Source organism: Microtus pennsylvanicus, chromosome 19 (assembly GCF_037038515.1).
Source record: "Microtus pennsylvanicus isolate mMicPen1 chromosome 19, mMicPen1.hap1, whole genome shotgun sequence".
Lineage (NCBI taxonomy): Eukaryota > Metazoa > Chordata > Mammalia > Rodentia > Cricetidae > Microtus > Microtus pennsylvanicus.
The window spans coordinates 11419560-11491648 of NC_134597.1; the positions used below are offsets into that span (position 1 = coordinate 11419560).

At 37.0% G+C, this 72089-nt stretch overlaps 1 protein-coding gene across 1 annotated transcript; it reads left to right on the forward strand.

The window, feature by feature from the left end:
* Nucleotides 1-34243: 34243 nt before the first annotated feature.
* LOC142838183 (transcription initiation factor TFIID subunit 9-like) lies at nt 34244-35294 on the forward strand. The gene is given in 2 exon segments (XM_075953532.1): nt 34244-34785; nt 34787-35294. Coding segments are annotated over 2 exon segments (789 nt in total). The 5' UTR covers nt 34244-34371; the 3' UTR covers nt 35162-35294.
* Nucleotides 35295-72089: the final 36795 nt, after the last annotated feature.

Genomic DNA, 72089 nt, shown 5'->3' on the forward strand with positions numbered 1-72089 from the left:
TTTTGTTTATCAATACAGTGCTATCTTGATTTTCCCTGACTATAAGACATCATTATGGGAGAAGACAGATGAATTTATTAGAAAAGAAAACAAAGTTCTTTGTACTGATTATGGGTATGAACTGTGCTAATATAGGGCCATTAATTCTCCATTTTCTGTAACTTACACTTAGTGAGGTGGGTTGAAGAACACAACTTCAGCTTCTTACCTAAAACAGTATCCTGAACTCAGTCCTGCCTCTATCAGCAGGGAAAAAAATCTAAAAATATCTTTCACACTACTTTCAGGGAACTATATACAAGTTGGAACCACAGGATTTGTCATCAGAACCTGAATTTGTACCTCCTCAAGGAGGTACATAGCTGACCCACACATATTTTCTCTGCCCCTCTGTACAGAACTCCATTCATGATCATTTTTATTCCTGTGTCTTAGAATCATCTCAACTGACAGTCCCAGAATGCATTCCTCCTAGAAATTCTCATCAAGAGATCATATTTCACTCAGGCATGGATTCTCATTTCTTATTTCTTGCCCACTTATGCGTTCTGAGGGGAACTTCTCTACCTGCCATATTCCCCTCCAAATACAGGAAAAAAACATGGTCCTTTTAGGAAGCTCATCCCTGTTCTCCTTTTATCTCTATACCCTTCTAGTTCTTCCTCAACGTGATGTTTGGTACATGTATACATTATGAAATGCTCAAATAAACTTATGCATACTTATATCTTCAGTATTAATCATTGTTACAACACTCAAATTCTTTTAGACTTTGGAAATACTTAGTGTATTATCATAATCTAAGGTCTTCCATATATATATAAAAACTTCATACCCCTATTTTGAACATAGACTGATTTGCCTACCTACATTTTATGGAATTTTTGAGAGGTAAATAATCTTGTATGTGATGATTTCCTTCAATACTGTTGCTAACTGTGTATGTCCCAAACTGTAGTAGATTCCATGAATTTTGATGAAGATGGTTGTTAGCATTTAGTGTTCTCCAAGTTTTTGTTTCCATCTTTTCTAGTTTAAGAAGTTTCTGTTAAAGTTGTTATAGAATCTATTAATTTAGGAGGCATGGCAAGAGATTAAATTATAAATCTCTAATTCTACCACATGGGTCATCAAATGGAACTGAGGTTGTTAGGCCTAGCACCTGGACCTCTATACACTCTGAGCCATATCAAAGGCTTTTTTATTTATTTATTTTTTCTTTCTTTCTTTCTTTCTTTCTTTCTTTCTTTCTTTCTTTCTTTCTTTTTTTTTGGATTTTTTGAGACAGGGTTTCTCCATAGCTTTTTGGTTCCTGTCCTGGAACTAGCTCTTGTAGACCAGGCTGGCCTCGAACTCACGGAGATCCACCTGCCTCTGCCTCCCGAGTGCTGGGATTAAAGGGGTGTGCCACCACCATCTGGCAGGCTTTTTTATTTAAAGAAGACATATTTATTATAGTAAGTGTGTGTGTATGTGTATTATGTGTCTTCACGTAGAGTGGCTTAATGTGGAGGTCAAAGAATAATGGATCCTATTCTACTTTTTCCCTTTTACATGGCTTCCATGGATTGAAAAAATGAAATACCTGCCCTCATATAGCTTCTGTACTGATGAACCTGGTAGTGTGTCAATCTGACATACATGTCCTATCATTCCCTAATTCATTTAAAGACTTGGAAACACACAGCAAAGAAGGTTTTCACATCCTGTGGAGTGCAGGAGAGACAAAGTAAAGATCTGGATATTTCCAATAGCATTTTAAGACACAGTTATGCCATAGCATAGTTACGTTGCTTTGCTCATTAGTCCCTTCAAATTTACTTCAAGAATGGGCCAAGAAGCCACGTTGAGAACCACTATTCTAGTCCATGTTTTTTTTCTTTTTACCATGTCTTTACATTTTCAAGAAAACCTCTTCCTTTTTTTACCATTATATCTTACCTCTTATCTCAAGCTGGATAAAACATTTTAAGAAGCAGGAGACATCAGTGTTTGAGACCACCTGCTTTGAAGTCAAGTAGATGTCTGATTTTCAGCAATAAATGAAATCTTTGGGTTGAACTTGTTTATCTTAAAAGTGGGTTTATTCCGGAGCTTTTCTCTGGAGTCATGGAATGGGCTGAGTGTGCATATAAATAACTAAGTCTGAACAATACTCTCATGGATTTTAAAAAGAGATAAAAACTACTTCTTATATTTTTCCTACTCTATTTTCTCCATTTTATTAAAGGACAACACAATGTACTCTGCAACTCATACCAGAAATCTGTGAAGACTTTTTGATACTTTCCTTTCCTCAGATGTCAATTCTAATTCTTTAGCAGGACTGCTTAACCATTGTTATGCCACGATGCATCTCTGAGCATTTCTTTCATTAGTATCACCCCAATATTTTTGCCTTGCCAGGATTTCTGTAATTGTTTTAATTTATTTTTAAACCAGCAGAATTATATCAAACGGTGCAAAAATTCTGTCATCTTTCAATAGGAATACTTTTTCTGTAATAACATATTTACAAATATAATGGGATTCTAATTTATTTATCAATTTCTCCCTAATATGTTCTATATCTTTATCCTTCCACGAAATATTCTGAGCTATTTATTCTATTATTTTTTAGTATATGACTCTTCTGTTCACTGTGTACAACCTATTCCAATGTTACCAGTGAATTTCTAAGCTCCCATAACAATATTTAAATTGTCTGGAAATTCTTGTTGGTTATTCACAGAAACAATTGTTTCTATTCTTCGTCTGAAACTCCTTAGTCTTTTCTTCTTTTTTTTTTGGTTGTTTTTATAACTAAATTTACTTCAGACTTGTTCTTATTATATTTCCCCGATAACCTGACTGAGTCATTTGGAGTCTAAAATCTGCTTTGGGCTCTGTCTCCTGTGCTGGCCTCAGATGCCTTGTAATTTCAGGTTAGAGTGTATATCATTGTAGTAGTCATGACATGAAGACATGTCCTCACAACAGCAACTTGTTTATTACTTTAAGTGCTAGATGGTTCAGTAAACCTTGTTGGGTGTTTTATATAAATTCTGAAGTTGAGGAATCTGAAGGTCATACAGATAATAAATATAAAATGAAAGCCATGAGACATACGATTTTAGGTTTACAATAACATGGCAGTATTTTCTTATTCTGAACCCAGTTTAAGACAGAGTTCTTACTGTCTGCTTTTGCGGTTGTTTCTTTTATTAACCGTGGCATTGGGCATGACAGAAGTTGAAATTCTGAGGTTTAGTGTTAGTGATCTATGCTATAGAGGTAATTAATTTCTTGAATATAAAGTATAATTTATTTTTCTGGGTATTCGAGAGAGATATTCCAGGTCACTATGTAAAAAAACACTCCCTGAAGAGCCAAAGCATGCATTTTAATTTCCAATTATTTCTGACTCTTGATTGCTTATCCTTTCTTTTGATCTTCTGAGCAATACATTTTTGTTTGCTTAATTTTAATGATCTATACAGTATTTGTAGGCCTTTTCCATGGAAACTGTTGCGTGGCACATGTTGTAGCTGCACATGTTTAACAATGTTCCTTGTCCTATTGGTTTATCTCTTCTGCTCACTCTCAATGAGCATTTCACTCATGTATATGATCTGTCTTATCTAGAAGAAACTGGGATCTGTTTCTACACATTCTATGTATTTTAAAATCAAATATGTACCTTATCTGGTTTCATTTCTCTTTTGGATCATATCATTTGTAAAAGTAGAACTAAAAAGTTTCTACTTCATTCTGATAAAACTGATGTTTTCAACATTGCTTTCTGTATTTATAACTTTCTTGCTTTGGGGTATATAATCTACATTTTATGATTTCAATATGGCATATAAACTAGAGTTTTATGTCTAGCCTTATGTTTATCACTGAGATAAAATAAAGGATAATATAAGGTCAATATTTTGTAAGTTGAAGATCTGAATTGTTCCACATGCTCTAGTTTATAAATCTTTGTCTTCAATGAAAAGGCAAAAAGGAATATATTTTCTTCAGAAGTACTTTTTGAGGATAGGAATAGATGTTTTATTTGAGCAAATCATATAACTCTTTAATAACGTGGACCCCTAAGATAATTTTTTACTTATACTAATGCTTATCAAGATAAGAAATTCTCATCTTAACTGAGTCACAAGATTCATCTGGATCAAGACAAACAAGATATTTCTTTCATGAGAATTATTAGATTTGGTTGGGTTGTTTCCTTCAAACCTCATGCCACCTTAACTCAAATCTGTAATGTATATTTTCAAATCTATATAACCTATTCAAATAATAAAACATTGTACATGCATGGGTGTCAAACTATAACCAGGTTTTATATAGCTAATACTAAGATGTTTTAAAAACTAACAAACAATACACTTGCCTTCATAGCTAAATTGCCCATTTCGCTGGTTAAGTAAAATTATGTTCATATTGCTTAGAAAAATTAGGTAAGTATTCAGGAGTTTAAACAGCAACCTAATCACTAACTCTAGGCATTCTGATGCTAGTTCCAGTATAACCTGAGCTTGAACAATCCCCTCTCCATCTCCCACACACCCTGGCATGCTACTGTTTTCTTTTGGAGAAGCCATGAAAATATAGGTTATTTGGGTTCAATCAAGAAATATGAAACTTGTATTGTTAAAGAGTTTACTTCTTGCTCTTGGACAGATGTTTCAATGCTTAAGCAAGAGCACTTGCTGCACAAACGTGACTGGAGTTCAGATCCCAACACTTAACATGACAAAGCATACATCTCTCATATACCTGTAACTCCAATGCATTCTTGTTTTTGCATGTACACAGATATGTACCTACGGATACGCACAGCACACTATACACTTAAATATACACCTACATAGACTCACATACACAAATAAAGAAAATGATATGGTTTAATAACCATCTAATTGTAAGATAAATTAGACTTTTTCAGGTTTATACTAGTGGTATGTTAAAAATATGACACTGAATTTCATGTCTACATTGCAGACATAAATTTCTTGTCATCAAAGGCAACTAAACACTCAAGTTTCCAGTCAGATGTGTAAATGACAAGTCAAACCAAATTCAAAATTATTATTATTTTTGTTATCCTTCTTTCCCAAATATGACGTCAGTCCTGCCAGTATGCCTTGTCTCAACTAGCATGGCTAAAGTACATTACTGAGCTTTTAAATACTCCTTTATCAACAATAAAATAGCAATGAAGTTGCTTTTGTCGTCTTTCAAAATATTTTAGAATTCGATCTTTCCTATTCCCATACTCCAGTATCCAAAGCATTTCCTAAAATGAAGGAACTCAAAAAAAAAAAAACAACAAAGAGTTAAAAAACCAAACTATCCATTTACAGAAACAGGTTTATAGATTTGAATAGAGAGCTCTGTAAAGAAGAAATGAAAGTTGTGAAAAATATTTTTAAAAGACTTCATTGGTCCTAGAAATTAGAGAAATGCAAAATAAAAAACCTACCCTTCTCTCTCCTCCTCTACCCTTCCCCCATCCCCACCTCCACCCCTATCCCCACCCTCATGCTCCCAAATTTCGCCCGGTGATCTTGTTTGCTTCCAATTTCCAGGAGGATCTATATATGTTTTTCTTTGGGTTCACCTTGTTATTTGGCTTCTCTAGGCTTGTGAACTATAGGCTTAATGTCCTTTGTTTATGACTAGAGTCCACTAATGAGTGAGTACATACCATATTCATCTTTTTTGGTTTGAGTTATCTCACTCAGGATAGGTCCTTGGGCAGCAGAGGAGAGGGAGCCGGAACTGTCCTTGCCCCACTATCACACTGATGATTATCTCGAATATCACCATAGAATCTTCGTCCAGCAATGGATGGAGATAGAGACAGAGACACTCATCAGAGCAACGGACTGAGCTCCCAAGATCCAGTTGAAGAACAGAAGGAGGGAGAAGACGAACAGGGAAGTCAGGACTGGCAGGGGTTGGTCCACCCACTGAGACAGTGTGCCTGATCTAATGGGAGCTTACCAAAGCCAGATGGACTGGGACTGAACGAGCGTGGGATCAAGCTCTAAATGTGGCTGACAATGGGGACTAATGGAGAAGCCATCGGTAATAGCACTGGGACCTGTTTCTACTGCATGTGCTGGCTTTTTGGGACCCTAGTCTATTTGAATGCACACCTTCCGAGGCTTGGATTGAGGGGGGAGGGCCTTGGACTTCCCACAGTGCAGGGTACCCTGCCCTCTCTTAAGGAGAAAGGGAGAGAGAGGAGGAGGAGTAGGGGCATAAGAGGAGAATGGGAGGAGGGGAGGAAGTATAAATTTTTGAATGGAAAAAAATAAAAATAAATAAAAAACCTTTAATGAATCATAACTGTGAAGCTCAAAGAAACAACAATGACTTCTGAAGATGGTGCAGGGAAGGGTCCTCACTCATGGAGGTGGTGCAGAGAAAGGTCTTCACTCATGGAGGTGGTGCAGGAAAGGGTCCTCACTTATGAAGGAGGTGCAGGGTCCCCACTTATGAAGGTGGTACAAGGAAGGGTCCTCACTTATGGAGGTGGTGCAGGGAAGGGTCCTCACTCATGAAGGTGGTGCAGGGAAGGGTCCTCACTTATGAAGGTGGTACAGGGAAGGGTCCTCACTTATGAAGGAGGTGCAGGGTCCCCACTTATGAAGGTGGTGCAAGGAAGGGTCCTCACTTATGAAGGTGGTGCAGGGAAGGGTCCTCACTTATGAAGGTGGTGCAGGGAAGGGTCCTCACTTATGAAGGTGGTGCAGGGAAGGGTCCTCACTTATGAAGGTGGTGCAGGGAAGGGTCCTCACTCATGGAGGTGGTGCAGGGAAGGGTCCTCACTTATGAAGGTGGTGCAGGGAAGGGTCCTCACTTATGGAGGTGGTGCAGGGAAGGGTCCTCACTTATGAAGGTGGTGCAGGGAAGGGTCCTCACTTATGAAGGTGGTGCAGGGAAGGGTCCTCACTCATGGAGGTGGTGCAAGGAAGGGTCCCCATTTAGTGCTGCCAGCATTGCAAACTAGTCCAGACACTCTGGAAAGCAAAGCAGAAAATAGCCGGTAAAGCCAAAAACAAATCAACATTAAGACCCAGTTACACCACTTCTTTGTATATGTTCAAATACTCGATATCCTACTGCATAGATACCTGCTCTGATATGCTCATTGTTCTCTACTCAGACTGGGAAAAAAAGTAAAATATTTTCAAAAGACAAGCAGAAAATGAAAAACATTGTATATATACACTTTGGAATACTATTCAGCTTTAAAGAAAAATAAAATCATGAAATTTTTAGGTAGATGGATGGAATTAAAAAAGAATATATTAAGTAAAGTAATTCAAACCAAGTAAGAGAAATGCCAGATGTTCTCTCTCATCTATCACTCTGATATAAATGTAGCTCTCATGCTTCTTTAATAAATCCTTTTCCCCCTCAAGACTGGAATCATTACAGAAAACCACAACCAATCAAAATTCAGAGAACAAATAACTTTGTGGTACCCAGACTCAACTGACGTATCTACAACACAATTCCTGCTCCTAAGGCTCAGAGGTCCACACAGAAGATGGGTCAGAGAGATCCCAAGAGCCAGAGAAGCAGAAATCCACTGTGAGGTTGCCTCTCCTAGAAATGTCTGAAGAACTTCACCCCTAAAGTCTCAACAACATCACTGCCTAATAGAGACCCGAACAAGAATGGCATCCATAGACAACTAAACACAGAAGGGAAGAAATCTCATGAGGCCTCAGCTCCGGACAAAGACCCATAGACAACTCAGGAATTCTGAGAATGGGAAAAATGTCCTCTCCAGGGAACAGTCCCTAGTTGGTTGTCCAATATGAAATGCTCAGCTCTAAAATCATAAGTATAAAAGTAACATTATATACACTGAGCAGGTTGCATTCTATATTTAAACACATACACACACACACACACACCCTGAATTTGAGATAAAAAATTTAGTAGGAAAAGAGAGGTTCAAGTTAGGAGAGGAAAGGGGGCAAATGATGTACTTATATCTTAATTATAAAAATAAAAAAGCACCCAAAAAGTTTTAATAAATATTTCAGGAATAAAGTATTAAGTTAGTACAATCCTAAATTCATGATGATATATATATTGATATATATATGTGTGTGTGTGTTTGTGTGAATGTGTATTTACCTTTTACTACTGTTTATTATTTTAATTAATTACAGTTAAATCTGAATTTAACTCATAAATATTTTGGCTTTTATATCTCTGATAATATTTGTTTTCAATAAAATTAAGGAAACTATTTAGAATTCACTGAAGCTATTACTTTAAATATTGCTTTATTGAGTTACAAGCAACACATAAAATGCCTTACATAATTAATATAGACTACTCTGAATTGGGAAGTAAGTAAACACCTATGCAAACAAAACTCCTTAACATAAGCAATCCACAAACAACTCAGGAGGAGGACTGGAGTAAAAAAAACTCAAGACCCTTGCAATTTCTATCTCATAGTACTGCAACTCAGAAACAAATTGAAGATTGACACTTCAAATGTTGCTTCCTTCTTTGATGATTTTATGATTTTTAGTATATTTCTTCTATCACTTATTAGTTTTATGTGACAACCATGGCTATATTAAATAAAGAACACAATATATCGAATGTCAAAGAAATTAACACATGTGACCCAGCTTATTAAAACTTCTGTTTTGTACACTTTTGATCTCTCAAATTTCCACGATGCTGTCATCAAGGACCACAACGCCCATATTTCTTATCACAAAGAGACTGTGTGGAATGCTAAAGGGGGTGAAGATTACATTGGAAATTACGTCCATATCAAATGCTTAAACATTACAATTCCTGATATGCAAATAATTCCTTTTGAGTAAGGAGGAAACCAAAGGACAAGAATACAGCATCCTTAGCTCTTTGCAGAGGAAAGAATCTTCATATTAGATTATGTTTATGTGTAACAGATAAACAGGGAGCGGCTGCTGCTAGATTGCAGCGTGCATGACTCGTACATTAACAGCATTGGGTCACACAGCGATGACTAATAAGACTAATAAGGCTGATTCTGTGTCGGAGCCTGCAAATCTTTTATCAGTACCTCTGTCGCTCTGCTTATGTGGCCTCTTTGTTAAGATTATGCCTTTCATCTGTGGTGCCCAATCCCTTTCATATACAGTTTCAGCAAGGAGCTTATAAAATGTGTATTAAAGCAGTATTGACTTGTACAACAATAAAAAGTACAATTAGGCTTCCAACACAGAGAATTTCTCATTTGCATAAAAACCTCTCTAACCTATTCCTTTTACTGCAGAGCATAACCAAAAGGTTATATTCTGTTCCATGTACCAGTAATTACTCTAAAATCACTAGATAGATGTACCTATGTAATATTGTCCCATTCTTTATGCAGATCATTAAAATGAAATTCATGTGCAAGGTGTATCAATAGAAAAATACTATTAAAATCATTAGAAAAAAAAATGACCAAACACAATGGATGCCTTTTACATAATATCACATAATATAATCATTTAAGATAGATTCTTATTGAAAGCCACTGTTTTGATTAAAAAAAAAATCTTCCTAAGGTTAAAGCAAAAGCTTACTTTTATCACACTTTTTAATTGGTGTTTCTAATTTTTATGATGCATAATTTTTAAAAGACAGCTTTTGCTTATGAGAAGGAATACTTAGGAAAAGACTTGTAAAATGTAGGTAAATCAATTGCAGGGCTTAAGTGATTTTTTTGTAAAAAATAATGGATTATTTTGATAAAATGAGATTTCTTTCAGAGTGTAACTTAGTCTTTGTGCCGGAACTCTTGTCACACAGAATGCTCATTTATCTTCTATACTTGAGAACTGGAATTCCAAGTTCAAGACAATGATAGCCTTTGAGACTTGGGTGGGTAGTAGTTTAGATTTCCTCAAATGTCTCATGGAGAAACATGTTCAGAGTATGGCTTGCTCCCCCCTTCTCACAAAGATGGCATGACGGTGCTCTGTGGCCACTGTGGACGGGCCTTCCCTATGGTGGTTTAATAAAGAGCAACACAGTTCCACCAGGGTAACACGGAGTGACATTGCCTCAGGTCATTGCAGAGCATGTCACATCATGTAACACAACATAACCTGATCCAACAGGTCAGGTGCCTGTTGCCTATGTGTCGCAAGTGCCTTTTATTTCTCCTCCAGCAGAGAGGCCATGTCACCATGTATAATGAAATGTCAGTCCCAGCTCTGGGAGGAAGGAATGCCAATGGAAATCATTTCCTTCCCAATTACAGCAGGCCCTGCTCAGCCTTGAGTTACTTAGAGTCATGTCAGTAATAAGAATGTTGTTAATATTATTGAAAGTGAGCTGAAAGAAGCCTATTTTAATTAGTAAAAAATTTAAGACTAGATAAATGTTGGTTTATGTACAGAGCTATATTATTTTAAACTGTATAATAAAATCTCAAAAGAGAGGGAAGCACTGAAGAAAGTAATAGGGAGTAAATTTATTTTTGCAAAAAGAGATATATACTTTGTAAGAGTAGAAAACTGACAAACAGCTAAGCAATAACTTCAAAATTTCTATGAGGCAAGGTTATTGATTAAAAAGTTACTAGTATTGCTCCATTCCTGAATGAATTGACATGGTTAATCACTTGTACGTAGATGCACAAGGCAGAGGAATTAGTCATATCACCCACCTTAAACCTCAGCTGAACACAGAAGCAACACGGATGCAAATTCAATGCTAGAGAATGAGTAGATATTAAACTCCAGGATCACGTCTGCTAACCCTAGTGATGGTGAAGAATGAATGCTCTTGCAGAGAGCTGGAAACAGACAAATGGGCTGTGAACTACGATGTTTATCTATTTCAATAAAAGCAACCTAATATGAAGAGCTTTTAAATTGCAGACAGTGAAGGCTTAGGTGTCCTGGATCTGAATTCATTATGACTTTCTCTGAGTTTGTGCAATCTCGTAGGAAATTCAAGTCTTCTCACAAAGGGCAAAAAATATACCAGAAGTGGGCAACATTGAAAATGTTAAATAGAACTTTATAACAGTAAAGGGACTTTTCTTTAGAAGTGTATTCTGACATGTAAAAGATTAACTTAGGGATAAAACTATGGGGTATTTCTCTAGAAATGTTGAAAGAAAAAAAATCACATAACAACACTAAAAAAAAAATCCGTGCTAAAAACCACAAATGGGTTCACAACAAGCATCCATATGATCAGCTTTTGTAACGACTTTGTTGTCATAAACTGTGTCTTATGTGGCTGTAACCATTTGCTGGTATTTAGGAAAATAATACAGTTCAAAGAAGACTGATCAAAAGATAAAAACGGGCTTCTGTTTTGGAAGAGGCATGCCACGTTTGTCCCATGATCTGGATGGGAGAATGCGGAGGAACAAAAATGGTGACGGTAAACCCTTTAAATTTTACAAAGTAGCTTTACTATTTAATCAGTACTATTGCAGATTTTTCAGTTCACAGGTAGCTGATAGATGTACATTTACTAATAGGTTGTCGTCTAAGTCAAACATGAGCCATTTCAGAATTTTCCATCTCTTCAAATAATGTGTCACCTTACTCACAAATTTCCTCCATTAGTTCCCATAATCAAGATTTGACTGTGCATATATTATAGGTCAGAGACAGGAACTAATATATGCATCAAGAAAGAACCATTAATAAACACAGTTGTCAGAATTCACTTCGTAATTTTATTTCAAATTATAACTACCCTGTCATGAAAGGAGACCACTGTGGCTTTTCCTTTGACTATCACACGACTGAAGTAATGGGCCCCAAAGAAGCAAAAATTTCCTTTGGAATCCTATGTTAGAGAAAGGAGAAATCCAAAACACTGGTACCAACCAGAGTAGGACTCCCCTTCCAGGAGGAGATACCACACAGTTATGGTAACCTATGGCAACAACTTGTATAATAGATAAAGAGACAAGACAATGATGGGTCAGAAAAAATGGGTGGGACCACACCCGGCCAGGTGAGTGTGCACACTGCTAACTCTCAGAGAGACCTGGCATGTTACTAGAGCTTTTCAGTGCTTCCCCCTTCTGATGTGGGCACATTAAATAAATTTCGTATCTCTCTACTTTCCACAAATGCTTGTCTATTTAGCTGGCGCATTAGGTACAGCTGGGGTTACTACATTCCCAGGCTTTAATTCTAATGCCTCCACCAAAAAACAATGGTTTTTAGCTTAAATGAAGTCTGTTTCACCAAACACAAACTATTTGAAACGTTTGACATATCTGCCGCATGTTTTACCGCCTTGTTAAGAAAACTGAAGCCCCAATTCAACGAAGTAAACTTTCAAAGGAAAGAAGAACACTGTTAAAATTCAAGACTGTTGTAGCTGCTACTTGTCTGCTAAATCACCTCTCCAAGGCAGTGTTCTCCAGCATGCCTATGTTTTTAAACGTTTGCATAAATAACTCCAATTCAGTTGGGACTGATGAAATATTATCCTGCTTCTTTTCCTCAAACAAGCCCAAACTCACCAGGCTTATTAAACTGTCCTGAGTCGATTTGTGGGAGCACAAAATGGAGCTAGGTGCTCAGAGACTCCATGTGACCAGAAGAGCACAACACTGAAGCGTATCCACAGCTCTGTCACATGTGGGCCACTCTTGGTTTTCATCTTCTGCTGTTTCTTTTCCCAGAGCACCTGAAAAGGTAGATAGATAAAGATAAAAATAAAGAAAACATACAAAAACCTCTGGGACCATGATAAGGCTACTAAGCATGATCATGTTATCCCTCCTTCCCTCCCTCCCTTCCTTCATTCCTTCCTTCCTTCCTTCCTTCCTTCCTTCCTTCCTTCCTTCCTTCCTTCCTTCCTCCCTCCCTCCCTCCCCCTCCCTCCCTCCCTCCCTCCCTCCTTCCTCCCTCCCTCCCTCCTTCCTCCCTCCCTCCCTCCCTCTGTCCCCCTCCCTCCCTCCCTCCCTCCCTTCCTTCCTTCCTCCCTCCCTCCTTCCCTCCCTCCCCCTCCCTCCCTCCCTCCCTCCCTCCTTCCCTTCCTTCCTTCCTGTGGTTTTTCTTTTTATTGTTGAACAGATTTTTATTGATTACAGAGTCCATTTCTTGACTGCCATTTGGTTTGCTTTCTCACGTGTTAAATTGTCTGGCAAACTATAAAGCAGGCTGGAACTATACAGTGTTAATTCCTAAAGGTAAAATGATCAACAATAACGTGGAAAGAATTCAAACAATTCTCACATGATGAGCCCCTAACATGGTAAGAATTTCGTCCCTTAATTTTCAGCAGAGGTTGAAGAATAATTAATCCCCCCTTTCTAAATCTCACAAAAACTTTCCTTCAGCACCGTAAAACAGTGCAAGGCTTGGAGCGGACTGCTCCGCTTTCCTTTGACTTTTCACTTAGCTTGAAAAGAAAGTTGACACTGGGTAAAGATGATCCCAACTATGTACCAACAAGTCTGCAGGAGGTGTCACACTCACATGAGGAAGTCAGACTGCAAAAATCCAACCCTTTTCCTGTTTGTGGATGCAGGGATGAACATATGGCCCACACCTGGAATGGATCGAGGCTTTTACCTAATAAAACCTTCTGAGCCATTCCAAGAACGACACCAAAGTGGCGTGTGGAGCAGAGCTGCCAGAGGTAATCTTCTTCACCTCCTGGTTCTTTTAAAACAGAAAACATAAAACTAACAACTCGCTGCCCCTGTGACGCTTGTGAAATGTGCATTAAGGAGGTGGGAACCCAAGTCTCTTAAGAAAGGTGCCATTATATCACGGCCACAAGTGTCTCTCTGGATTGTCTCAGAAAGAGCTGGTTTATGAGGAAGAGGAGCGACTGGTAAGCATACAATTAAAACATGGAATGAGACAGAGCATAAAGTCCAGTTAGAAGTTTAAAATGTTTTACTTAGAATGTTTTTACAGTGGAAAACATTCTGCAGTGATAAAACCACAGCCGCATTGACATATGACTTTTTTTTAATCTATTAAATTTAGCTTCAATTTAGGAAAATGTCATTTGTAAGGTAACACAAGCTCAATCTGCAGTTTAAATCTGAAATTCCCAATCAGCAGAAGAAAAGTTGATGAGATCCAGATTAAGAAAACATCATTAAGACATCAGGAAGGGCAGCATAAAAAGATGGGAATGTGGTTACAAATGTAAATCAATATAGTAAAAATATTTTCCACATTTTGCAAATAATATTGTTCATGCACTAAAGTTAACTTTCTGACAAAATTACAATTAACCTGGACCCCATCCTGAACCTTTCTCTGCTCTCATTCAGATCTGAGCATATTATAACTCAGAACCTAGATTCAGCATGTTTTGCATCCTATCTCTCTGGGACCTTCAATCTTAAAACCGGACTCCTTTTCAATAATAATCAGCGGCAGATGGGCAAAGGAACAACTATACAAAAATGAACCACAGGCTGTACATACCTCTTGTGCCTTCCAGTAAAACAAACTTTCTATCCCTTTCAGATAACAGGCCACCACAAAAGCAAAATACTAATGACAATAATGAAAATAGTAATAATGTTAATAATGATGGTATTGTTATAGCACGGGAAAAAAGAACTGAGCTTGTCATAGGCACAGCTATGTCTGAGTGTTAGCTGGGTCATACTCCTTGAGACATGCTAGGGAAGCAAAGGTAGGGCAGGAATCATGGGAACCAAGAGCTAAGATGGGAGATACAAACCTTTTTGCTATTTTTCCATCACCATAGCATATACATGAGAAAAACAAGGGGAAAAATATACTTTACCTCGTGGCTTCAGTGTTTTTCTTTCATGGCTAGCTAGTTCTATTGCTCCAACATTCACAAAAAGGCAGACCATCATGGCAGAAGAGCTCAGTAGAAGAAAGAGCTGCTGATATCTTGGCAACTGAGAAAACAATGAAGTAACAGGGAGGCGCTGTGGCCAATGGTACACCTTTCAAAGCCAGATCCCCAATGGCTCATTTCCTCCAACTGGGTATCTTAATCCATAGCTCAGCCTTTTCAAAGTAGTCTATTAATATGTTGAATTGATCACTGGATCAGATGATGTCATTACTGTCGTGACCTATCCTACCAGCTAGAAATCAAGTCTTCAAAACATGAGCCTTTTAGGGATACTTTAACTCCAAACCACAATGCACTAAATTCTTTCTCAGAATTGTTTTCAAATGAGCCTTATGTTTAAAATCATCTATTTCTACCAGAATACAAAGAAACAGAATTTATTTTTTTTAACCTGATCTTATAGCTTACTCTTTCACTCAAATAATCCGTGTAAATTTCCTCATGTAAAGTTTAGGTTATTATTAGTCATATCACAATGAAATACCAACTGAATAGTGTCAGGATGGGAATTATCAAAAACTTAATAGATTTAAAAGTCTTGCTTTGAGATGTGGAGAAAAGAGAACTCTTTTATCTTATTAGTGTAAATGTACTGAGAGGCCATTATGAACATTAGTGTGGGGTTTCTCAGAGAAGTAAAAGCGGAGCTGTCATTATGCAGTGTTTGCTCCTCCAGTGTGCACAAATAGGGAAACAAAAACAGCAGTCCCATGAAGATCAATGTATGCCACCATGTTTACAGCCTTATTCACACTTGATTTTAGCCAAACGAAAAGTCCTGAGCAATATTACTCACACTGAGGAAGATGTAGTGTCCACTGATAGATGAAGGTCAAAAAAAGTATATAAAGCACTACATATAATGAAATATAATTCAGTCATGGAACAAGAAAAAGAAACATACTGTATGACATCATTTTATATGCAAAACCTAAAACACTCAAAAATATAGAAACAGGGAATAGAACAACGATTCATGGAGGTGAATGGGAAGAAGTTAGGTATAGTTAGCAAGTTTGGAGAGACAATATATTACACTAAGACAATATTTGCTGGTATTGGCCGTAGAGTAAACACCTTAAAGGTGTGAATTTTATGTGCTCTTACCACAAAAAGGAAGGAGTGCAGTGGGTATTTAACTATGCTTGACTGACTCCCACACTTGTAGAAAGATAAAGTAGCATGCAATTTTTGAGACAACTCATGGCTCACAAATCATTGTTTGGTAGCTAGCAGTTAATAAATAAATTTTTTTAATTTATTTATTTATTAAAGATTTCTTTCTCTTCCCCGCCACCGCCTCCCATTTCCCTCCCCCTCCCCCAATCAAGTCCCCCTCCCTCCTCAGCCCGAAGAGCAATCAGGGTTCCCTGCCCTGTGGAAAGTCCAAGGAACTCCCAGCTCCATCCAGTTCTACTAAGGTGAGCATCTAAACTGCCTAGGCTCCTACAAAGCCAGTACGTGCAGTAGGATCAGCAACCCATTGCCATTGTTCTTGAGTTCTCAGTAGTCCTCATTGTCCGCTATGTTCAGGGAGTCCGGTTTTATTTAAAATTAGTTCTGTGCCAGATTTTTTTTGTTAACTATTCTGAAACCTGTGTTTCAGATGCTTTACCTTACAAATATCATTTAGAAGCCTTCCTTTATAAGTTCAGATTGATTTACTTTAAAAGAAAAGTCAGTGAATGAAGGGTTCCTAAGAGACACTGAACAATCGTCTTTGACTGATTATTAATACTAAGAATAAAACAACAGCAAATGGGAAAAAAAAAGCAAAATCATAGCAAAGAGTGGCCAAAGAATTAGGAGGAGCGTTTTCAGCAAATACTGGTCTTAGAAAGCACTCAAATGCCTTAGCTCATGCCAATCATTAAAGTTAATGGAGAATTCATAATAACTACTAATAATTGAAAGCAGTAGAGAATTGCAAGCACATGCTGATCAGCAACATTAATGGAAAAAATTCTCCCTCCAAACTGCTCGTTTTCAGATATCATCTCAGAATAGCAAAAAGCCGTAAGTGTAAGTTGTGACTCTTTTGTTGACAGTTTCCATTACTTTGTATTAATCACAAGCATGCGACCTGAAATAGGCACACCCTATTGTGGCAACAGGGGTTTAATTATGACTCCATGTGTATTTGCCAAAGTGTATTTCTTATGACTTTGGTGCCCTGAAAATGGAAGTGATCACCTGCTAATTATGCCCAGGATCCCTGAGAGCTGTCTAGCATGATAATCTGGTCTGCACATTTGAAATCCTGAAAGGCCCTTTTTCTTGCTATTGCATATCAAATGTGCTAGTTTCCTCGGTGCGTAAGAAAGCCAACAATCGCCCAGAAAATAGACTGGATGGAATGCCACAGTCCCTGCCTTCTCTTTAAATGAACACAGCTTCTTTGCCTTCCTCTTTTTATAATGCCATTCTTTTTGCATTAGATCTTAGCCTCACATTCATCTCTGTTGTTTAAATTTTTCTTATCCCAGAACAACCATCAGGCAACAGATTCTATCCATCAGGAATCACACGTGCAAACCTTGAACCAGGCGGATGACTTGTGTCTCAGTCCTGTCTGCCAACAACCGTCTGCAGCAGTTGCAATTTCCCCCTAAATATTCCCACCCTGAAAGGTTGTGTGCTTCCTCCTTTCCTTCCCTCCATCTACCTTCTCTATTCTTCATTCTCCGTGTGTGCTCCCAACTTATTTCTCCTTCAACACCCAGGACTAATTCCACGTCTACTATCAGACACTTGCTGATTATCCTCTGATAATGTTATTTGCATAAGCTAGCGTTTGTTGTCTATGTTGTGGATTTCATACTCTTTCACATATATTGTTATTTAAATCTCAATTTACTTTACTTGTGTATTACAACTAGATAAGAAGCTATTTTTTATCCAGTAAGAGTTTCACATTATTATTCTTCTTTCTCATAAGTTCCCATGGTTTCTACAAAAGAAAATAGCAATAAAGGAGTTGGGACAATGGAACGAGAGTCCAGATAATCAAGTTTAATGGTTAGATCAAAATTTAAAACTTTTAAAAATGTTTTAAATTTAGCTGAGTCTTATAAATATTAGTCTCTCATCTTTTTAATGGGGGGATTCTTGAGTTGTTCACCTAACACTGGACTATAAGCATGTGTTAATGAAAGCATATATTATTATTTTAGTAACTGCTCAACACAGATGTTAGCCTTCAATGCTATATATAGGTTTTATCTTTTGTCATGAAGTTAGGAAAGAACATATGACAAGTAGGCAAATGACTGTTCAGCATGCTCTGTGCCCTTGTCATGGCGATTGTTAATGTGTGAGCCTGTAAGGCAATGGGAAATTAAGATTGCAGTGAGAATTAAACATGTTAACAACGTAATAACAAGTACGCACTGCAGGAAATTACCAGAGCTCCAGTAAACTAATGCCCTAGGTGGACTTTTCTGTTCTACTCCTCAGTTCCCAAATAACCATGCTTAGATATTCTTAATTATAGATGCTCAGCCAATAGCTCAGTCTTGTTACTAATTAACTCTTACACTTTAAATTAACCCATGTTCCTTGCTACCCTATGCCACATGGCTCAGTATCTTTTCTCAGTACAGCAAGTTCATCTCCTGCTTTCTCCTCACCTTCTCTTCTTCTTCATGTTCTCTTTTTGTCTGCCAGTCCTTTATAACCTCTAGCTATTCAGCTGTTGGCCAGTCAGCTTCTCTTTTTTAACCTGATCACAGTGACATATAATCACACAGTGTAAAGTAATATTCTACACCCTGCCTTCATGCATATAGTGATAGCACTAAGGGGACTCTGCATTTTTCAAAAAGAGAACATTAAGTTAGGTGGAGAAAGTCTTAGAAGGAAAAGGAGAAGAATTTTAGGGAAAATAATGGGGTGGCAGATTTGTGTGCAATTCTCAAACAACAAGAATATTTATTATTACTATTACCATTATTATTTCACAAAGGGAGATTGTCCTGGATTGTCTAGGTTTTCCTCATATAATCTTGAAAGTCTAAAGGAGAGAAAGTAGGAGGCAGAGGAGCCATTGTCTAGTGGTACAATGGGAGAAGGCTTCCGTGGGGCGGCTGTCCATGACTACTCATGCTCCAGTAAGTTCCATGTCTATTCATACTCCTGTAAGCTCCATGTCTACTGCTGCTCCTGTAAGCTCCATGTCTACTCATGTTCCTGTAAGCTCCGTGTATTCTCATGTTCCTGTAAGCTCCATGATGTCTACTCATGCTCCTGTAATCAAACCAATAAACCTGATTGTTTACCAAGCTGTACTTGAAAGAGTCTTTCTTTGATCTGCCAGTTCCTTCCTTATTTGGGAAGATAGACATTTCTTTTACATCTATGGAGGAAAGACCTGCAAAGGGTGCAAAACATTTCACAGTTCAAAAAATAGGTAATGATGATATCTAGAGAACACAGAACATATCATTATCATGGAGGCAATATTATATATATTTACAATGAGAAAAGATCCCAAAACGAAAAAGAATGAAGCTAAGATAGGAAGTCTGATCAAGGACAGCCTGGGCTACAAAGCTATATCCCTTTTCACCCCAAATAAGTTAAAAAACAGCATAGCCAAATCAGTTGCAAAGAAGAAATGTAAACTGAAGTCTGAGAGAAAGCCTCACAAACGATTTCTGTTTTATGTCTACAATGACAATTTCTTGCCTCCCTTTAGTAGTATCAATTATTGAGCAAGTCTTTGTTTATCAAATTGGCATCTTAGACCCAAATTTTAAGATTTGATTTATGATAATGTATTTATTTCAATCTAGAACTCTACCTAAAATAAAATACTGTATTTGTTGTCCATGTATTAAGAAAAAAGAATGGCTGTACTTATTTACCTAATAATATGCAAAGATTGAGATAGATTATTATAGTGATAATAACAGATACCAAAGCTGAATTGGGACTGATGTGTGTGTTAGAATTGAATAAGATACCAAATAAACACAAGAACATGCTTATGACATACTTAGGTTTTAATCGTTGATGGCATACTATGTGAAAAAAACATAGCAAAGCAAGCACATATTCCTCACAAACATATACTTCATACAGAGTTTCAAGCATGGAATATTTAAGAAACTACAATGAGATACAAATAAGACAATAAACATTACCAAGAATTGGACATCAGACCCTCAGACATAGTACTATACACATAAATAGAAATTTTATGCAGTTTATACAATAGAAAATTGGAATGATCCTAACAATAAAGTTAGAAAATATAATTTTAAAATAAAAAAACTTTAAGGAACAGTAGTTTTTTTAAAAAATTGCATATTAGAAAATCAGTTTAAAAACTTACTTAACAACTATGACAAGTCTCAAGAATAGAGAATAAAGAAAAATGTGAAAGCAATTACTATTTAAATACTTTAAAAACGAAATTCTGGACAGGAAGGATGTGAGTTTCCACATCAAAAGGACTCAATAACTAGAGAACACAATGAATGCAGTCAGACCAGACGTATGGCAGTTAGGAACAAGTAGAAAATCTCAGATCACCGGGTATTAAAGAGCAGCAAACAGAAGAAAACAAAGCCTGATGCAGAACAGTCGCGCTTGACATTCTAAAGTGTGAGCTCAGAAGGATGCTGAACTCCTCAGTAGTAACATCATTCATGAAACAACCACGAGGGACAGCAAAGTCCCACGAAGGCACACAATGGTGTGAAAACAAGTTTTATGACACTATCCTACAGAAAAAATGGCATAGATTAGCTAGTTTTTGGAAAAATGTAGAAATGATATCAAGGTAGGGAGAATGCTGTACCTGCTAAATTAGTGATAGATACACAAAATCAAATGGAGAAAAAGGAAATATTTTTAAACATATAAGTAGTCATTTTTTCAAAATAAAAGATAGCTGGGGATGTGTCTTAGGGGACAGCGTTTGCTGAACCTCCACACGGCCTTGGGTTCAGGAGTGAGCAGCACATAAGAAAGCTGTCCTGTTTCAGGGGCTGAAAAGATGCCTTGGTGAGTAGGAACTCGCTGCTCTTGCAGAAGAATAGAGTTTGATTCAAGAACCCCCCCTCCCCATTGAGTGGCTCATGACTGCCTGTAACTCCAGCTCCAGAGGATCAACCATTGATTTCTTCTGGCTTCATATGCACGAACGCAGACACACACTTCTAACTAATAAGGATATTAAACTAAAAAAAAAAATACATAGAATTGCATATTGGAACATCATGTGCCATGTGATTGAACTTTAACAGTATTTGCCTAGAAGGGTAAAACAGCAGTGATTTAGTTACTGAAAACTGTCATATACTGAAGAGGATAGTCCGGTTAGTGGTGGGAAGATGAATGGTGAAATTTCTATAAGAGGACATTTAAAATTCAAAACTTTGTAAATGGTATATTAACTAACAGTTTTAGTAATGTAAAATTAATTGTCCAAACGAATAGGGTTGTTGCGTTTTGTTATAATTTTACAGATTATATTTTTAAAACTTTTATAAAAGTAACTTTTTAAAAAAAATCTGTATTTTTAAAAGAATGTAGATTTGTGTCTGCAGCCACTAGAGGGCAAATATTTTGTCAATCTCATGAGTGGGGGGAGAGGGGAATATACGGTCTTAGTACGTATAGACTAGACTAGTGCTGGTCAAATAAAAAAAAACCCACAGGTCACTGCCAAAAACTGAATGCTGTATTACATTTTTAAATAATTACAGCATTGTATTCTCATAAGATTGGCAGGATAGAAACGGTAGAGAACCTACCTTCACTAAAGTATTATTCTCCCACTTACAAAATTAAGTTACCAGGTACGATATTGTAGGATGTAGGATAAGATGCTTGCTTTTTATGCCCAAATATGATTTTTAATTTCTTTATAACAAATGAATGATGTCATTTAACCAATTTTTTGTATGACAGACATTAGTTATAGAAAAGAAAGGTCTCCTTTGGTTATGAACTTTAGCCATTTGATAGAGAAATAAAACAGCTGTGTGGAGATATGGGAGAAGAAGCAAACGTGTGTATGTGTGTGCATGTGTATGTGTGTGTGTGAGGGGGGGAGAGAGGGGAAAGAAAGGAGGAAGGGATGGAGGGAGGGAGGGAGAGAGAGAGAAAACAAGGATGGTTAAAGGGAGGACATTGGATTGCTGCTTTGAAAACTGATGCAGAAGTTGAGACAAAATGAGAAAAACTCAGGAATTTATGGGAATTGTTAGACAAATCACAACCTAAAAATTCCTTCTAAGTCTTTAATGATTCTCTTTGTGTGTGACGCTAACGTGGTCATTGCCGCGACAGGACAAGAACCTTGTCTGGTTTACTTTGTTCAGGGAATGAACATCGTGACAAACAGGATGCCCATGAGGTATGTTTTCTAAATTGGAATACCTTCAAAAGACAAAGGGGATGTTATTAACAATTCTAGAGCCAGAGCATGGCTGGTGGAGAGCTCTCTACACAGATAGGACCGGCGCTGTAACAATACATCCGTCACTGGAGAGCCGGCAGGAAAGAAGCAGCTGTGTTGGTTTTGAAGGCATACCTAATTGAGGAACATCTGGTGGCAGGTAGCCAGCCCATTAAAAATCAATTATACTCAACCACTTGCATCTGAGCCATACTGCGCCAATCTCTTCGCACTCATCAGATCCACATGTTCCTGAATAAACACGCACACCACTCAGGCCAGTGCCTTTGAACTTCGTGGGGTTGGAAGTGAATTTCCTCAGTGGCTTTCCTCTGACCCATGGAAAAGAGAAGCGTTCCTGTTGATCCACTCCTTACAGTTGACAGGGTGAGAGACCAGGAAATGGTTTGAATAAAGCCCTCCATGTGGTGGTAACCAGAGAAGTTACTACTCTGTGTAGCTCTGCAGTGTATAGAATATATTTCATAAATAAGAGGATTGGTGATTGTGATCATGGAGTAGACATAAGGGGTGCAAAGCAATCAAGAATCCTTTTTATTAAAGTTAGAGTACCAGTTTGGGATATGAAAAATATTTTATGAGTTATAACTCAAATGCTGTTTGCATATTTCTGTATTAGAGAGCTCTATTTGCAGCTTAAACGACAGGATCTAGAACACCGAGGAAAGTCACAACAGGACTAAACTCATCTTTGAGGTGAAGCTGTGAACAGCATCCGGGAAGAATGAAATAAGTTGTGGATGCTTGGACTAGAGAGATGGCTCAGAGAATAAGAGCTAACTTCCAAGGCCCTGAGCTCAATTACCAGCAACCACATGGTAGCTCACAACTGTCTATAATGAGAGCTGGTGCCCTTTTCTAGCCTGTAGGCAACGATGCAGACAGAATACTGTATACATAATAAATAAATTGATTTTTAGAAAGGTACCATGGACTGTGGACACCAAAGTAGAAGATAAAGAATCTTAGAAAATAAAATAAAAATTGACAAAAGTGATTGTCAAATAAGTCTATAGTTCTAAAGGTATACAGCTAGCTCACCACCAAAAATAGGAGAGGGACTCTTAGTTTCTTTTCTCCCCTTTCTATGTCCTAATAGGTAAGTTACAAAGTAGTTTCTTCTGGTTTCCCAAGAAAAATTTAAATGAAGAATGAACAGCGTGTATGTTATATCTTAAAAATTGAGATATTAATAAAATAGAGCTGCTCTTTGCCTTTAGTTTGTTTAATCCAATTTTCCTACAGATCAGTCTAATTTTAAACACAAAATTTGTAAAACAAATGAGTTAATTAATTATCTTGACTTTGTATTTCAAACACCACTTCTCCTTTTAAACTATGGCTTAGTGATTGTCTACTTGTAGTTATAATTTAATTCTTAAATTTGGAAAGAATCTTGAAGATGATTTTAGTTCAATCCCCTTCTATAAAGATGAAATAATTGAGGCTTTGAAGGCTGACCCGAGGTCAGATGTTCTTCAGGCCATGCACCTTATAAATGAAGATGGGACTCTCAAAGTCAGCATTTCTGGTTCTGAGTTTGCCGCTGTCTTTTTCAACTTTTTATGTACGGCTTATGTTTTACATTGACATGTTTATGAAGAACTAAGCCTGTTTATGGCATAGAATAATTTAAACCCACATTGAATCTTTGGAACTGAAATGTAAGCAAACTAACATTTGTTAAGCTACTTAACTTTTTGTCCTTTCCGTGATTTTAATGAGCAATCATTTGGCGTTTGTAAAGTCTCATAATGCTCACTTAAGTAGCACACTTATACATATTTATTGTCATGTAGATACTGCAATAAACATGCATACATGTATATGTTTAAAATACATATAAAATATTATACTTCTATATTAGATTTTTATCTGGCATATGACACCAAAAGGCTTAGTACATGCTCAGTACATGCTGGCCTGTATGCACAGGCACATATATGATAATTACATAAACCACAATCAATACAATTCATAGCTGCATTAATGTTAAATAGCTTGGTATTTTTGTGTAGTGTTCCCCACCATATTACCAAATCTATCTTAAAAACAAGCACTCTTCTCACTCACTGGGAGTTGTTATTTCATGTTTGCTCTAGAAAACGAAAGTTCAAGCGTTTTATCATAGGGTCTGACTTTTTCTGACAGCATCTGTTGCTTTCAAACAGCAGAGTAACCAGAATGACAAAGAAGATGCCTTGCACCACTCTACCCTCACAGAAAGGCTGGGCCACAGCGCCGTGCAGCAATAACAATGTGAAAATCTTTATATGAAGTTGTTCACCAGAGACTTGTCAATAGGCTGAGCCATATTGGATCTGGCAGTCTTACTACTGGGACAGTATTTGCCTTGAAGTCCTATCTTTTCTCTTTTTCAATGTCAGCCTGAAGGCTCTTAGACAACATATGTTCATTTCATGTCTTAGAGAAATTGCTTCTGGTATTGCGAATGCATTACCACACCGAGCTTTCTTGTAAAACAGATGGTACATATTAAGGTCTCTGTTTCTTGCACAGTTTCACTAACAATGGCACCACATTCTTCACATTGACAAAAGTATCATCAGCATCACGCGGTGCGGCCCTAGCCTGTGTCAGGATGCTAAATGAGCACTTCAAACAGAAAGATCAATGATGAAGGTGAGTCAAACCCCTCGGAGAACTACAGATTGAAAGTGGTCATTTCTTCAAATTGTTCCCTTAAAATTTTAGTCAAGAAATACTCTGTCTTGCTCTTCAGAGACCCTCTATCAAAGGACTTTTCAAGTAAACACAATGACAGACACAGAATAGTCAACTTTCTGAAAAGAAGATTTTGAAGTACACACCCAGCCAGGGTCAGTGTTAAGTGATGACTTTCAATTTAAGCAGTGTATAATTCTTAACCAGGCTGTTTAGCACCCACCCGAGATACTCTAAGAATTGGATTACATCAGACTGAAAGGCACATCTAGATACACTTTAGTAAGGTTACTGAGTATGATATAAGCCACAATCATTATTTGGAAGACTCTATAATGATCACTAAACTCTCTCTCTGTCTCTCTCTCTGTCTCTCTGTCTCTCTCTCTGTCTCTCTCTCTGTCTCTCTCTCTCTCTCTCTGTGTGTGTATGTGTGTGTGTGTAGTGTGTATGTGTGTGTTGAATGTGTACTTCATGTACGTACAATGCTCATGGAGGTTAGAAAAGGGCATTGGATCTACTGGAGCTGAAATTACAGAAGTTTGCAATCCACCTGATGTGGGTAGTGGGAAAAAACTCAGGTCCTCTGTAAGAGCAAAGTACTCCTCACCATTGAGCCATCTCTCTAGTAAATCTTCATTTTTCTTACATCCTGCAAGATATTTTTTATGATTTTTTTCTGTCCTTTCTTTTAATTAATTAATTATTTATTTATTTTTAGTCAGGTATCATTTCTATTTTGGCAGAAAGAATATAATCACACATAAAAACAAAGACAAGCAAGGCTGTGGTGGTGCATGCCTTTAATCCCAGCACTCGGGAGGCAAAGGCAGGTGGATCTCTGTGAGTTTGAGATTATCCTGGTCTACAGAGCTAGCTAGCTCCAGGACAGTCAAGGCTACACAAAGAAATGCTATCTCCAAAGAAAAAAATATCAACTAATATCTAATATTTTTCAAATCTTTATTTTGACAGTCCTTCTAAATAGTGGGAACACACACACACAGACAGAGATAGAGAGGAGAAAAGAGAGAGGAGAGAGGAGAGAGAGAGAGAGAGAGAGAGAGAGAGAGAGAGAGAGAGAGAGAGAGAGAGAGAATTTTTTTTCTTGATAAAGTGCTCTGGTCAGACATCTCCAATGTATTGGATGGAAGATGCAAAAATACAACCCAGTGCATCACAGAAAGAACAGACATAAGAGTGGGAGGGGATGTATTGGGAATGGGATTTTGGTGTGAAGGGGCATGAAAAGATAATGGTGGAGAAGTGACCAAAACTAATTATATCCATGTGTGAAATTCCTAAAAAAAAAATAATAAGATGAAAAGTTGCAAGAATAAGCACTTGTATCTTTGTTTTTTCAAACTGAGATGATAATTGCGGCTTCTCTCTGGGAACTCTGATGTCTGTAGACTTTTTTTTAAAATTATTTATTTATTAAAGATTTCTGTCTCTTCCCCGCCACCGCCTCCCATTTTCCTCCCCCTCCCCCAATTAAGTCCCCCTCCCTCCTCAGCCCAAAGAGCAATCAGGGTTCCCTGCCCTGTGGGAAGTCCAAGGAACCCCCACCTCCATCCAGGTCTAGTCAGGTGAGCATCCAAACTGCCTAGGCTCCCACAAAGCCAGTACGTGCAGTAGGATCAAAAACCCATTGCCATTGTTCTTGAGTTCTCAGTAGTCCTCATTGTCTGCTATGTTCAGCAAGTCTGGTTTTATCCCAGGCTTTTTCAGATCCAGGCCAGCTGGCCTTGGTGAGTTCCCGATAGAACATCCCCATTGTCTCAGTGTGTGGGTGTACTCCTCGTGGTCCTGAGTTCCTTGCTCTTGCTCTCTCTCCTTCTGCTAGACTTCTTATTTAATGATGTTGGATTCTTTTTGGCTATGATACTGTAGAGGATCTTAAATTCAAACTTCTATAAAGATTCTGCTCTGTGTGCTTTTCTTATAGTTTTCTTTTCAACTTTATCAGGTGCTCATTTGCTTATAAAAAAAGCTTGAGACTAACTTACTTATTCTTTTTGTTGAGAGAACAATACGCATACAACCAAAAAATGAAAAAGGTGATTTTAGTTTAGTTGTTTATTATTGGTAGGATTCATTAGTAAACTCATTAATTCTGAGTTTTCCTATGATACACTTTTTGCTTGATTCCAACCTTTTATTAATTACTGGTTTACTCATTTTCTATTTTTTATCATTCAATCTTCATAGGCTTTATGTATGTTAATATTTACTTAGTTCTGCCAAAGAAACACAGGTAATGGCCAATCCAGTTTCTTACAATCCTTTGTATTGTGTGATCAACTATAATCACTTGTCTTCCATTTCTTACTTCATCTATTCCATTTTTCCTGTTTTTTTCTCAGTCAAGGACATCTTTGTTTCATTTTTAGGAAAGTCATTTTGTCTTATTGATTTGGTATTGATTTTATAGTCTCCGTTGCTACTTATTTCTTCATTCATTTTCATTATTTATCTCTACATTTTTTCTAACACGTTGAGTATGCTTAGATTGCATAGTCTGAATCTTTTATACACACATTTATTGCTAGAGATTTCACTCTTAGAATTGCTTTTGCTTCATCATAGAAAGTTGATAAGTTGAATCATTATTTTTGTTTGCCTCAAGATTTTTTTCTTTTGTTGTTACTGATTGTTTATGTCATTTTTGTTCTGTACTGGGTATTGAAACTTGTGTCTTGTGTATGATAAGAAATTTTTCTTCCAATTAAATAATGTATTCATCCCCATCTTTCTGTTGATATTGTATCTATCTATCTATCTATCTATCTATCTATCTATCTATCTATCTATGGTTTTATGAGACAGGGTTTCTCTGTAGCTTTGGACCCTGTCCTAGAACTAGCTTTTGCAGAACAGGCTGGCCTTGAACTCAGAGAATTCATCTTACCTCTACTTTCCAAGTGCTGGAATTAAAGGGGTGTGCGACCACTGCCTGGCTTGTTTTGATATTTTGTTTTACATTCTCAGTAAGTTTGCCCGGGATAGCCTTGATCTCTTGGAGCCCAATCAGTATATAAATTTGGGATCCTTCTGCCTTAGTCACCTGTAGCCAAAGTTATAGGCCTGCACCTACCAGACCTGATTTCTAAAGATGCAATTAAATTTTCATTGTATTTTCTTTGTTGATCAATTCATGATCATGGTGTTGCATTTTCAGGCATTTCTCAATTTTCAAATTTTCCTCTTTTATTGATTTCTGTTTTTACATCAGTTTGGCTAGAAAATAATACTGTTACAATCTTAATCCTCTTCAATTTGTTGAAACTCGTTCTGTTCCCAGTCATGTGAGCTACTCTATTCTGGAGAAATAAGGACTGGAGAAAAGTATATGTCCTGCTGTTTTTTTTGATGAAATGATTTGAATATCTGATGTCAGCCCTGTTTCACATACAGGAGAAGTCTGGTTCTGATTATTAATTATAGGCTGGATGACCTATGCTGAAACTCTAGTCCTGAAGTCTCTTACTGTTACTCTATTGCTTTCTCTCTTCAAATCTTTTAATATTTGTTTTTATATTTAAGAGACCCAGAATTCAGTGTTCATATAAAAATTATTCTGGTTTCTTGATGAAATATTCATTTATCATGTTGTAATACTAATGTATCTCATCCAGTGGTGGCCACCTCAGCTATCTTTTGACCTGTTTTTACATGTTCCTTAACTTTCAATTTTGATCTATGTGGGTCCTTTGAAATAAAACGAGTCTTGTCAGTAGCATATTTTTGAGTCCATTCAGCCTCTCTATATGTTTTAAATGCAGAATTTACTCCATTTTCTTCCAAGGAAATTGTTAATGGGGAAGAACATAGTACTGCCATTATGCTAATTTTTCTGGCTCTATTATAGACCCTACATTTGTTGCTTTCTCCTCTTTCCATCTTCCCACATGATTATGTAATTATTTCTAGATGCATTCTTTGATATCTTACTTTTACTACTTCCTGTGTCTCCTTTTTTCCCCCCTGTAGCTATCACAGGGCTTATCAGACATTTTATAGTTATACGAGGATGGTTTAAGTTGAAAACAATTTTGCTTTGATTGTGGACAAAGACAATTTATATTTCCTCCCAGCTTTTTCTCATTTTGATGATGTGATATTTACATTTCTGTGCTGTATATCCTTTTGATAATTGTAGCTCTTCTATTTAAGAATAATATATTCTTCATATTATGAGTGTGATTACTTATCATTATTAAATATGAGATGATTCTCTATGACAATGTACTTATTTTCCCAGTAAATTTCATATGCCATGATTTATACTAACAACTAGCTCCTTTTCTTTCTATTCGATCCATTTAAATATTGTCATATCATTACATCATTTTCCCCTTTCCTTTTCTTGCTCCTAAACCCTCCCTTGCTCTCTATCAAACTCATGGCCTCTTTTTTCACTAATTGCTGTTACTTTTGTGTGGATGTGTGTGTCTGTGTGTGCATGCCTGCATGTGTTTATGTATATGTATATATAGACATATTATGTATACAATGTATACAAATATATTCCTGAATATAACCTGCTCAGTTTCTTTAATGCTGCTTTCATGTTTTCTGGCCTGACCATTTGGTATTGCCGTGCCATAAGGCCTTCACCCTGCACAAAGAACAACCGACATGCTGAGAGTGGGGGAAATGGGGTTCCCCAGGAAAACCCCAGTAGTTGGTTAGCATTTCAAGACTGCACAGTGGTAATGACCGCCTTCTGCTTCTGACTCTATTCATCTTGCCTTTATGTCATAAGGGCAATTTTCTTGGACAAAATATTTCCAGGTAGGTATTAGTGGACTCACTTTCTCATAACTTAGCTGCAGGCTTCCTGCCCCCCTCCTCTATAAAGGTGTCACCTGAGAAACCTGCTGCTCGTGGCCTCGAACTTCCGTGTGTGCTAGGTTATGCTCTAGTATCTCGGACTCCTATGTGTGCTAGGTTATGCTCTCTTGTGAGTTTAAAGATTCTCTGACAGTGTGCTTAAAACAGATTGTTGAAGTTTTAATTTGAAAATTTTAGTACTTTAATTGAAATTGAAACGCAACACTTTCTTCCCCACTGTCCTCCCTTCTGGTACTTTTAGCTATTCTCCCTCAAAACCCTCCAGTGTCACCCCGCTTTCAATTTGATTGCCTCTTTTCAAAATTTTAATTGCCTCGCAGAACCACACACACACACACACACACACACACACACACACACACCATCCCTACCACATCACATGTATGTCTGTGTGTGCACAAATATGTGTGAATAGTTTGGTTGAGTCTGTAACTGTTGTTTGTTTTATGTATGAAAATGATCTCCGGACTGTTGAAGTCTTAGTAGGATAGAAATTGATTTTAAAGACATTTGACCTTTTGATACCAAAATATTTGTACATACATACTTGCTTACATATATTTAGATTTCTAAACTTTTAAAAAGTTTTCTGTTATGATTTTCAAGTAATAGTTTAAATGTTTGCTTTTTTGATATTGTTCCATGATTTTTTTTTAACTTCTAATTGCATTTTTCACTAATTTTCCTGTGAGTTCAGAGATTTTTTTTCTTAATGACTTAGAACTGGCTATCATAATCTTATATTTGACATTTGAATGACAAGATTTTTCAGTTATAGATTTTTCATTTAAAATTCATGATCTCTGTGAAGTTTCTTGCTTTTATTAAGATTAATATTTTTCCAACTTTATTAAAAATTTTCCCTGTATTTTCTTAATCATCGTTAAATTTTCTTAAAACATTTTTAAAATTTTACATTCCATTTCATTTATATCCAATACTAAAAGTGTTGTTCTTTTGAGTGTATGATATCGCCTTGGGTCTGTTTCTTGGCTTGTATTGATGTTTGTACTTTTGATGAAACAGACACACCCTTTGACTTTCACAAGTCCACTGTACTGTAAAGCAGCCTTTCCAGATGTTGGCACTACAAGAGGATATAATGAATATGGTACCTTAATTCTGGCACAAACAAGCCTGCATCTGTTCATTGTATCAAAGCCAGTGGTGGTGGAGATTGCAAGAACCGTCAGTGTCAAGGCTATGGATCTCTACAGTAACGCTGGGTGCTGCTTTGTTTCCTTTTTTCTTCAGTGGTTTGTGGGCAATGTATGTACTTTTAATGCAGTAATAACATTTGGCTTTATTCTACTCTTCCAGTTTGGTGATGAATCTCTTACTTTAAAAATTACTTATATTTTGTTTTATGTGTGGAAGTATTCGCACACATGCTTTTATGTATATCATGTGTGTGCCTAATGCCCACAGAGGCCAGAAAAAGCTATCATGTCCTTGGAACTTTAGTTTAGAGATGATTGCAAGCCACCATGTCAGTGTTAGAAACAGAACCCAGGTCCTCTGTCTGAGTAACAGTTACTCAACCACTGAAACATTTCTCCATCCCTCAAAATTCTAATTCTAAAATATAAACATTTGGTTATAATTATATAAATGATAGGAACAGTATTATTAAAATCTGAAATTTGATTACTCTTGTACTATATTTGGAAGTCTGGCTGTAAAATAAATGGAGTTGAAATTCATGGTAATTTCTTTTAACTTTATTTTACAAGAAAGAGAGGTCAGAAGAGGAGGAGGAAGACTAAGAAGAAGAGAAAGAGGAGAAGGAGAAGGAGGACGACAACCATGTGATCTTATTGGAGAATCTGCAGTTTCTGACTTGTGGACTATAGGAGGTTAAGGGTTTATCTACAAACAGTGTCTCAGCATTTCCTACTCCCCAAGTAGTCTCCTAATCTTATGAAACCAGAAACATATGAGATATACCTTACTTAAAAAAAATCTTAAATGCTTAATAATAGAGAAGAATAAGTACACATTAAAGTCTGGATAATTGAATAATAAAGTATGTGCTAAGATTATGTAAAAGAAATTTAAATAAGGAAGTATTGATGATAAAAACACATGTGTATACTTGTGAAGAGTTCTGGGGAGAAATGGGAATTCATTGGCCAGTATTCCATCAGTTGTCTATTTTGTGTGAGTGTTTTGTGTGGAGGTGTGTTAAATAGGCTACTATTAGAAAGATGAATGTCAGAATGTCTGTGTATGGTTGTTGGAGGAGATGCATAAATAGCCGAGAAAGCAAATTTTAATAGAGATTACAGGTTAATCCTGATATTAGAAAAGTACTTCATTCTCTAACAAAAACAACCAGAGCAGAATCACTGTGTACCTGAACACCAAAAAGCTATTCAGACCTCTCTCTTCCAAATGGTTAAATAATTTTATGTAAAAGTGAACAACATGAAGGGAATCTCATATAACAAATGAGATACTAAGAAGTATAATATCTTCATGTATAATAAAGCAACCTACAAAACTATGTCATCAACATGGCTAAAGCTTATGAGCAAATATTTTTAAATGAGCAAAATAAAAATAAATCAATAAAGTGTGCTATGGAATATTGTAGGCCAAGGCCACTTATTTGTTCCCTCTGTTGGCAGAAGCTGCTTGTCCGTTTCCTGTCCACCCAGACTCCCAAAATAATCACACAGAAATCTGTATAAATTTCAATATTGTTTGGCCAATAGCTTACGTGTATTTCTGGTTAATTCTTATATCTTAGATGAACCCACTTCTATTAATCTGTGTATTTCCATGTGACTGTGGCTTCCTGTGTATCTGTTTCCTGTGGGTGGCTACATGGCTTCACTCTGATTCCACCTACTCTCTCTAGGTATCTCTGTCAGATTGGCTTCACAGTTTCTTTATTAACCAATGGCAAGAAAACATATTCACAGCATACATACATCACCTCCCATATCACCTCCCCTTTTCTGTCTAGATGAAAAGGAAGGTTTGTGTAGTCAACTATATATACATAAAACCCAAGAAAGTTTAGAAATGCCCACTTAGGATTAGGAGAAAAGTAGCTAGCACCATGCCAGAGGCTCAGTGCCCATTGCCTGGCCATGTGGAAGTATTGGTTCTGCTAGGTGAGCACAGGCAGCAGAGCATGCCAGATCCCCACTGCCATGCACAGAGATATTTCCAGCCCACATGGTGTGCTGCATGGCAGATTTAGCTTTTACTCAGATGAAAAAGGTTTCTATGCTGCATGGTGCTTCCCAGGGTTGAGGTGGTGAGGATGGCTCCCACCCTGCAGTCTCAGGCAATGAATATGCCTCCAACATGTTGGACTTGTCATGGCCAAAAGGCAAAACAGCCTTAGGCCTAGCCATGCTGCTTAGCATTTTAAGAAGCAGTCCTGGTCAGAAAAGGATTACAAATAAACAATGAAGACAAATTCAGATAAAAAAAGACCTCTAAATGGGTCATAGTATGTTTTTAAAATGTATGTAGGCTTCAGAGAGAGAAGAAAAAGGGTATAGAGAGTTACACAAGGAGGTAAATGATTTTTTAAAAAATTAAAACAAAGTCTTTAAAGAGAGAGAGAGTAAACTTGTAGAAAAAGTAATCTAATAAGAAAAATAAGCCATGTAAGGATGAAATATACACAGAGAGATTGCAGTATGTATACTATTGTGTTTTTGACTGTGAAGGAGCTAAGTATAGGGAGATATTTCATTCTATGGCCTGCTAAGCTAAACCAACATACACATTTTAAAGGAAACTTGACTTCAAAATTTTGGTCTATGGATTTTTGCTTTGGAAAAGAGGTTCTTATTTTGTTCCACAGAGGATGAGAACCTGTGCTTTCCTTCCAGACTAATGTGGTTTGATGGACCTACAGTTTTCCTTAGTTATGATAAAAGATAAGGTAGATATAAATATTGTAACTGTAATTCTTGCTTGTACATATTTTGTTATATGCATTTTTGCTATGTTAAAGACAAAACCTTCCCTTTTATTTAAACAGGAAAGTGGAAATGGTGTAGGAAGTCCTTCTGTCTATATGTTGCTTTTATTGGTTAATGAATAAAGCTGTTTCGGCCAGTGGCTTAGCAGAATAGGGCAAGGTGGTGGTTCCAAGCAGATAGAGAAAGACGGAATAGGCAGAGTGGGTGAGAAGCCATATAGCTGCCTGTAGGAGACAGACACCTCTGCTGGAGCCAGCTGAAACTTTGTCAGTAGGCCACAACCTCGTGATGATGCACACATTAATGGAGACAGATTAATTTAGGATATAACAGCTTGCTAGAAATATGCTTAAGCTATTGGCCAAACAGCATTGCAAGTAATATAGTTTCTGTGTGATTATTTTGAGTCATGGTGGTTGGGAAACACTGTGTGAATATATGTCATTGTGTTTGGTTTAATAAAGAAGCCGAGAGCTTCTGAACATCCTGCTCACCAGTAAACCCGGGGTTGGAAAAACCACACTAGGCAAAGAACTTGCATCAAGATCAGGACTGAAGTACGTTAATGTGTGTGATTTAGCTCAAAAAGTCTGATCACCGGATATCATGGAGTCTGGCAAGATGGCGTCTCCCAAGAGCATGCCAAAAGATGCACAGATGATAGCCCAAATCATGAAGGATATGGAGTCTACAGAATATGAGCTGAGAGTTATAAATCAGATGTTGGAGTTTGCCTTCCAATATGTGACCACAATTCTAGATGATGCTAAAATTTATTCCAGCCATGCTAAGAAAGCTACTGTTGATGCAGACGATGTGCGATTGGCAATAAAGTGCTGGGCCGATCATTCTTTCACTTCTCCCCTGAGGGATTTTTTATTAGATATTGCAAGACAAAGAAATCAAACCCCTTTGCCGTTGATCAAGCCATACTCAGGTCCTAGATTGCCACCTGATAAATATATTTTAACTGCTTCAAACTATAAGCTTAAGTCTTTGCAAAAAAAAGGCACCTACTCCTGCAGGAAGAATCACAGTTCTACGATTAAGTGTTGGCTCAGTTTCTAGCAGACCAAGTACTCCCACACTAGACACACCAACTCCACAGACCATGTCTGTCTCAACTAAAGTGGGCACCCCAATGTCCCTCACAGGACAAAGGTTCACAGTGCAGATGCCGGCTTTCCAGTCCCCTGCTGTGAAAGCTTCAATCCCCGCAACATCAACAGTTCAGAATGTTCTGATTAATCTGTCGCTAATTGGGTCCAGAAACATTCTGATTACCACTAATATGGTCTCACAGAATACAGCCAATGAGTCAGCAAAGGCACTGAAAAGAAAACGGGATGATGATGATGACGATGACGATGATGATGATGACTATGATAATTTGTAATCTAGTCTTGATGCATGTAACATGTATACTTGGTCTTGAATCCATTGTACTGAAATTAAGCAAGCATGTTAGATGTTCTAAAGCTGTATTTTAGAAAGTGGTATTTAATAAGTATGCTTTCCATGCTTTTCAATTGAAATGTTGAGTTTTAATGGAGCTAGTAATAGTCAACCTTTATGCATAAAAATAAAATTGTCAATTATCCATTTGAAAAAAAAATAAAGAAGCTGACTGGCCAATAGCTGAACAGAAAATGGTTAGGCAACACAAACAGACACAGCAAATGCTGGGAGGAAGAAGGACAGAGTCTGGAATTACCAGCCTGAGAAAGAGGGAGCAGGAGATAAGCATGCCATGTTAATAAAGGTGCCACCACATGACAGAGTGGAAATCAGGAATATAGGTTAACTTAAAAAGTAAGAGCTGGTTAGGAAACAGCCTGAGCTATTGGCTGAGCACTTGCAATTAATATAAGTTTCAATGCGTTTCTTTGAGAGCAACTGTGGGACAGGAAAACTCTACTTACAAAAGTGAGATTTTAAGACACATAGAGAGCTAAAGAACTCTGCAAATATCTGAAATAAATTTAAGAAAAGGAACTGTAATTTTAAAAATCAGAGAAAAAACAAGTTGTACTTTGGCAGTGGTGGCATGAGGCAACAAGTGAATCTCGATGTGGGAGAAAAAGAAGGAACTACTGAGCTGAACAAAACCCACACAAGTAACTGTTTCAGGACATTGAAACTGAGCAGTCTGATAGAGCATAGAGAGATATGGTTCATAAGATTAACAGTGTTCTTTATTCTTTAGCTTGTAGAAGCTCATAGCAAGAAACAAACAACAAATCTAGGAGAAATTGATATATAATGAATTATTATACATAACATTAAATTTCTGAACAGAACAATTTTATGTGTATTTCAGACTTTTTATTTATTTATTTTTAATTAATTTTTTTTAGATTATAATATAATTGCATCCTTTCCCCCACTCAAAACCCACCCATGTAGCCCTCCTAGCTTTCTATCAAATTCATGACTCCATTTCTCACTAATTGCCACTACATGAGTATATGGCACGTAAGTATATATATGTATACGTATATGTCAATTCCCATATCTCTTAATACAGAAATATGACTAGCCCAGTCTGCGTAATGCTACCTATATGTATATTTTCAGAGAATTTGGTACTGAATAACCAATTGATGTGCTCTTCCCTGATGACGACTATTTCTCCCATTCTCAACTTTTCTTAATTGTCATTCTTGCTTCTTAACTTGTCAAAATGTCAGATTATGAAGCCCAGTCCAAGGGATATATCTAAGTGTTCGAGATTATTGAAGAAGAGGGGTCAGAAAGACTGTAAGAGTCAGAGGTCAGGACATCAGCTATAAGACTTTGTCTCCTTCAAATGTCAGAGACAACTCTGATAAGGTCTTGCCAATGTGGCTGCCTACACAAGAACTGAACAAGGGCCACAGCCATTAAAAATACTAATGTGGATCTGGGAAGTGCATGAGGATGAGGCTTCAACCCTACACAAAGAATTGGAGAGCTATTACTAACATTTGAAGAGGAATACAAGAATCAGGAAGAAACAACAGTTCTGCTCCTGTTCCAACATCCCGGCAAATCCCTTCTTTCACTGTGACTAACATTTAGTCCCATACCAATTACATTTGAAGAACACTATTTATTCAAACAAGTGAATGTTTATGTTTTAAATTTCCACCATCTCTGGGGCTAACTAAAGGATTCCAGATAATTTACTTTGATGTGTTTAAAATGCAAACCGCCATGCACATTAATGTTGCTAATGAAATGTGGGAATCATCTGTTTATGTATCTAAAACTCCACAGATCCTAAATCTCCTATTTAAAACTACCTCCTACCCACATGGAGGTTATGTCTCCAGACACGAATCAATTACTCTGCAACTCCCACGATTACACAAAACCTTGTTTACCTGAATGTTTGGCTGTCCCAGAACGATTCTGATAAATAGCCTTTGGAGTCAGAGCTGTGTGCCAGTCAATCGGCAGCACACCTGTCTCTCTGTGGCTACATGACTGTGAGCTGCCGTCAGTGTTCACTGTGAATCATTGTCTTGTCAACGATCTGATTATGCAGCTCTTGTTTCATTTGTGAGTCTGTTCATTCACGTCTATGGGTAAAGTTTTATGTGGAATTAAATACCATATGGTTGAAACTAAGATGAGCATTTAGAAATAATAAAAAAATCAATTTGTTCAACTATTTGATAACATGATTTGTTTTTATTCTTCTCTCGGCCATAAAAGAGAGATGTTTATTTGTGGTGATGATGCTGTTGTCTTAACTACTAGGAGACAGTTTGATTGGTTACAAAGTCAGCTAAGTGTGTTACCATTAGGGAAACTTTGGACAAGCTCACCTCATCAAAAAGTATACAGGGATTTTAATTAGTGGAAGAACAAGATCTGGGTAACTCATACGCACAGTCTTACTTCAAAGAGATACCACAGTCAATACGATGCTCGAAGGATATTGCTCTTTCATTATTTACAGCACTGGAGATTTAAAACAAGGGAATCGTAATGGTCAGGGGAGATTTAACCAGGTCCTTCTTCAGGAGCTAGAAACAGATTATAACCCTGTGCAGACTTTCCTGCAAGTGTTAGTTTTTAGTAGACCTCTTGTATATTTCTGTAACAAAGGAAGTCTTTCCTCTTTACTCATGAAAGACAATAAAAGAGATTTTTCTAAGAATGATGAAATAGATATCTGATTCCCAAGGCTTGGGTTATTTTTTATCAATGTAAATGCATTTAGATGTGTTAAAAAAAACAGTTTGTGATATAACAGCACTTCAAATCAAAAAATATAGATTTGATGAAAAAGATTATGAGTGATTCATGTATTCACCAATTCAGGAAACAAAATAAAAGTTTCATAAATTTCTGCACCAGATTTCCCATATATATTAAATATGTATTATGTGCATATATAATGTATTATTGATTGCATTAATGAATTTGTTTGTGGGATTATAGGAACCAAAACTAACAAGTCCATAGTTAGTAGTACAGCAAGCTTTCAGGAGGAGCAGAGTAGAAACTGTTAGCTAAGAGCTAATAGTGAGTGTGTTAGGAACACATTCTTCAGTACTGAAATTAAGGTCTTTCAATGGAATAGGTCTATTAAATTATGAAAGATAATTTTTACATAAACCATCTGATTAAAGTTGGTGATTAAATGTACAGAATGTCTGCAGGACCACCTAACTCACCATGGGACTTAATAGCTTTTGCTTGGTCTAGCCAAGTCGACATATACAAATGACCATCACCATTAGTTATATGCAAAAGGAAAGCAAACAAGCAAAAAGCCAAAGCAGTTTTCTTCTTTCTGATGCTTTGGGAAATGCTAGAGTACACTTATTTTTTGTTTTGTGTTTATGTTTGTATGGTGTGTGAGTGTGTAAGTGTGCATGTATGTGCATATATGAGTGTAGACGAGAAGTCAACTTTAGGCATCATTCCTTGGGAGCTCTCTACCTTGTTTTTTTTTTTTGAGACAGCATGTCTAATGCGAATGAGGGGGTGTCATTAATTAGACTAGGCTGGCTAGCCAGCATGCCACAGGGATTTGCCTCTCTGCATTCCCATGTTATCACGCTTGGCTTTTTACGTGGATGCTAGAGACAAACTCTGGTCCTCATGTGGCAAAGCAGCGCTTTGCTGACTGGACCAACCCTACCCCCAGCCCATTCCCGATAACAGAAGAAATTCACAAATTTGAATCCTTTAATTGAAACACAAGGAAATATGTTGTAAAAATTTCCGTTTGCCTGTTCATAGCATGGAATCAGCTGAGGATTGAGAAAAAGGCACTAACAAGGAATTGAGATTGCCCGGTCCTCCTCCCCCATATGCCATTAACTCGCTGTTGGATCTTGAGCATCCACTTAACCTCTCTGACCCTCAATTTATCTGTTAAAACAAAGACAGTTTAACAAGCAAGATTCTCCAATAGCCATCACAAATTCGTTCGGTGACCAGGTGGAAAATATAAACAAGTGATGTGGGACTGAGAATATGTAAATAGAGAGTTGCAAAGCCAGTTTTCCAAACAAATCACACTGGAGAATAAAGTCTGTGGTTTGCCATTTCTGAGTGAGATGCTCTTTAATATTTTCCATAAGATATTTATAAAATGTCTTTATTTATTACCCACAACAAATGTATTTCTTTCAATATATTAGTAAGGTGGACAGGGGATGTTTGTGTGATTTCTTTTCCAGCAAAGAACTATATTTTATGTAATTGAAAAGGGAAATGCAGTGAAAGAAAAACCTAGGATGGCTTGAGAAATCTATGAAACTAAATTTTGTGAAGAATTTAAACCTGGTTGCCTGCGATTTTTCTATAAACAGTGTACACCATCATAAGCACGTGTATTCACAACCTAGCGTCTTGAAAGTGATACACGAACAAAGAAAGCATAGTAGTCTTTTCTTGATGCACAGTTAAAGTGGAATGGCCATTCCTGTGAGAAGGAGGCTTCTGTGGAGCAGTCTGCTGACCTGCCTGTGTGAGGAAAAGCCACTGAGAAACAAGAGACTCCTCACTTATCAGCCATGGACTGTTGAGAGTTCTCCAGCAGCAGTGAGCAGCTGCGCACCTCACCTATGATCTCTCCTGGAGTTAAAATTTGTGGTCTCTTCTCATACAATTCTTTTCACCAACCCAATTTGCATAATTTGGCATAATTTGAAATGATTGACGCAAGTTGCTCATTGATAAGGTAGTAGCTAGACCCTTACAGTGGCTAAGTCTCAAAGGCAAAGGTTAGAATCCAGTAACTGATGGTGTGGTTCAAATTGATATTAGTTTAATAATCTGTAAACTATGCAAGAAAATGTAATAGTCCTACATTACAAGGATGGTCCTTCCACTGAACAGTTTATTCAAATGTATAATCTAAATAATTGAGTACCTCTGCATAAAACAGAACATCCCTTCAAAGGCAAACACCATTTAATGGATAGTTAAATCCAAATAGATGGATAAAAGATACCAGAATGTAATTGGTTTGCTTTTGATTATTTCATTGATATCAATTTCCTTACAGAGTAAGCCTGGACAAGGTAGGATTTCTTGTCACAGAGTCTTCAACTTGACAGAGAGCAGTGGAGTGATTCAACAGTGTTCTTCCAGCTGCCACACATGTCTTTGCTAGGCTCCGTGCCACAAATCCTGGGTAAAATTTAATCTGTCTTTGGGTCATTTAATATTCAACTTTTGTTGAAGGATGTTGGGGTATCATACCAGACATCAACCTCCTTCCGTTCTTTGAATTAACTGGAGAACATGAACAAAAGAAGAACAAAAGAGGAAAACTGAGAACCCAGACCTTCTTGTCTCATAGACCCCTTGTGTTTTCTGTGTAATCCTCAATGTTTCCTGCAAGTGTCCTGTACAACCTTAAATTACAGGGGATCTGGACTGAATGAGGGGAAGATGGTCCTAGTCTCAGAGTGAAGGATAGCACTGTGTCCATTTTGCAGAAATAATAGTCAAGGGCATGAACAAGTTTACCACTCCACAGGTAAGAAAGGGTGACGCTAAAACATATCTGTGTTGTCTTCACTGAGAATTGTGCTCTTTCCAAAGCAGGCACATAAATACAATAAAATACATATTTATCAGTTTTTTATGATGGAAAGACTCAAAGTCCCCCTTTCTAGTTTATATACTCTACATGTAACAGTTTTTCATTGTCCCCTACAATTTAAGTTTACCCTGGAAATTTTGGTTGTAAATTAGTACCCATGGAGTGTTTAGCTTTTCCACCCTTTCCTTTCCCAAAGACTATTAAAAGCTATTTGAATAACTTTGCATGCAATATGCAAAGATTTTATTCATATTTATTATTACTTTATTTTCATTTTTTCTTTACTTGACCTAAAATGTTGTCATTTTAAATAGCCTTTTACTTATTGAGACTCTGCTCTGCCATGATCTATAAAACTTATTACAGTTTATCTCCTTTTTTGTACTTTTCGAACTCAGGCTCAAAAACTGGGATTTAAAACTTAGTGAAAGATTTATTAAAAATATTGTTGTGTTTAATCAGTATTGCTACATTTAAACTTAATAACAGAAGTATAATAGAGATCAGTGTGGTGGTACACATGCCTTTAATCTCAGCATTAAAGAGAAAGAGTCAGAAAGATCTTTATGAGTTCAAAGTCAGGTTGGTATCTACAGTGAGTTCCAGACCATCCTGGGGCACAGAGTAAGATTCTCTCACACAATAAATGAAATAAAATAAAACATATTAGCATAAAGCATGCCTAAAATTAGTGTTCAAATATTCCAAAAGTCTCATTTTTTCTTCCTTTCAATGTTAATGCTCCTGAAAACATGTGTCAAATATAACAATTTTGTAATAATAAATGCTTATTTCATGGAAAACACCACGATGGGGACATTTTAACTTATGATAGAAGATTATTTTGTATTTAAATGGATACTCTTTAAATTGAACTGCATAGCTTTTTCTTTTAAAATAAGTATATCATGATTAATGTTTGTATAACATTTATATTTTCTAATGCAAAACAGCACAAATTCACTGAATAAAATTTGAAACACACAAAAGTGTACAAAGAGATTAAATTTGTTTTGAGATAATAACTTAGTTACCCACCACCACCTTTGTGTGTGTGTGTGTGTGCCGGCACGCGCGCGTGTGATGGTGATGACGGTGGTGGTGGTATTTTAAGGCAGGATCTAATTAAGTTCCCCAAGCAATGTTAGCTCATTCTGTATCCCCGTCAAGCCTTGAACATGTGGCCTTCCTGCTTCGAACTCCCTTGTAACTGATATGTATATCTACATAGCCAGATCAGACATTTTGATTTGATTATTATTTCCATATATAATTGTATTGTTAAGAAGATTTTCTTTAAGTGTTGAGTTCATATTCAGATTTGAACAGATAGTTTTTAAAAATTTTATTCATATTGTCAAACTCTCTTGCAAACATATTTTTTTTTTGTCAGGAAGACAAAAGTTCCCCAAACTCTTGCCCATGAAGTTTTGACAAGCTTGTCTATTGTGCCGAATCATTTTCTGGTTAGGTTGCTCAAGGGCATGGTCTGGGGGGCTGGATGATAGCTTAGAGAATTAAGTGCTTGCCATAGAAGCATGAGGGTTTGAGTTTGGTCTTCAGAAGTGTATGGTAGAATACACTCATAATTGAAGCAGTAGGGAGAAGGAAACAAGCAGATTCCTGGGGCTCATTGGCCAGCAAACCTTAGGTTGAGCACTACCTACACACACACACACACACACACACACACACACATGCACATACACACACACACACACACACACAGAGAGAGAGAGAGAGAGAGAGATGAGTTAAACATCCCTTGCAAGATTTACTTATATATTTAATAGCCATGTAATTCTAAAGATTCTTTATATGTCTTTTTTGACATACAAAGAATGAAAGATTTTATAAAACCACCTTTGTTGTCTTTCTCTATCTATAACACTGTGTCTACTGGAGAAAACGGGATTTCCTAAAATTCTTCCCTATATTACTGTTGAATGTTCTAGAGTTTATGTATATCTGTGACAAATACTGCTACATGTTCTTTTGTGAGTGAATCTACAAGAACTTTCACAGATGTGAAACATGAAATAATTCATAATTTCCCATCTTTGTAATGACCAAAGCTATGTTAGTCACATTAAACTTTTCTGGGTCCGCTGATACACATTTTTAAGACGATAACTTTTATTGTGTTGAGGTTCAACTCTAGCAGGATCAAGTCATTTCTCTCCCAGCTTTGTTTCTAAAGTTGCTTATGAGCAATTTGCAAAGGTTTTGTGGTGAAAATGTTGAAAGGGCTTTATTAGCATTAATCTGTTTTGAGGGTGTGTATAATTCATCTCACTAGCCAACAGAATTCCCAGAAGGTAAATTACTCTAGAGATCTCTGTGCCCCCACACTGTATCAAATTGACCTGGGCCTTGTTTGCCATTTTTGTGTACTACATTGCTTATTTAACAAGAAACAGAATGATTGTAATTCTGAGAAGGTCCTTTGATAGTAGTTTTGACACTCTGCCTGAATAATGACCCTCATTATGGTGCTGGTGACGGGCTCTGAAAGAGCTGATTTATGAATATATCACAGGTTCAGCATTAGAGCTCCCTACTCACTTACTTCTGATATAGACACAGATATGGACAGAGCCCTTTGAAATATAGAAAGACTGAGATAATTGCACGATTATGACTATTCAAATCATCTTTTTCCCCAGACTTAACAAAGCTCTGCCATTTAATTTTGACTGTCTCCAAAGTTATTAGAAACCTTTGACAACATGTTTATTAGAAGAATGTGTCTCAGGGTAACTGCACCAGGATGTAGGTGGAATTGGTTTCTGGTTTCGATTCCTCTGTTCCAAAGCCTTGCCTAATTTCTATTGCAAATACTCATTAATGGCTGATGTAATAATAGAGTGTTAGAAGCAAGATTAGCTAAGAGCAAAAAGTCTGTGTCCTTGATAAAACAAATTACAAGACACTCTGTAAACACTTTTTTTGTGCAGAATGTTGTTGATTTATTGTTTCCTCTATAGTGATTATTTAAATAAATGTAGCTAATTTAGTTCATTTGCCAAACTGTATAATTTCGTTCTTTGTGGAGGGGTTATATGTAAAAGCCTCAAGGAATCACATCCCCATTAATCTTTTCACAAGTGCAATAAATAAGTAAAGAGACATGGTTTAATTTTGCCAGTTAGAAGATATTTAAATAGCAGTGGTGGTAAACTGATTTTCTGCTGTTTGGAAAAAGTCATCTGAATGCACTTTTGCTTGTTAATAGCTTTAATGAACCACAATAACAACAAATCCAGCACAGTTGCTTTATGCGGAACGCGACAAATGAGGAAATTTAGTCTTCTATCTTTATCTTCTTTCGGGAAACATTGCCTTCCTCGTGTTTATCTACCTAGCTGTCTCTGTCTGTTTAACACCTGCACCTGTAAAATATTATCAGGAATTACTTCAGGAAAAAAAACTCACCACCCAACCCAAAAGAGTATTGTTTGATATTAATAAAAAGGGAGCAAGAAAGACAGGGAGAGAGGGAAGGAGGGAGGGAGGGAGAGAGAGAGAGAGAAAGAGAGAGATTTTCTTACATTAAACCCTTTCCTGGCCATGAATAAGGAGGCAGGTCTCCTTGCAATTATTAGAAGAAAGCTTAGAGTTGTCTTATTCTCAGTCTTTTTCTTTTGAGACTACCATCAGCAGTTGACTCTCGAGATTAAAAATACATAGTTACTAAGGGCAGTGGTTGGAAGTTAATTTTAAATGAAGTCCGCTAATGACCTGAAGTAAATTTAATAGGGACCCTCCATTTCATAGCAAAAGCCGCCAGTTAAAACATAATAAGCTTATTCTGAAACCTTTAAACAAAGTGATCACATTTAGTTCCTTTCAGGAGGCAGAATTTTTTTCTTTAAAAAAAATCTTTTTATATCTGTGAAGCCTTTATTCTTAGTTCATCAACGCATTTTTAGGAAGTCCATTTCTGAGGGAGATACTGTTTGCCACTTCTGCAGTGTTCATGCCTTAACGAAATAGATCTTGGGGAAACTTCCATCTCCTATCCTGCATACACATTTTTTTAAAAAAAATTTCGGAGGTGGCATCTCCATCCTTTGCTTTTCTGCTTAAACAGACTGACTACAATTACACTGGACTGTATGAAAGGATTTCAGATCATAACAAAACCTGCTAGACCTTAATAACTATACATGACTGATCTGTCCTTTCTAGCAAGGTTAACCACTTCTCCCAAGGAGTTAAGTGGCATATAAACTATTGTTCACACCATTTGTGCTAACAGTATAGGATGACCTCAAACACCATCATGGCCATACACGGCACCTGCACTATGCATTTATCAACAACGGCAAAAGAACCACAGGGGCAGATCTGAGTGGAAGTGTATTAGGACTCCATAAGGATAAATGTCTAACCCCATTCCACACCAAAAAGTAATTACTGAGCCATTGTTTCTATATTGTTATTATTTTTTATGGTTCTTTAGAAATATGTGCTATTTAGTTCCCGAGCTGACATCTGTACTGTATTATATTTTATACAAAGTACCCAGATCAACGTGGAAAGCAATCAAATAACTGTAAGATCATTTTGCCATTACTGAAAATCAACAACAGACATAAACTATAGAAAAGGTGCTAGTTTAAAATTAGTGGTTAATTTTTATACTTAAATTATCTAATTAACAATAGTCCGAACAGCCAAGTTTTAAAGCTTTATTCTTTCAAAAATTGCACGCTCTATTTAGGGTGTATCATTCTCTCTTATGTATTCATGGAGTCTAATATTTGTGTTTTTATACTGCATCAATGCTTTTTCTTTGTGTCTCCCTTCGCCTCTTAACAAGTCTAGCCTTGTTTCATATTTGCCTTTATGTGTGTGTTACTAAGAAAGGCAGAAATATTGAGACACTTGATTATACTCAGAGAGACACAAACACATTGTCCTAAGAACTTAAGACAAATATCAGTGAGTCCTCCAGTAAAAATCACTGCGTAGCACATAAGTAAAACAACATGCAATGAAAGACCATATTGAATAAACAAAATACTCACATTTTAATATTCAGGACAAAAATTATAGTTAATTTCGTAAATAAACACTGTCAGAAATTGATAAAGTGAACAATTTATCCCTTAACTCATCAGGCCTATTCTGAGTCCTAAAAACTTCAGATGCTCACATTAAGGCCTCATCTCCCCAGATGAGAAAATAGTAACAATATTTGTGCCTTTGCAAGAAAATGTCAGGGCTCCAGAAATTTCCAAGGTGTTTAATTTCTAATATCTATACTTTCTTTTTTTTAGATAACATACCATATAGCTACATTATGTGTTAAAAAATATTTATTTCGCTAAAGCATAGCACTCTAGTAAAAGTAAGAGAGAGATCAGTCATCTCTAGGGAGGAAGCCCTGGAAATGTTATCCAATCCCCAGTTATCACTGTCAAACCCATGTATATATATAAGCAACATTAAAAGAATTCACCAGGTTGTATTTATATATACATCATGTATTTGTATGTATGTATATGTAGCAATAAAATAAAAGAATAAGACATAGATTTAGGATCTATAGGGGAAACAAGGGAGGACTTGGATGGGATATAAGATAGGGTGGAAATATTCTAAATCCCTTGTCTCTGAAGTTCTAAAGAGGAGAATAGGAGGAGGAGGAGGAGACAGAGACGACCTGATGAGCATCATAAATGCACAATCATGAGGATTTTGAGGTAAGGAACATGGAATATCAAATAAAAAGCTGTGCTGTGTATAGGAGGGAAAATTTACTATTATGCTAAAAGTACTGGCAAGGAGGAAGTAGAGAATTTCTGGAAGAAAGCACGGTGTACTCTCTGAGGATGGGATGTTACCCAAAAGCTCTTTCCTCTATCATTTGGAAACTATTTTACTTGTGTTTCTGATTCCAGATACACGGGAAAATCACAAAAGAAAACAATACTTTTTGTTGTCTAGCTGGACATGTCCAGCTATTATGTCTTCCTCTTCCACAAGATCCTTCTGGTAAACAAAAAAGTCTTCACTGCCTTTCCCCAGTTTGTGTCACCTCTTTTACTTAATACAATTAAATTCAATTCACTGTTTTATTAGGTATTTCCTATAGGTCAGCACAGATACAAGTGTGTGTGTGGGGGGGGGGAGTGCTGCAGAAATACTGCAAGGAACACAGGTAAATTTGGTTAATTCATGAATTCTACACAAATTGATAGTGAGCAGCAACAGTGCCATACAAAAAGAGACACGTGTGTTTTGGGACGATAGTCTTCTACTCTGTAAAGGTTTGTCGCTTGTATTGTTTTAGTAAAAACACTAATTGGCCAGTAGCCAGGCAGGAAGTATAGGTGGGGCAACCAGAATAGGAGAATTCTGGGAAAAGGAAAGGCTCAGTCTGCTGTAGTCACCAAGACAAACAGGAAGCAAGATGAGAATGCCTCACTGATAAAAAGTAGCAAGTCATGTGGTTAACATAGACAAGAATTATTGGTTAATTTAAGATACAAGACTTAATAAGATATAAGACTTATAAACCTGGGCTACTAGGCCAATCTGTTTATAATTAATGAAGACCTCTGTGTGTTTTTTGGGGGGCTGAATGACTGCAGGACCAGGCAAGACAGATATCTCTGTCAACACACTTGGTTGAGGTTTTGAAGACTAACCAAGAGTTTTATATCACCAAATGGAAAGAAGAGTGAATTCCAGACAAATTTATAGACATCTGGGCTAGAACCCTGTTTGGGGGGACCTGCATTAGGACCAAATGTGTAGAATGAAATTGTAATGTGTGGAGACAGGGGCGAAAATGGCACTGACTTGAATGGCAGGAATCTTTCATGAAGAGAACTTAATGCTTCATCCTCTGATTACTCACCATTAAGAATGTTAAGCAATGACATTATGTGGATTTGTGTTTTTAATAATGAAGGGAAGAATAAAGTGGAGAAAGGCGCAGAAAGAGGCAGAGATATCAAAGTGGTGACATCGGGAAGAGAAAGCAAGGGCTTAAGTGATTCATTCATCAGAGGTCAGAGACTACAAGAAGACAAAGGAAAGAGGAGAATAGACATTGCTTCTATTCTCCTAGATTCCAACTCCTTATTTTTGCAGAGTGTACATCTCACTTTGACAGGAACACATTTGAAACATTTGAAGATGCGCACAAGGTGATCACATCTGCCTCTTCACATAGTCTAATGAGAAAAGGTCCTCTTCCTTGCCTCACATTATCCTCTCTAGTGCCCTATTTTTCTCTGTGGACTACTTTTTAAGGCCTCCAATTTGAACTACACAAAGAGGGGTCTCTTTGTAAAGTGCCTGCTGCTGATGCATTAGAACGTGAGCATGGATCTCCATCATCCATACAAACTCTGGGTGTGGTAGTCATCATCTGTTAACCAACCACCAGAAGGGCAGAGACCAAGGGGTCCCTGGAGCTCCCTGGTCAAACAGCCCAGTTGAATTAATGAGCTTCAGGTTCACTGAGAGACCCTGCTTCAGGAAACGTGATAGAGAGTATTTGAAGAAGATACACAGTGTAGACTTCTGGCCTCCAAATACCTGTGCATGCCCACACACACACATACACATGCACTCACACACAGGCACATACAAACATGTGTATACACTATGCACACATATAGAAACTTAAAAATTAAAATACATGTTGTCTCCTATTTTTGAACATCTATTTCTTTCCTCACTGTTTTTCATTCTTCCCATTCCCAGTCTGCTTTTTTTCAAGCATCATCTTCTATGTAAAGGCCTCCTGGGGGTCCTTGGTGTCCCCTCCGAAAGAATGAATGCTCTCTTTGGGGTCAGCTGTTGTATCCAATGCACAGCCCACATGTAGCTAACAGGCACATACTATATGAGTAACTAAATTGGTTGACCGGATACCTGAAATGAGTGGATGAGTAGATTTGGGTCCAGAGATAAATCGGTAACCATGGTAACTTTTTTACAGAGACCTTTCTTTTGTTCTGCACTTTATCTCTGTTAGTTTCACCTACAAATTGTTAGGAGTCTTGCTGCAAGGTGTGATCAAGCTTGCCTTTAATCCCAGCATTCTGGAGGTAGGAGGAGCCTTCTCTGTGAGTTAGAGGCCATGGTATGCAACACAATAAGTCGCAAGACAGCCAGGGCTATAGAGAGAGACACTGTCACAAAACGACAAACAAAAAATTTAATAGAGGAGCTGAGTCTGATAAAAGTTATGTTGAGGCATAACTTGTGAATAGAGATAGGAGATAGAATCTGCTTGGGTCTCTAAGAATGTCTTAAAGGAAAATTTGCATGCTCGTCTCCTTATGGTCACAGGAAGGGGTGAGGATGAAAGAGGTCAAACTTGTATGAATAAGAAATGCACATTTACAGTGATAGCTACCTCAAAATCACAGTGGTGGTGTACAAACAAAGGTTCTTTCCCTGAACCTAGAAGGGTGCCACCACTCCCAACAAGGAGCAAAGACAGTTTCTGGGATCTAACAATGGCGCATACAGTGTTTTCTATTATAAATAAAGCAAAAAATTGACGATATTAAATTTCTTTAACATTAAAATATGCCTTCCTGGAGCCAGAGAAAAGTCTCTGAGAGACTGAATGTGAGAGACTTATAGAGCAAGAAAGAGATGATTGCTTGATTACAAATTGTGGCAGGTGCATTCTTGGGATAAGAAGGCAGAGGACGGGACATGATCTAGCAGGGCTTGCAGTTAATTAGAGAAGTTACTGCATCTCTGTTTCAAGGAGCATGTATTAAACAAGGACACAGTTCTCATGCTTTGGACCTATATTCTAACTGCTGAAACTTTAGAGTATCGAAGCTTTGATTTGATTGCAGAGCTCAGAATTTTCCAGAGTAGGGAGTACTTAAGATATGTGAGCCAAAGAGTGAAACAAAATAATTCAGAAAATCTTTTCTTTCTTCTTTTCCTGTTGGTTTCTACATTCCTTTTTGTCTTGATTCTTGTGACTAGTTCTCACTGTGTATATCAAGCTGGTCTTGGACTTGTCTCATCTCCCCAGTTCTGGGATAATGGATATGTGCCATCAAATCTGAAATTAAAAGTAAATAAATAAATGAAACTCACATTGTAATGATCATCACATAGTTTTAAGCTCATACAGAAACTTAGATGTTGAAATAACATATCCATATTTTAAGTGAAATGTTTTTGAAATGTATGTAAAAGGTTTCAACTCCCCCCCCCACCCCAAGACCCGTGTTAATTACAACTTCACAGATCTTGAGAGGACAATAATCAACTTTATATGGAAAAACAAAAAAACCCAGGATAGCCAAAACAATCTTATACAATAAAGAATCTTCTGGAGGCATTACCATCCCTGACTTCAAACTCTATTACAGAGCTACAGAAATGAAAACAGTGTGGTACTGGCATAAAAACAGAGAAGTCGATCAATGGAATTGTATAGAAGACCCGGATTTTAACCCACAAACCTATGAACACCTCATTTTCGATAAAGGAGCTAAAAGTATACAATGGAAGAAAGAAAGCATCTTCAACAAATGGTGCTGGCACAACTGGAAGTCAACCTGTAGAAGAATGAAAATAGACCCATATCTATCACCATGCACAAAACTCAAGTCCAAATGGATCAAAGACCTCAATATCAGTCCAAACACACTGAACCTGATAGAAGAGAAATTTGGGAAGTACTCTACAACACATAGGCACAGGAGACCACTTCCTATGTATAACCCCAGCAGCACAGACATTAAGGGCAACATTGAATAAATGGGACCTACTAAAACTGAGAAGCTTTTGTAAAGCAAAGGACACTGTCACCAAGACAAAAAGGCAACCCACTGATTGGGAGAAGACCTTCACCAACCCCACAACAGACAAAGGTCTGATCTCCAAAAGATATAGAGAACTCAAGAAACTAGACTTTAAAATGCTAATTAACCCAATTAAAAAATGGGGCACTGAACTGAACAGAGAATTCTCAACAGAGGAAGTTCAAATGGCCAAAAGACACTTAAGGTCATGCTCAACCTCCTTAGCGATCAGGGAAATGCAAATCAAAACAACTTTGAGATATCATCTTACACCTGTCAGAATGGCTAAAATCAAAAACACCAATGATAGTCTTTGCTGGAGAGGTTGTGGATGAAGGGGTACACTCATCCATTGCTGGTGGTAATGCAAACTTGTGCAACCACTTTGGAAAGCAGTGTGGCGGTTTCTCAGGAAATTCAGGATCAACCTACCCCTGGACCCAGCAATGCCACTCTTGGGGATATACCCAAGAAATGCCCTATCATATGACAAAAGCATTTGTTCAACTATGTTCATAGCAGCATTATTTGTAATAGCCAGAACCTGGAAATAACCTAGACGTCCTTCAATGGAAGAATGGATGAAGAAAGTGTGGAATATATACACATTAGAGTACTACTCTGCCGCAAAAAAACAAGGACTTCTTGAAATTTGCATGCAAATGGACAGAAATAGAAAACACTATCCTAAGTGAGGTAACCCAGACCCAAAAAGATGAACATGGGATATACTCACTCTTAATTGGTTTCTAGCCATAAATAAAGGTCACGGAGTCTATAATTGGTGATCCTAAAGAAGCTAAATAAGAAGGTGAACCCAAAGAAAAACATATAGTTATCCTCCTGGCTATGGGAAGTAGACAAAATTGCCGGGAAAAAAAATGGGATCTTGGGGGTGGGGTGAGATTGGGGGTAAGGGGTGATGGGAAGAGAAAAGTGAGAAGGGGAGGATGGGGGGAACTTGGGGAAACAGGATGATTGGGATAAAGGAAGGTTGGATAGGAGAACAGGGAAGCACAAATCTTAGTTAAGGGAGTCACCTTAGGGTTGGCAAGAGACTTGAACCTAGAGTGGCTCCCAGGAGCCCAAGGCCATGTCCGCAGTTAGTTCCTTGTGCAGCTGAGGATAGGGAACCTGAAATGACCCTATCCTATAGCAATACTGACGAATATCTTGCATATCACCATAGAACCTTCATCTGGTGATAGATGGAGATAGAGACAAAGACCCACACTGGAGCACCGGACTGAGCTCCCAAGGTCCCAATGAGGAACAGAAGGAGGGAGAACATGAGCAAGGAAGTCAGGACCATGAGGGGTGCACCCACCAACTTAGACAGTGGGGCTGATCTATTGGGAGCTCACCAAGGCCAGCTGGACTGTGACTGAAAAAGCATGGGATAAAACCGGACTCTCTGAACATGGCGAACAATGAGGGCTGATGAGAAGCCAAGGACAATGGCACGGGGTTTTGATCCTATTTTATGTTCTGGCTTTGTGGGAGCCTAGCCAGTTTGGATGTTCACCTTCCTAGACATGGGAGGGGAGGACCTTGGACTTTCCACAGGGCAGGGAACCCTGACTGCTCTTTGGACTGAAGAGGGAGGGGGAGAGGAGTGGGCGGAGGGGGAGAAGGGTGGGAGGAGGGGGAGGGAAAGGGGAGGCTGGGAGGAGGCGGAAACTTTTTCTTTTTCTCAATAAAAAATTAACAAAAAAAAGAATAGTATGAATTGTCTGATGTAATTTATAAAAAAAAAGAAAGAATGCGGTAATTTTTTCTCTCCTCTATTCTACACCAAATGCAGGAAAAATTTCCAGCCATCTCCTAGCAACCCCTCCACTCATCCATGCCACTGATGGAGTGCCTCCATGAGTCACCGTTTCGCGTTCTCATCTTTCATTTACATTTAGAGAAAATTAACCTTCATTCGCTAGAAGAAACTTGGCTGCCAGAAACCATGTGCTAAACAAAGAACTATTTTCCCTCCTCAGGAAATGAGTTGCTGCCCTGGCTCTTATCTGGACCTTGGAGAAGTGCTCTGTTCCCTAACCGCCCACTTTGCTGGTGGCGGTGGAACTGCCCCTAGGGCTGCTGTAGGGTCAGCTGGTTGATGGCCTGTCTTTTTTCCCAGGTGTCACTGAGGAAGAATAATCCTGAACTCCGTGCGATTAAAGAGCCAGGGCTTGCATTATTGTGTTTTCTGACTTTGTCTCTGGAACCCTGTAAACTCGGTTAGAGCAAATCCCGCATGGATCATTTAAAAGGGGGTGGGGGATCTTTTGAATGCAGTTTTTCGTTTTCCTCCACAATAGAATATAAATGCAGTTCTGAAAAGAACCTTTAGAAATGCTGTAGGTTGCACAATGAGATACATTCTTCTTCTATTCTTTCCTAGCATAACTTTTTTTTCCTCGGGTACACATTATTGTTATTGACAGCAGTTCTAAAGCCTGTAAAATAAAAAGAAATTAAACAGTGAATCAATAAAGATTAGCTATTTTCCCCAGATTACTAGCTTATCATTCTCATAATTGCAATAATGGTTGCTGATGGAAATTCTATTTATGTGAGTCATTTTATTCTTGTTATTTACTATTATTAATGTTACCATTATTATCTTCTTACCCTTCAGTTCACAAGATGTATCTTCTCAGTGAATTTTAATTCCAGGAGCTTGCTATTATACTGTACATAATCCTATCAAAGTCTGTCCTTCATGCAACATTTTCAGTGATATATTATCCTAGAGACCATTAATGAATGAGCTTCATATCTTACTAATACTGTTTTAGATACTATTTTTATTAATTTCCCCAGCTGTAATTCTTCATAGCCTACCTGTGTCTGTCTTCTATTAAAGTTGTGTTTTCAATTTTTACGTGGAGATTTCAAAGGAAACCATTAACTTTGTCTTTAAAATGGATTTTCCTTCAGATCCTCGATGATTACATTATCATAATGCCCATGCTTTGTTCTCCTATACTGTTAGCAAGTTCATTTTCACAGTTTTCCTTTACTTTGGATTCCGGTTTTATGTTAACAATCCAAATTAAAACAGTAACACCATGGTCTGTCCGACATGCAAATCGAGTCAGAAATAACTCAGAAAACAAACCAATTGCTCTTTGTCCTCTTCCTAAGATCCAGGCTCTATAGTCAAATAAAGGCAAGAATTATGTCGACTCTTGTAAATTATCTGTAAGCACTATTACTTAAAAGTAAATACAGTCACCAGAGAGAAGCAACTGTACTCCCTGGAAACCATTTATTTCATATGTTATTTACTTTAATTTAAGGGGACTGAATAAGTGAACAACAAGGAAGCCATATATTTGACTGTTTTCATCTTTTTCATTGTCACAGGATTCAGATCACAAGGTATGGGTATGCAAAATAATTATTGTTGAGATTTTGTTATTTTTTCTCTGAATCTTGTGCTAGGAATTTTGTAGGATGGTGTGGATATCTTTCATATATACCTACAGGAATGGTTGAGCACAGAAAATATAGATTAAATAAACTAAGACCCAGCAACATCTCTTTGTAATTACATTAAAACATTCTGGCAAGATAAAATTAGTAGCCAATATTAAAATGTCCTTAAAACTATACTCTGTATAGAACACATGAATATGCTTAGTTCCTTTGAAGAAAGATTAAATATGCATGTGATTTTCTGTAGTATAAATTAATAACTAGGGAGAAAGACGTTATTATGGTAATATCTACTTGTAATATATTTAGAACATAATAGTAGCTTTTCTCATAAACAATATACATAGTGGTTTATATTGATACACTTCATTTTCCTTTCCATGCATTATTTCCTCTTCCATACATCTCCCAATATGGACATGTGCAAAATATGCATGATCTGTGATAAATGGACTGAGGGCAATTAGAAAGATCAAGAACTAGCTGAACCAAAGAGTGGGGGGGAGTAAAGACATTAGAGCCATAAGAGAGGGAAGAAGAGGGGGCAAACAAAACATCTCTTTTTCTTTGAAAATAAAATATCAAATTTCTGATGAGGTTGTTATGATAAGACTACTCCTGGCAGGTGTAATAATTAATATCCAATAATGTTAGCAGTCTCAGTCTGAGCAAGATGGGCACCATAGGTTTGAGGACAACATGGACTTCACAGTGAGTTCCAAGTGACCTGGGCCACTTGTTAATATTGGCTGCTCATTTTATTCTGTCAGAATGTTTTAAGACAATTGTTTATGCATTGACGTGGTGGCCTGCAATTGTGTCAGTAGATTTAGAAATATTTGCTTCCTTGAATTCTACCACTTTAATGACATAAGGAATTTAGGGAAAGGTAGCTTTCTATTGATTGTTAAAATTAGAAAGGTAATGACACCATTTTCTCACCAATTTCCTTCCTCTAATCTCTCATGGCATCTTCTTTCTACACACATATACACACACTTAAAAACACACACTCATAGTTATATATTGATATTCATATAAATTCATATATAGTCATTTTATGCAATAACAATTTTATAGCAGATTTTCTGGTCTCTTCTCTTTAAAAAAATCTGTCCAATCACAAATTTATAATAGTATATTATGATGAATATAAATAGATAGCTCATATTTTTATAAATCAACAACCTAAGTCATAATTATTAGCATGAGCAGATTATAAACATTAGTAAGGAAATAATGAAATTGATAAAGGGCAGGTCAAATGAAGAAAGGATTCTCAATAACAACAAAAATTACAATGAAAAGAAATTGGAAATAGAAAATATGAAGTCATGTAAGCAAGTAAAATCATACACAATAAATTGTCTAAATTAGTAAGTTTTATCTAACTTCATACATGAGATCAATCTATTTCAGTTGTTAATTCCACCAAGAATAAAGCATTTTCATTGTCAACTCTAACTTTCTTACTTAATAAATTTACTGAAGATGAGTATTATGAGTTTTCTCCATTATTTATAGGGGAACACATAGGAATTTATAAGTTCCTTGTGTTGATAAGATTAGAATTAACACCTAAATTATTATATGGTAAATTATGAAAATATTAAGTGTAGAAATATTTGCTATTTGTACTATTTGTTCTCATCACTAATGGAGAAAATACTTGATTGAAGTATGAATATGACTACCTGACAGAAGTGGCTTAGGAAGGATTTCTTTTGGCTCAGGGTCCAAGGTATAAAGTGCATCATAGTAAGAAGGCACAGTGAGAGTAATGTGGGGCCATGGGTCACACTGCATTGGCAGTTAGGACACACAGAGAAAGGAAGGCCGGTGTTCACACTTTCACCATTCTTCTTTCCTATCCAGGCTCTGGAACTCTAGTCCATAGCGAGGTACCACCTACGTTGATGGACAATTTTCCCATTTCAATTTAACCTTCCTACAAACTTCCTAATAGAGGTATGCCTGTTAGGTGATTTCTCAAGTCCACCAAGTTGACAAAAAGGATTAGACATCATTTCTGCTGCATCTGGTATTCCACTCTACAACTACTAAAGTTAATTCTTTCATAGCATTTGACAAATACTAATATTTGACGTTATGTGATTTATCTAAAATGTATATATATATATATATTCTTAAATGTTATAAGAAATAAAATAGCATGATTTTTAACTTTTTAAAATAATTTCTCAAACATTAAATAAGAATAGAGACAGCTCAGTGCATAAGAGCACCTGTTATTACTGAAGAGGACAGGGGTTTCATTGTTTTCCAACACCCATATTATGGTTCATAACCATTTCTGTAGTTAAAGTTCCAAAGAGTCTGATACCTTCTCCTGGCCTCTGTAAGCACCAGTCACACACGAGGTACGTATGCATGCATATAAACATAAAATAAAACAAATGTATTTTTGAGAAAGAAAAGGGAGAAGAAGGAACAGGAGGAGGAGGGGAAGAAGGGGAAGAAGGGGAAGAAGAAGAAGAAGAAGAAGAAGAAGAAGAAGAAGAAGAAGAAGAAGAAGAAGAAGAAGAAGAAGAAGAAGAAGAAGAAGAAACAACCACAAATGAATGGTTTTTATTCTCTAAATTTTCTAATCAGTTTTCCTAAATAGAGTAGCATCAATAATAATCACAAACATACAGAAAAATGATACAGTTTGGTTGTCTGATAGGAAGAAACAGAAGCCACAGATCTGCCAAAATCAGCTTGACCTCTGTAAGTGTATCATATCACTTTAAAGAAACTTTTGTATTTGTTATGTATAAAATCACATTAAGAAATTTCAAGTTAATTTAAGTTTGCATGATCCACCAAAACTGCCTATTATAATATATTTTGAAAGCACCATTTAAAAATTTTTTTATATAAAGTTCTTGCTACAACCATAACTATTTTTCACACATTGATCACATAGGTTTATAGTGCTACTGTTACGTTTTAACTGGTTTGTTTTTTTCTTTTCTTTCTTTCTTTTTTTTTCTTAAAAAATCAGAAAATCTGCTTTAGGCTAACTGGAGGTTATATGTTCACAATAAATCTAGACAAGAAAATCAATAGGAACATTTAAACCTATGATGTTGGAGAAGTGCTTCTCACAAAGATCAAATGCTAAAAATTGAATCCCGCATACACCATCGCACATTATTAGTGCAGGTGAATGCTTGTTGACATGATCATATTTCTGTTTCAAGGTAACCACAGGACACTTTGAAAGCATGACACTATTAAAGGATCCCCAGGCTTAGTTATGAGACCTCATAGACTGTGAGAGAAACACCCTAAGAGTATGCCTAGCTTCTTCATGAACTGAAGAGATCACAAGGATAAGTCCTGTACCCCTGCACAAGCTGAGAGTCAGCAGCAAGGCAGGTAAGATGGACACACTCTTCTACATGCTCCGTAGAAACTGAGGGGTTTATATTATTAGTCACTTTTCTACTGCTGTGATAAAACATCCTGACCAAAGCGACTTATAGAAGGAAGAGTTTATTTAGGGCTTACAGTTCATACAGGTAGGAACCCATGACCATTATGACAGGGAGCAAGGCAACAGGGAGGCAGGGATGACAGTGGTGCACCATCTGTAAGCTCATATCCTGATATACAAACTGGAAGAGAGCTTACTGGGGATACTGAAATCATTTTGAAACCTAAAGTCACATACCTTCAACAAACCCACATTTCTAATTAGTGATCCTAGAGAAGCTAAATAAGGATAACCCAAAGAAAAACATATAGCCATCCTCCTGAATATTAACCTTCATCAGGCGATGAAAGGAGACAGAGACAGAGACCCACATTGGAGCACCGGACTGAAATCTCAAGCTCCAAATCAGGAGCAGAAGGAGAGGGAGCACGAGCAAGGAACTCAGGACCCTCACACTGAGACAATGGGGATGTTCTATTGGGAACTCACCAAGGCCAGCTGACCTGGGTCTGAAAAAGCCTAGGATAAAACCGGATTCGCTGAACATAGCGAACAATGAGGACTACTGAGAACTCAAGAACAATGGCAATGGGTTTTTGATCCTACTGCAAGTACTGATTTGTGGGAGCCTAGGCGGTTTGGATGCTCACCTTACTAGACCTGGATGGAGGTGGGTGGTCCCTGGACTTCCCACAGGGCAGAGACCCTGATTGCTCTTTGGGCTGACGAGGGAGGGGGACTTGATTGGAGGAGGGGGAGAGAAATGGGAGGCGGTGGCGGGGAAGAGACAGAAATCTTTAATAAATAAATAAACCGAAAAAAAAAAAGAAAAAAAACCCCACATTTCCAAGTCCTTTCCAAACAGGAGAAATTCAGATGCCTGAGATTTGTGGAAGGCATCTCATTCTAACCACCATCTTCACAAACAGAATGAATTTGTTCTTTACATTCTATGTCAACCTGGCACAAGCTAGAGTCATTTTAGAAGAGGCAACTTCAATTGAGAAAAATGCATGTGGACAAACCTGTGGTGCATTTTCTTAATTGCAATTGATGTGGGAGGGCTCTCGCCATATTTGGTGTGCCACTTCTGGACAGGTGGTCCTGGGATGTAGAGGAACCCAGGCTGAGAAACTCATGAAGGCAAGTCGGTAAGCAGCACTTCTTGACTTCTGTTTCAGTCCTGGCCTACTCTAGGCTACTGCCTTGATTTCTTTCTTGATGGATTGTTATCGGGACATGTAAGTTGAAGTGAGCCCTTTCTTCTGTAGGTTGCTTTTAGTGAAGATATTTTATCACAGCACTCGAAACCCTATGACAGGACTGAATGGGAATATGTCATCATGATCCCGGAAAGCAAGACAAACCTCAGTGGTCTTAGTCAGATGAATGCATGCATTGCAAAGAAGCCTATGGTAACCAGCTCCAGTCCCCTCGGGATCTCTTGCCCCGTGGTAGTCCTTCCTGGGTCTTCAACATTCCCATCTGAACAGTCTGGTCTCCAAACAGGAAATTCATGTTCAGGAATACTTCCACTTCTTCTCAGTAGGGTTCTCTCTTGGCCCTCAAAAAATGCATTTTCAAATTTAAACTTGAAAAATACCTATTTATTTTATGGTTTTATGAACATAAAGAAGATCCCTAAATGGTAATTGTTCAAATAAGCTCTCTGGAGCTAATGAGCTTTATCCAAAGTAAATTGTACCTTTACGGAATTTCTCTTAAGAAATTGTGAAGTCAAAAATAAACTTCTACTCCAAAGATAAATAATAGATCTTTGTGTTTTGTAGAATACCATTCACATGTGCATCAGTAGAAATCACCGTGTCAAGTAGTTGTTGTGGACTCTGATTCCAGTAAGTATGGCAGAGATAAGGACAACATTTAAAGTACATCTAGAGTAAGAATTATGAGATGTATGTATTTTTCAAGAAAAGAAAAAAACCTTACAGAGTATAATATGCAAAACATCATTGAATACAACAAAGTGAGTAAGTCAAACACATTATTTTTTCCAAAAATGTATTTATTTATTAGTTCAACTTACCCTGATTTCAATTCCATGATTAATTCAAAAAAATCTCAATAATACAATAAAGAATGCTAAGAAAAGAGATGTAACAAAAGGCATTAATGGTTTAAAATATTAAAGTTTATATTTCAATAAAGCTGTGATGTGCCATTAAAATACAATAAGATACTAAAATAAGCTCGCTGTTTATTTGCTTGAATTTTAAATGACTAGAAAAGCAGAGAGAAGACAATAAGGCTAGAATAACATGGAGCCAGATGTCAGGTTATTTAAAAACCTATTAGATATTCAAATAGGATTTAGGATAATGTAGAAATTATTCAATAATAGAAAGGAAATTTGAAATAATCATAGAAAACAACTCAACAATTTAAAAGGTAGTGGTAGCTTCCTAAACAGCACAAATTATTCTCCCTTCTGAGGTGAGTAGTCACTTATAGACATGTATTACGAAGAATAATATTAATGTTCAGGTATACCAATGAATTCCTGCTCTCCCTCTTGTGTTACCTACCCAATAGATCAAAATAAATGTATGATGTTCTATCTTAACCACTTTCAGCCAACCAATGCAAACATTTAGCAAAAAAAAAAAATACATTGCTTTCCTTTTAACCATTTTTCACATGTAGATTAATTTTTTAAGTTGGTGCATCATTGGAAAGATATGTAATGTTTGTAAATATTTATTTTTGAGATTATAATCATATCGTTTCTATTTCCCTTTTCTCCCTTAAAACCCTCCCATATACTATCCATTCTTCCCTTATTCCCAACCTTCCAGTCATGGGCTCCTCTTCTCAATTCTCTCTCTCCTTTCTCTCTCAATAGATAGATAGATAGATAGGTAGGTAGATAGATAGATAGATAGATAGATAGATAGATAGATAGATAGATAGATAGATAGATAGATAGGGGTGAGCTCACCAAGGCCAGCTGGACTGGGACTGAATAAGCATGGGATAAAACCGGACTCTCTGAACATGGTGGACAATGAAGGCTGATGAGAAGTCAAGGACAATGGCACTAGGTTTCGCTCCTACTGCATGAACTGGCTTTGTGGGAGCCTAGCCTGTTTGGATACTCACCTTCCTGACCTGGATGGCGGAGGAGGACCTTGGACTTTCCACAGGGCAGGGAATCTGGACTGTTCATCAGACTCTAGAGGGAGGGGGAATGGAGTGGGGGAGGGGAAGGGGAGTGGGGGAGAGGAGTGGGGGGAAAGGAAGAGAAGTGGGGAGAGGGGGAGGGAAATGGGAGGCAGGGAGGGGGTGGAAATCTTTTCAACAAAAAAATTAATTAAAAAATGGAAATCACTTCAGTAGTTTGCAAGGGAAGCTGGGGAGTATAGTTTTCGTAAAAAAAGATCAATAATAATGAAAGGCATATTCTAATGAATATTTAGATGAGATACAAAACAAAAGTTGCAAACTATATTATAGTTATTTTAAATATCAGTTACCTTATCTATAACCACTGTGAAGCTTATTTTGAATATGAAAATAACTACCTCAAGATGGAAAACTAACTAGTAACAGTTTATTCAATTTGGCTTAATTCTAAAACAAAATGAAAATTATATTTACATAAGGATTAAACTATTGCTTCACTTATAGATACATTTCTTTTCCACAAAATTTGGATATCAGATAATAATGGATATGGGATATCTTGATTTTAATAATAGCCTATGGGAACTCTTAGTTGACTAGCAAGTCTGTAACTTTGCAAAGGAGGATGGTGTAGATACCAACATACCATTTGTCTAAATACTTTCCAGCATGCTCTCATTCTGTCTCTGTAACAGGATCTGAGTATGAGGAAGAACAGGAAACTGAGAAACTTAATGTAGATTTCAGAGGAAGTTAGTCTGGGTGCTCAATTAGTAATCATGGCCAATTTTGCAAGATTCAAGCCAAAAGGGAAAACATAAAATGATTATTCTGTTACTGCCGCAACTACACCCCACATTTTTCCCTTTGGACTGCACACACATTTAAAATAAATAAATAAACATAAGTCACTTTAAAAATATCAGTAAAATACAGCAATTTCAAAGATGAATTTCTAGAAATTAGAAATTAATAGCAAGCTATTCATTTATTCATCCCTAAGGGTACCTCCTTTCAGCTCAACAGAGGCAGATCGGTGGTTCAGTTTTACTCTATATAATATAAATAACATTGGAGCAAGATTGCATTTGTCATAGATGAAAATACCATATTTATGTCTCCTTATCATCCATTCATTGCTTTATGGAGCCAACGTCCTCCAGGGACTATCACAAATCCACATAATGTTCCTGAGTGCTGCGCTTTGCATTTGGATCTATGATTTAGCTGACAGATGTGAATAAACACTTGAGTCAAGGAACTCTCTGATCACTGCACATATGTGGAAACCAAAGTATGTAGATTTCTCAAAGGTGATGCCAACATTTTCTTAAAAGCTTCTTCTATGATTACTGCTTAGCTATTGTTAAAATAACCATCAGCCAGTGAACCCACCTATATTTTAAAATGTTATGTTTTAGTGTCTTTGTTCTTTATTCACATTTTTGCTAAATATATTAAATGATGGATTTTAACTTTCATAAAGAAAAACGCTGAATTCTACAATTCTGGAGAATAGTAACTCCAATTATATTTGTAATATTTCTGTTGACATTATAGAAAGTTACTTGAGGCACTTTACAATAACACTGTCAAATATTGGATCTAAATACTGAAACAATCTTGTAATATCTCACTGTACAATTGTAGAAAACAGTGAGACAAGGGCACATTATAAAGATTTTTTTCTAATTAAACTTATCACTGTCTTTGTAATCTCTAATCTGTCATTGTCAAACTTCAATAAATAAATGGAGAATGGTGACAGATCTTTGAGATATCAACAAGGTTATCCAATCTATGGGCTCCCTACAATCTGGAATTCCTCTGCCTTTGTTGTTACCAAAGGATAGCCTTTCATAGTTATTGATTTAAAGTGTTGTTTCTTCACTATACCTTTACAGGAAAAGGACAGAGAAAAGTTTGCCTTCATGGTGCCTATGTATAATAATTCTCAGCCTACTGGAAGATATCAAGGGACCGTCCTCTTACATAAAATGCTCAATAGCCCCACCCTATGCCATTATATTGTCAGCAGCCATTGGAAATAATATGTAAACAATTTCCTAAGTCTATAATCTACCATTACATGAAGACATTTTGTTATCAGATTCAAATGCAGATACTTTAAAAAGGATGTTTGAAGAGGGAAAGTTTTGCCTAAATGAGGATTACAAATTGCTCCTAAAAAGATTTAAAAAGGAGATTCTGTTAATTACCTAGGTTACAGAATAGGTTTGCAAAAAATTAGAAAACAAAAGGCACAAATTAGGAGAGACCAGTTGCAGACTCTTAATGACTTTCAAAGACTATTAGGAGATATTTCTAGTCTTCAACCAGCTGTTGGGATAACACCTGATCTAATTTAAACAAAACCTTAGATGGTAATAAAGACTTGAATAGTCCCAAACAATTAACACCTGAAGCAAAAAGGGAATTGACGATTGTTGAGGAGAAATTACAGGAGGCATATGTGGTTAGGGTGAATCCAAATCTTAGTTGTATTCTAGTATACTAATTTTTTGGAGAAATTAATAGCAATTATCCCAAAAGCGATAGACTTAACTTTACAAAAAAAAACTTCCTTGATTCTTCCCCAAATTGTACATGGTACAGTATTAACTGTAGCATGTACATTTTTTACTTATGCTGATAAATCAGGGAAGACAGGTTAAAAATTGAAAAAAAAAATTAAGTAAGATGGAGCAAAGTCCTTATAATTCTGTCCAGAGAGCAGAATTATATGCTATTCTAATGGTAGGTATTTTAAAGAACCTCTCAATATAGTTACTGACTCACAATATGCAGAAATATGTCTTACATATTGAAACTGTAAATTTCATTTACAGTAAAATTAAATTTATATCAGATGAAACAGAATTGACTTCATTATTCATTCACGTCCAGGACATAATCAGGAATAGGCATTTTCCTATACACAAAACACACATTTGATCCCATACAGGTCTTTCAGATCCTTTAACACAAGGTAATACAGAAATTGATCAATTATTGACTGAAACTTGTGTTGCAGCCCTCAAAATTTTATAAAAACCATACCATCAATAACAAAAGTTTAAAGAAAAAAATTCCTATTACATGGCAATAAGCTAAAGAGATTCTAAAGAGATCTACTTGCTCTTTCTATAACCAAGCACCATTGCCTGCAGGGGGTAACCCAAAGGGTACTCAAAGGAATGAGATTTGCCAGATGGATGTGTTCCACTTTACAGAATTGGAAAATTAAAATATGTGTACCACACCATAGACATGTATTCAGGTTTTCCATGGGCAATTGCCTTGAGCTTGGAAATGACTGATTCAATAATAACACACTTATTAAAAGTTATGGCCATCATGAGTATTCCTACACAAATAAAGACTGACAATGGTCCAGTATATGTATCTAAAAAATGAAACTTTTGCCTATTATAATGTAAAACATATTATAGGTATACCAAATAATCCTACAGGTCAGACAGTTATAAAAAGGTCAAATAAAACTATAATGGATATGATAAACAAACAAAAAGGGATAGAAAATACCCCCAGAAATAAATTGCATAATGCTTTATTAACCTTGAATTTTCTAAAACATTCTCTGCCTCTAAAAATGGTCTGTCAGTTACACTAGGCCTTAACCAACGTTGGTTGCTTCAACATTGCAAATGAGACTTTGGCTGATTGCTCAGGTAGTCAATTGTCTCCATCATACACTGCTCTCTTTGGAAACTGCTTGATTGCACTTTCTGCCTACTCAAATGATATTATCTCCCTTCTCAGGCCTACAACGGGGTTGAAAATTAGATAGTCATAGTCATCTTCCTCTTATGATTTAGCTGAGACTTTTTGAAATAGAATGTTTATTAAAACATTTATCATGTGTTCCTTGCTTAATATTGTTTATGTTGGTTGTAATTTTATACTTGATACCTGTTCTTATTGTATATAATTGTATTGGATTTGGATTGCTCTTGTTTAGACAAAAGGGGCGATGATGGGGGAAGCTCTGTTAACCAATCATCTTTAAGAGATAGAACCTAGTTAAGGCATGGCTTCCTGGAACCTGAGAAAAAATTGGGGCAAGGACCAGACTCCTCTCTCTCTCTCTCTCTCTCTCTCTCTCTCTCTCTCTCTCTCTCTCTTTGGTATTGCGAGGACACAACTGAGTTACAAAGGTCCAAATGAGGAGCAGAAGGAGGGAGAACATGAGGAGGGAAATCAGGACCGTGAGGGGTGCGCCCACCCACTGAGACAGTGGAGCTGATCTAATGGGAGCTCACCAAGGCCAGCTGGACTAGGATTGATGGAGCATGTGATCAAACCGGACTCTCTGAACGTGGAGAACAAAGAGGGCTGAATGAGAAGCCAAGGACAATGGCACTGGGTTTTGATCCTACAGCATGTACTGACTTTGTGGGAGCCTAGTCTGTTTGAATGCCCACCTTCCTAGACGTGGATGGGGGGGGACCTTGGACTTCCCACAGGGCAGGAAACCCTGACTGCTCTTTGAACTGGAGAGAGAGGGGGAGGAGGTTGGGGGGAAGTGGAGGGAAATGGGAGGAGGGGAAGGAGGTGGAAATTTTTAATAAAAAAAGAACAGAAAATAATTAATTTAAAAAAGTTTCACTCATGGAGGTAAATGTACCTTCCTGATGATTGTACTGTCTCAGGTAGGCTCGGCAGCATACAGAGATATAGCTACCAGATGCAGCCTGTGGGCTGGAGTCAGTCTCTGGTGCCATGCACCAGTGCCATGTACTTACATGAGTCACATGGCAGCTGAGGTAGCAGTTTAAGATTTGTCTCCTGTGATCAGTAAAGACAGATCCAGAAAAAGAAAACCTCTAAACAGGTTACACTGTGTTTAAAATGTGTGTAGGCTTAAAAAGGAGAAGAAGATGGGTATAAATAGTCATAGAAAAAATAAATAGTTGCTAAATAACGAGATAAGGTCTTTAAATGGACAATAAAATATGAAAAGGACAAGCCACATAAAGTAAACAAGAGTCTGGATCATATATGGTGTCTTGTTGACATTAAAATATTTTGATTGCTGAGAGGCAAGCAATAGCTGGTGAGATGCTGCATTATGAAAACTAATAAATTGTACCAATATACAAATTTAAAAAAATATCTTAACTTCAAAATGGAAATAAAAATATGTTGCATTGGGGAAGAGATTATGCTTTTGTTTTCACAGAAGACAAAAGACTGTGGACACATTCAATGTTGATAGAAGTCAATTTTGATCAGGAGAGATTCCTTGAAAATGCTGGCTACAGGTAAAAAGAAATAAGCCTAAAAAACCTGGAAGATAGGGGACATATACTTTCCTGATCAAACATAGAACAAAAAAATCATCTTTGGCTGGGTGTATACAGCACACAATCCATACTCATATTAGTAGAGATACACGTATTACCTTTGAAAGTTTGAGTGCTTTCAGAGCAAGGGGATCAGACATGAGTAAAAATGGGTGGCACTGGAGATCTGGGCTCTCAGGGTGCCTCTGTTGTAGTTTACTCAGAATTCTGTATCCAGAACAGTTTCAAGGTTGCTGACTGCAATGGTCCAGCTTCACAGACTACTCTAGCCAGGACTGTGGATATGTCTTGCACTTTCCCACTGCACAGAAACTCAGCAACAAATTTTATACCTAATTTTTCCAGGACGTTACCATTTTCCTTTTGTCAGGGTCCCCCAAAGATGCCATTGCCCCCAGACAAGAGGATGAAGTATAGAGAACATAACTTTGACATTCCCAAGAGGTGGGATAGGTGATTTTTGGTTGTTTGGTGTGTTATGTGTGTTTACCATCATTTACAAGGGATTGGTTACAAATTGTTACTGGTCACAATCAGGGAGAAAGCTGAACAGAAGAGATTAGATTCATGGCTCTCTTTCTGAAGGGAAAGGCAGGGGATATAGTATAGAAATAATGGGATAAAAGGGTGGATTATTGAACCTACTTCTGAACAACCACTCATCACAAATATTCCAAATTGGTATGTATTTTTGCATATTATTAAAAATTAAAGGTTATTTTCTTATACTACATATATGTTTCTATTCCTGTGTAAGGTATTCTTCCTTTACAGGTCGTTTAAAAATATATTATAAAGTTTTAGTTCATGAAAGCTGTTTAGGATAAAAGAGAAATATAAGTTAGTAGTTAGTCATCTTTAATAATCAAACTTACAATCATGTTAGATATGTTTTCAAGATAATACAAAGATATATTTTAGATAGATATGTTATCTTCAAACATTTCAAAGACCTACAGAATATGACATTTAAATTGTTATAACATAAGGCTTTTCATGACAGACACATTTACATCTGGCAATATCAATCTACTTCAAAAAAAGGAAGATGGTCATCAAGAACCTCCATCTGACTGTTTTCCTTACAAGAGCATTGGAACACAGTCACACAAAGAAAAGATCATGGGAAGGCACAGGGCAAGTGCTGCCAGCTGCAACCACTGATAAAGACCTTTGAAAAAAACTAACTATGCTTAAAGCTTGATCTTAGAATTAGAGTCTTTACAATCTGGGAAAATATGTTTCTGAATCTTAAACTGAATGGTGATAGCAAAGACTGGTGAATAGAATCCCCAACTTGCTATGACTGAAGAAACAGCTAGGCCGTATTTCCTTAAAAAGAAATTGGAATCCATCTTCCCAGAGACCCATTTGAAATATATGTTATATGTGGCATATAACGAGGCTCCACCTTCTCTTAGGAATGACTTTGGAGAATGAACTTGGACCCAGAGTCGAAGCTGTATCAAGAATGGTATCAGGACTGCTTGGCTATGCACAGCAGTCACACCGTAGACATTAAGTAGCAGTTGTGTTTGAAGTGAAGTTAGTTATTTGTAAAGCCTAGTACTTGGTGACATTGATGACAAATGTCTTCAAGCCTGGCCAGTAGAGAAGAAGCCCCTGGAAGCGTATTCTTAATGTCCAGTCTTTTCCTAAGAAATGTCTGAGCCCTTGATAACCATTCAACAAGTTTGTGTGGCATATCATTCAGAGGCTGTTACCTGTACTTGAAATAAAGTGTTCTGACCAAAATTAAATCAGCCTGGTTCCAAAATTGTCTCTGTGGCTTAGGAACAGAAGAGAAAGTAGATGATTAGGGTGATTTACATAATTCAGTATGTTAATGAGTCATTCTTGTCTAGCTAGTATAAAAGACTAAGAAAATCAACCTGGCAAAATATCCTAGCAACAATTTTGCATATTTTACCCAATAAAATAATTCTAGCCCAATAGCAGATAACTTTAGGAAAAAAAATATGCTCAATTGCACTCAAATTATGAGAGCACGATATTGTATTAAATTCTGTCTTTTCATTTGGCCTTTAAACTCAGGTATTTTGTATAATAATGATATTCATATCTTATTTTCTATCTGTGTACCAGCCAGGGTTTCAGAAGAAAATAGATAACACACCCAAATTAGGAAAGTTAAAAATTATCATTCAATAAGAAAAGTGCAAGAGATCTCTAATAAAGTGTGGAGACTATAGCTTATGTTAATATTATTCTTGGATGGTGCTAAGACAGTAGGAACAAAGTGTTCTCAAAACAAAACAATTGCTATGTGAGATAATTAATGTTTTATTAGATAGACTTAGCCATTCAGTGGTGTTTACATACTTCAAAACAACACATTGCACTTGAAACATGCATGTAGACTTTTCCTTAACTTTTTTAAAAAATAGTAAACAAATTTGGAAAAGATAGAACAGCTTAGAAAACATAATTTTTAAGGACATGGGTTGTAACTAAGGAAACCCAAGAGGTAGTCCAGATGCCTTGTGATAGAAACAGACTTTACTCTTATCCTAGGGCTGAAGGGGCAAAGGGCAAGGGTGTTTACTCAGTCCAGGCATGAAAAGTCAGTCCTCTATGTAGACGAGGAGTGACAGAAATTCTCATTTTCAGCTGAAAAACTGATATAGGCTTCCATCATCCTGCAAAGAGAGATTGTGGATGGATACCCAAGCCTCACTCTCATCTTTGCATCAGAGATGCAAGTGTTTCTTGTTGTTTTGAGCAAAGAAATGCATCCTTGCTAATGAAGTCTGTGCAGGCCAGGCACAGAGCTGAATGCATGTGCACCTGTTTGCACTATATTTCATCAATTTGTCGTGTTTGTGATTGCCTAATTACTATTATAGACAATCTTCCTGTTAAAAAATAAATGAGTAGCAGTTTTAGCAGCATGTTTGCTTATAAGTATTTTTGTCAGCTGGATAATTCATAAGAAATAGCAGAAAGGTGTATGATTGTTCTGGGGAAAAGAACAGTTTCATGTGAGAAATATCTGCTTTCTTAATTTTGTTTCTATGCCATTTTAAAAGTGTTTCTAGCTCAATTCATTGAAAAGTATGCGAAAGTGTATATACCAACTTGTTTTTAGTGTTCTTAAAAAATATTTGTCCAAAAAGAATCATACAAAAAGTTAGACAAGTAGAAAGTACAGATATTTCTCTTAGGGGATAAAGAAACTAAAGCTAAGTAAAGGTACAGGCTTGGTGATGTCACGTGGACAGTTGAAACAAAATCAAAGGTAACTGTAACTAATATTGTTTAGGCTACAGGCTATGCTATTGTAGAAGGTCCTTGTGTGATGAGTCCCTGCTTGTTTCAAATTCATTTTGCATCCCCGACACTGCAGACAGAGGAAGCAGGAGCAGGGAGGAGAGAGAACTTCTGTCTACCAGCTGTGGCCACAAGTTACACATATGACACCTACTCATATTCCAGTAGAATATCTGGGTCCCTTGTTCTCACAGGGATGCCTAGAAATGTAGTCTTCACCTGAGCACTGGAGTTCCAGCAAGAAATACCTGATTTATCAAAGAAGGTAGAGTGGAATGGATAGTTAGGGCAATTTACATTTTCTTTCAGGGCACCTTCCTCTGATCACAGAAATAACAATATACTCAAACCATTATCATTCCTTTACTAAGTGGAAATACAGTGTAATGTCTGTGCTAGAGGAAGCATTCTCCAGTTTAGACAGTGACTCTGAAGACCTACTTACTCTGTGACGTAAAAAGTAAAGTACAACACATATAACAATGGTGAGCTGAAACAGTACATCTACAACTTAAACTTCGGGGAGGGGGAAGCAACTATATTCACTGATTATAAATTCTGAAGACATCGAGTAAAACTCCCTTGTTAGACCACCTGTTAGCCACGGTCCTGAAAATAATTCCTCTATCCATTATCTTCAGCCATCTCACTTTGGGCCTTTTGCAAAGTTTTCTGTGTGAGTACACCAAAGACAAGGCTGAAGAAAGGTTCTTGCCACAACCTTATTAATAGTGCTAGGATAAATATTATGAAGATAGGTTACATTAGAGGTTCACTCACAAGAAATCACCGCAGGCTACGCTAGACGCAGGCAACGCTTTCTTACACGGCATTGTCTGCAATCAGTTCCATTGAACTCTATCGCAGGAAAGTGTACTGGGAAGTGATAGTCTTCCACGTTTTGAAAAATTTGAAATCAATTAAAAATTAAAACTCTTATATGATCTGAGCCCAATGTCATCTTAGTTACTATGAAAACAGCAAAAAGTAATTTGGCTATGAAGCCTTGTGTGTTGATAAAGTTCAGAAATTTTACAATTATGACGAGGACAATGGATTGTAGAGAGAAACAAAAAGCATATTATTCCAGCATTCTCTTAACCAAATGCTTTAAGAATGAACAGCCTGGAGTTTTACTTTATTTTTCTGTCACACACACACACACACACACACACACACACACACACACACACAGTAAGTGTGAGCAGGAGTAGGTTTGCATGTGGAAGATTGAAGAACAATTTGCAGGAGTTTTTTTTCTCTCTCTCTCTCTCCACCACATGGGTTCTAGAGATTAAATTCCTAGTGGCAAGCACCTTCACCCATTAAGCCCAGCCCCAACTTGGTGTTCAAGAAGTACAAATGAAGACAGAATTGAGTATCAAAGTTGAAGAGGAGGCCAACTTTCTGGCCAGTGGGGGAAGCATAGTGTGAGTAGATAGTTACTTCTAATTTTTCCCTTCAGCCAAAATAGCTGTGAACCAAGTTGCTGAATTATAGATCTGGAAGAAATTTCAGACACAGCCTTGCTTTTAATTTTGAGTGCATTGAAAGCACCCTGGGACATGTTTGCTCCATTTAGCCTTTCTATCTCTGAGGTGATCTCGCACTTCTTCTCAGCAATGTTTATTACCATTTAACTTGGACACAGGGCTACATGATCACATTCTTGTCTCTACTGTCCAGACTCGCCAGTGTGCCACATTGGAAGTAGGCATCAGGCAGGGATGGACTACCAGTGGTCAATGCGGAGAAAATTTCGCTCTGTCCTTATCTGAACTTCATACTCCTAGAAAAATACTCGACCCTTCCAAAGCTCATGTTCTTTTTTTTTTTTCATGGGTAGGAATCAAGTTTTAATTCATTTGATAGAATAGTTAGAAATATAAAAGTTTCAAAATATAATAGCAGCAGTTGGGATTTGCTCAAGTTTCAATGTGCTATTAGTTCCTTTTTTTGTTTTGTTTTGTTATTGTCTTTTGTTTTTGCTTGACTCAGAAAGTAATCCAAAGTAATTACTTTAAATAAGCAATTATCATCAGGAAGCTATGTAAACAGAAACTGTACTTTGATTTCCCAGCCACACAGACCCGAATGAATAATCACACAGAAACTATATTAATTGCAGCACTGTTTTGATGATGGCTCAGGCATATTTCTAGCTACCTTTTACAACTTAAATTAAACAATTTCTATTAGATTATGTATTGCCATGTGGCCATGATGTTACTTCACTTTCTATAAGTCTTGCTTCCTTCGTGTCTGACTGGCATCTCCTTGACTCCATCTACACTCTCTCCTATCTTGGTTTGGATTTCCTATCTGACTTTACTGGGCTAACTCATTGGCCAAAATAGCTTTTTTCTTCAACCAAAGTAACACATATATAGAAGTACATCCCACATAAAAGATAGGTAAGCAGATAAGTCATATTAGTTATGATTGAAATTGATCAGATAACATAAACCTACAATATTGTGTAGCGTTAAAAATACAGTGGACTAGTACACATGAGTTTTATAAAAAGAAAATGATAAACTTGTTTATAGTGAAAACCCAATAAGTCTTCCCAAGGATCACTCTAATGGGAGAATTGAATAAAATATAAAACTACAATGATTATAAAGTAATTGTGCTCTGTTCATCAAAGCACTTCAGAAATCACTAAATTTATATCAGAACCTTAACTTGTATTCCTGTTCTATAGGCTATTGCAAAATGAAGACCATAAATTTAATAATTCTCTGATTACAATGATAGCATATTTATGTAAAAAGGAAAAGAAATTTCAAAACAAAAAAGGACAATAAATTGAGCTGTAATATTGC